General features: G+C 33.7%; 1 pseudogene; it reads left to right on the plus strand.

Moving 5' to 3' along the window:
* Positions 1-3,425: 3,425 nt before the first annotated feature.
* On the plus strand, positions 3,426-54,090 carry LOC149537673 (putative inactive receptor kinase At3g02880; annotated as a pseudogene).
* The last annotated feature ends 17,999 nt before the right edge of the window (positions 54,091-72,089 follow it).

A 72,089-nucleotide genomic window follows, 5' to 3' on the forward strand; every position in this document is an offset into this window, starting at 1 on the left:
TCTCTAGATCCATCAGTCTATAAGCCTTCACATTATCTTCATAACCAATAAAGGTACAAGGTCTTGGTGACGGTGCCTTGCAACTGCTAGAAGATAGGTTTTCCCATGCTAGATAACCAAAGACTCTAAGGTGACTCACAACCAATTTTCTACCACACCATGCCTCAAAAGGAGTTTTTCCATCTAAGGCTAGATGAGGAGACCTATTAAGTATGTGAGTAGCACTACTAATGGCATCAAATTCAAGTGGAGGATCAAGAGACTTGGCCTTAATCATGCAACTTGCCATAGTTTTAAGAGTCCTAATCCTCATAGTTGCAACATCTATCTTGTGCGGACTAAATATTGGTGAGTTCTGAAGATCAATCCCCTCAATTCTACAAAAGTTCTTAAGTCTTCTATCTACATATCCATTCTCATTGTCCACCCTTAGTACTTTGATGGCTTTCCTTGACTTGTGTTCAACATGAGTCTTGAAGTCTTGAAGCTTTTGAACCAATTCATTCTTATGATGAAGGAAGAAGACCCAAGTGAATCTTGAAAATTCATCAACAAATGTGAGTATGTAGTGGCCTTGGCTAACTAAAGTCATTGCAAAGGGTACTGCTAATACCATGCGAACTAGCTAAAGAATAACTGGAGCTTGAGAAGACTTCCCTTTATCATACTTCTCCTTGAGATTCATATCCACTAAACAAGATGAACACTCTCCCTTAGAAAAATTGATATTAGGTAGACCTTTGACCATGTATTTTGAGCAAAGTTGCTGAAGAGAGAAGAAGTCAAGGTGACCAAATCACTCATGCCATAAGTTGATTTGTGAAGTAGAGTGAGTTAACAAGGCTTGGGAAGGACTCTTAGGTAGAAAGTGGGAGAAGGAATATAACCTCTTGTCATCATTGACTTTCCCCACTGCTAACAATGAATTATCTTTGAGACTTTGCACCATCACTGAATCTGGAAGGAACTGACCCTTATGACCATCTCCAAGGTGAGTGATTTGGTAAATTGATAGGAGATTGGAGCTTAGATTTGGAATGTAGAGAACATCTTTGAATCCCCATCTTCCATTTCAACATGTCCTTTCCCTTCAACTTCCATCTTAGTATCATCTCCTACGAAGATGTGTGGTACCTTTGACTGCTTCAATGAAGAAAAGTCTTCCTTTGAAGAACCCATATGATAAGAGGCACCTGAGTCAAGTATCCATTTCGAAGAAGAATTTGTGTTTGCCATAAGTGCTTGACCTTTACCTTTTGAAGAGGTAGGAGTAGAATCCTTGGAAGTACCTGGCACTTAAATTCTATTCTTCTTAAGTAGGTTTTCTAACTCATCGATTCTTTTTGTCTTGCAATGATGCTCGTCACAATTTTTCTTTTTATAGTATGCACAAAAGAGTTTGTCCTTCTTTTCATTACTTCCCTTCTTGTTTGAAGAAGAACCACCTTGTTGAGAGGAATCATGTTGTGTCTCATATTGTATTTTCTGCTTCCACTATTTCTTGTTGTTATTTCTTTTTCCCCCTTGACTTGATTTGTGATCATCACTAGCCACCAAGGCTTTGGTCTTAGATGACTTGAGAAGTCCAAAATCCACCAAGTGAGATTGTTCAACAATCAACATGTTTGCAAATCCATCAAAGGAAGGCTTTTGGTAAGTAGATCCCATGGTTAACTTGTGAGTATTAAAACTCAAAAAAAAAGTTGGCGTACTCAGAAGGTAGCTTCTTCAAGATCTGATGAATCAACCCATCATCCTTTATGGGATTTCCACAATCTTTTAGAAGTGCCCTATACTCATTGACTTTAATGATATAATCTTGAATTTTGTCATAATTTTTAGGATCGAGGAGAAGTAGATCATCCCCAATCTGAAATCCCTTTTCTTCATCCACTTTACCATACAACTGTTCAAGTTTGTCCCAAGCTTCTTTAGATTCTGAACAATTTTTAATGTGAAAGAGAAGATCCCCATGTACACAACTCCTGATAACACCTAAAGCCTATTGGTCTTGATTTTTCCAATCAATGAGTTCTTTAGCATTAGTATTTTTGGTAATTGTACCATCAACATAAAGACTATATCCTTTTTCCATTAATCTACTCCATGCAATATCTTTCCATGTAGAATAGTTGCATGAAGTTAGAGGAGGACATATAAGACCCACGATGTAGAAATGAAAAGAGCAAAAAATAGAGACACAAAAACATAGTACACACCCTCCCTTTTCACTCAATCAAAAGATCCCCCCCAAAAGAGATGCTTTGGCACTTTATAAGTAGTGCATTTACAATGGGCCACTTGTCAAAATGAACAAAGTGGACTTTCTAATTTTTCTTTTACAACTACCTTATAAGGCTGAAATCTATCACTTAAGCACTATAGCTTATTTTTACAAAAATTCTAAAAAAGAATCAAAGCTTTACAATGCCAAAGAAGGCCTCATTCTGAAAGTGAGAAATTGGTCCACACAATCCTACTATTTGACTTTAGATCTATAAAGTAAATGAAAATACATGCACTTTCAAAAAAAAAAGAATCTAAAAAAGTGACCAGATGTGCCCGTATGGGGCTTCTGAAGTTGCAAAACATAGGATTATGCAGGTACAGTCACCAAAAAATGCAATTTACACAAAATATATGCACCAAAACCAAAAAAAAACACCACCACTAGAAAATTCAAGAAATTCTACCTGATTTCAAAAAAAATTACACCTAAATTGTAGTCTGAATGTCCAAGTTATGAGCTCTTAAAGTTAGGCTACGAAACTGAAAAGCAATCTAGAGAGGGGTTTGAAAAGGAAATTGTGAGTCTAAATTTTATGGTCAAATGGCCATCACTATAGTTCTAAATAATGTGGAAATAACATTTAGATGGGCGTCAAATTTAACATAGAAAAATGATGATGTCAGCAAAAAAAGCATGCCCCGGTTGATGTGGCAAGCTGACTTGGCATTTCGTACTGTACGGACATGCACATAGTGATTCATACTAATGATGTGTCATTAATTCCAGATGTCCACAGGATTACATGGCAATGCTAGTTGTGTGTCATAGTGGGTGACGTGGCATAGACCTATGTCAAATCATGTGTAGAGGTGGCAGATCTGGATTCATGCCATGTGGTGGCTATTCACTAGTGGGAAACAACATTGCCAAAAACTTGCACAAGCTACTAGAATCTGAAAAGCACAGGTGGGAAAGATGCTATATTTCTTCAAACAAGGGGTGTGATGTCACTGCCAAAAAAGGTCATCGTCGCTGGATATACAAAGATCACTGCTACCACTAGGAAAGATAGAGTCGGGAAGTCTGTAGTGCTGCCAAGAAATTGAGAGTAGTGGCAGATGCAATGGCCTAAAAATCTAATGCTACGCATGTCGAAAATGCTTCAGAATGCTGGAGAAGGAACAATGTTGTAGAGATGCCAAAGCGGGGTCTGTGGTCGTGGATCTTCAATCGCAATGCCTGTTCATGGCCAGAGTTTGAAATGGGTGGGAGGAGGTATGATTACTATCACTGGGTGTTTCCTTAGTGCTGCTGGAGAATATAGTGCAAATCACACTGGAAAGCATGGAAACAATGTTGTCAAAGTTTAAATTGCTTGGGCGAAAGTCTCCAAACGCTGTGAATGTCGATGACAAAATATGCGCAGGGAATATGCACTGTAGGTGACCCTGCCTGCCAATAAAGTATTGTTCATGGTTGGGAATGGTGGGTTTTAATCCCACATTCTCTATGTTTTGAGAGTCTACAATCTATAAAACAAAGAGGCCGCGTGTATAATGTAAAGAAACTACACCTGTTGGATCCGTCGGGGTACTGGTTGGTTTGGGCTAGTGATGGATTTAGCCGAACCTCACTAGAAATGTTGTTCTAATTTGATGTTGTACAAAGGAATATTCCACACATAGGGCCGAGAGCTAACAGCCTGATACCTACTAAAAGTTTCTTTGCAACCAGCCTGTAGGGATAGATTTTTTTTCCAAAAAATATGTAGTCAAAAGAATGCAGAGAACAGAGAATTTAAAAATATAGATCCAAAAATTAAATTGAAGATCTAAAAATAATGACCATATCCATACCACAAATCAGGCCTCTAAGTTTTGATTTGCAAATTTTTTTGCCTCATAGTTGACTTTGGGCCAAAGTACGTGTGCTTATAGTCAATTTTCACCGGTTCATCATTCTGGTCGCAGTGGCGAGGTTAGATCTGACGTTGGACACTCCCAATTCTAGTAGCACTCCAGATTCAGGTTGAGGTGATGAAGCAAGAAAGAGGTCTCAAATGGCTTGTGATGAGAAAATCTCCAAGTTGCTCTGATACCATGTAAGAATTTGCCTAAGGGAAAAATTCACCTAGGAACTAAGAACTCAAACACAAGCACATAGTAGACCAAAGTAGATAGAGTATGATTAGAATATCAATGTATTCAATAACTTGTTTTTCATAGTACACTAGGAGTGCTTGTATATAAAGGCCTCAGGAGAGCTTCTAGAATGCATGAAAGTTAGCATCATGATGTGTCATACAACCAAGCACATGTCCACTAGATATGGATTATCCTCCATTAAGCATGGAAGTAAGTGCGATGATGAGAGGATAAGCCTACAAGGGTGGGACATGCAAAATAGTGTTGTAGACACCATGTGCTTAAATAGAGTCGCGTACTCCTATGTTGTCTCCATGACAACTCAAAAGGTTTGCAAACTCCTAAGTGTCTCACAAATAAAAATAATAAAATAATGCAAAATAATTAAATAATGCATTAACCTAAGTAAACTTAAGTAAATGTAATAAGTAAATACTTATTTACACCTACAAAAAGGTTGGAAGCTACATAATAGGACTCTAGGTAGACTAATAGGTCTACCCATCTAGGTACCTATGAATAGGTAGTCATGGGTATCTTATGACTTATCTATATGAGAAGTTCAAGTTTGAATGCATCAACTGAGAAATATGTTTGAATGTGATTTTGACACCCAAAATATGTGTAAAATATTTTTGTACACAAGAATTATGTATTTTGTTGATGTTGTGAAGAGAGAGTAAGAGAATAAAGAAGAGTTGTAGAGCTAAGGAGACAAATTGTAGATAGGTTTCTACATATAGGAAGGAACAAGAAAGATAGAAATGTGAAACTATATTATTCATAGGGAAAGCCAATGAAAATGACAAATATCAAAGGATCTCCAAAGATTGAACAACTAATCTACAAGGAAAGTTGTGCCATTCTTTAGATCGTCCATTTAGTTTTCTTTCTTATCATTGCATCTATTTGTATCCCTTAACTGAGTATGCATTTATTGTAAACATTTTTAAATCCTCTCACAAGGTTCCTCTTCGAAGGATTATTTTAAATCCTCTAACAAGGTAATCTTCACATGCTTATTGTAGTCCTAAAAGATTACCAACGTTCTTAACATGATGAGTTCTTTGAAAGAACATTGTAGCTCTTAACAAGGAAACCTTTTATCTACAATAAAAGGCTAGTGGTTATTATTAATCCCACTATGATTTGCATCCTCTCTCTAAGGGTTTCCAAGTACAAAAACCCACTTGTCATTGATGTATTCTTTCTTGTGTGAGCTTTCATGGTTCTATTTTATCATTTTTATCACTATGTAACTATTAAAAAAATTATATTTAAATTATTTAAGCCTCGCTCCTCTCACTACCAGTTTGGGACAATACGATAAACTAAGTCAAGGGTCAAAACCATATATTGAGAAAATAAAAATACTTTACATATTTATTTCCATGAAAAGAACAAGACAAAACCAAATTTTTGAATAAAATAACAAAATACAAGAGTCCATGAACAAGAAAGGTTGTCAACCAAAATTAGTCAAGCACACCATAGCTATCTCAACATAAAGTATTACATAAAAATCAAAGATAACCTATAAAACAATAGCTAGAAAACTATTAGAGAATTTTGAAAACCTTATCAAAATAATTGATATTGTGTAAAAATTGAATTATAGACATCATGTATCATGTAAGAAATTACAAAACACAAAAAAGTTAGTCAGCTGAGTCAAGGCTCAATCATATACCAACAAGACAAAAAAAAATTTCACATTTATTTTCATGAAAAGAACAAGATTCAATCATCTTGTTTAGTAAAATCAGAAAATACATGATCTAGAAATTTGGTTAGTAAGTAAATTATTTATGAAATTTTATTAAACCATAATTATTGTAACCACATTACGAGAACTTCCAATAAATGAATTTGCTAATTTTTTAATTTTATTTTATAGAAATTTATAAGTCCTAAATAATAGGGAAAAAAATTTTAAAATTGTTTATTTTCATTGATTGATATTTTGACATTTAATCATTTTCATAAACTCATAAATATATAATATTTATAAGATCTGAAACAATCAAGTTATGGTAATTATTTGACTTATCTTTAACTTATAGGAAAATTTAGTGAAAAAAAGTTTAGACATCTTGGCTCTTCACCATCCACAAATAATCAAATAACATGACATTCATGCTCAATATTTCTTTGAACTTGTGATTGAAATCCAAAATACTATGTCGATCCTTACATTTTCATGACTAGAAATAAAAATTCCATTTCATAATTCTAAAGAGGCTCGCATAATTATGTAGAGTGTGTAGGTAGATTTTTGTTTTGTGTTGTCTATAGATTTTACTTTTTATTTTCATTTTGCAATACCTTAATGGAAAGAGATTCCTGATAATGGTCAAACCCTGTAATGCCTATGAATTACATGGATTAAGGGAATATGCCATTAATACATACAAAACTAACATTCGGTTCTGGAAACATCATATTAGCAACTGCACAAAACATCTGACAAGAAGGATAATCATGCAAATGTCAAGAATGTGAAACTACCTCAATGTTGATCTTGTTAGAATAAATAGAATCCAACCAAAATGTAGTGAAATGTTGGGTTTTTTAATTTTTTGTTTAATATATAGACATATAAAGAAGAAAATCAGAAAAAAGATAGGAAGATACAAAGCAAGGGTGGATAGAAAGAAGATATATAAAACCAATGTGAGAGAAAAGAGAAAGGAATAAAGGAGAAATGAGAGAGGGAGAGATAAAGGAGAGGTGGATGGAGCAACATGAGAGAAAGGAGAAAGGAATGGGAGAAAAGTGTGTGGGGAAGAACAAATGAGAGAGCTCGAGAGAGTATACATTTCCACCTTCTTTAAATCAACTCAATATATATCACTTTCTATCCCTCTTTCCATATTGTAAACATGCCATGAGTCTATTTATAGTGGAATTTGATTATAATTTGTATAATATAATATGTTGAAACCACTAAATTTTACCATTTGTGAGTGGAAGGTTTTATCTAAATCCCATTAAGAAGAGATAGAATTTAGGGATAAAATAAGAGCTACAATAAGGAGTCTTGAACTTTATTTTTTAATATTTTCCGTAGGCTATAGATAATAAAGCCAATGTTTGGAAGAGTTGTCATTCATTCATAGAAAAAATGACACTAAAATTATTCCCATTTAAACCTGTGTTGAAAGAGTGACAGTGTATGGTATGTAAAGTGAGTCTAGGTTGTTGCATTGGAAGCTTTCCTAGATGATGTTTCATAAGAGAGTGCTTTATTGTGCAAAATTTAGTTTTGGAAACACTTAATAAACCCACATTTGCATATAATTAATGAAAAACTTTAACTTTTTTGACTTGCTACTTAAATGATGGAGCATATAGAATTATCTAAAATTTCTATTCAAAAAGATAAAAATTCATTTTGGAAGCTTGAAAGGGTGCTTAAGGACTTCATTCTTTTCCTACTAATACAATAAGTAATTTGACACTTTACCTATTTTAACTCACTATTTAAATGATGGATCATATAGTATTATCTAAAGAATTTGTTCAAAATGATAAATGGAGTTAGATTTTGAAGACTGAAAGTGCATTGTTTAAGCACTTCATTCTTTTCCTAATAATGCAATAGGTAATTTGTTAGCGATGCTAGCTATCAAAAAGTGTTGTTTGTAGTTTGTATAGTTGATTTATTTCTCCATTTAAAGTGAACCACAACATCTTATATTTGAATTAGACAAAATATAAATTAAATTATTGATTGAAACCTTACCCAATAAAACTTGGCAAATATTTTTTGGCTCTAAATAACTATGCATTTAAAAAATAGTCTGAGATATACTTGGCATTGTCAAATTTTGAGAATGAAAAAATATTCTTTCAATGTATCTATGTATAAATTTTCAAATAATATTTTTATTATTTGGATGAACCATGAAACTCTTTTTTTATCATGGTTGGAGGGAAGTTATATCGATCCAGTGAAATATAGTAAATAAACCACTAATCTATAAATTATTGGGCTACTAGATACCGAGCCCTAAAAGATGGGATTTAAAATTAATGAATAAATATGAATAATACTTGAGGAGATGCTTTATTTAATGGGTAAAGTTTGTCAATTAACTAAAAGAGAGTGTTGTTGGTGGATCCTAATCTACATGATGAGATACAATATTTTAGTGTTAACAAAAGGACAATTGAAATTATATTTTTCTTCAATCCACACGTAACATATAGATCAAAACTATCTACATTATATCAAATCTCTATCCTTCTCCTTCATATGAAAAACACTTCTCCTTCACATAACAACTAGGTATTCTTTTGAGGAATCATCTAACAAAAGTGAAGAAAATAACTACTAATTTATGTGTGTGAAAAGGAAATCACAATTGAGGACATTCTAATTGTAAAAAATATAAATTTTTAATAATTCTAATAACAATAATAACTAATTTATTTATACATGTTTTCAATCTCTTCCTCTCCCTCTCTGCCTTTTCATATTTCTCTTCAAAAATTCTTTGATCTCTTTTGATCTTTACCTCTTGATCTCTTTGCATCTTTGCTTATCAATCTGACTTTATCTCTCTACCTATTATTCTCACATCTTCTAACTTTATCTCTCTATCTAGTATGCTCCCTTTTCTTCAAAGGCATTGATGTTTTCTACCACCATTTTTTTCACATTCTTTATTTTTTCTTTAGGTGCTTCACCATTGTTCATCTTGGACTTAAAAATAAAAAAATTGTAGGAAATTTTCATCCCAAGGATAAGATTGAAAGAAAGGTAGCCAAAAAGAATGTAGAAAGTTGTATCATGATGGATATGGAGATTGAAAAGAAGAGGGATATGGAAAGTGAAGGAAGATAAAAAAAGAGATGAAAATAGTGAGAGGATGGGAGATAAATAGACATAGTTAGATAGAGAGATGACATATAAAGAACATGAGAGGAGAAGACATAGACATGGATAAATACTTTAATGACCTTCCATATTACTTTTATGATGTACCTATTGCACACTAAGGTGTGATTGCTAGTGAATATCATGATAAATTGATTTTTTCATTATACAATCTCAAAAATTGTGAGATATCAACAATTCAACATTATTGTACAGATGTATGTAGGTTTAGTGAAAATTTTTACAATTTGTTGTAAGGGAAAGGATATGTTACCTATACCACATAAAATAGGGAAAGGAAAATCATCTAATTCAATTACACTCTCATCCCACAACTAGAACTTGAAACAAAGAAAGCTGTCATTAGATTTTTGGGTTCTACTTCATAAGAAACACTTTTTTTTAAATCTAATTGAAAATATATAGTTTACTAAAGCTAGCAAGAGGACAAAACTTTGAGCTAGAAGCAAAGGTGAACACTTATAATTCAACAAATTATTTAGGAGGCCCAATATATATTGACCACAACATTACTGGAGATTATGTAGTGGAGCTCCATAGAGGTCAACAATATAATAGATTTTTCCTAAACTCCTTTGATTAATGAAGAGGATATTCCAAATATGGAGAGAAAACCTAAATTATGTTATCAAAAAATAGATCAAAACCTATGTCAAATCAAAGGACATCAATCAATAATTCAGAACTTGTGATTGCAACCCAAAATACTACATTGATTCTTTAAACTGGTGCGACTAGGAGTACTCGTAATTCTTGGTTCTTGAATATATATAGCCATATTAACACTAAATTCTATCCATTTTACTTAAACTATCTAGATTTCATAATGGAAAGAGATTCCTAATTTGTTTTGTGTTGTCCTCACAACCTTTCCAAACTCTTCAAAAATGTCGACTATTTTCAATGTGGAAAGTGCACGTGGACTGGAGTAGGCGGTGTTGGCGGTGTTGGGCATTAAGATGGCCCATTCCTCTAAAATTTCCTTGCAGTCATTATGTGATTGAATTTTTTACATGTGTGAGATGCTCTCCCCACATGCAAAGGTTAATAGATGCATTTTATTAAGGTTTCTTTCCACATGCCATAGCTAGTAGAAGATGATGCCACCTTTTGCATGGATGGTGTTGACAACCTCTTTCCACATCATCACTTGTTCCTCACTAAAAATTCCTAGAGAATGTGGAAACTTTCATGAAAAGAAAAGAAATAATCAATATTATAGCCTTACTTCAATTACAATGCAATTGCTGAAATCTTTATGTCACATTTTAGATACCAAAAAGCTTGGGGCGAGACAATGTTGGCTTCTATGATGAGGAGGCTAAGGAATAAAACTAATTAGAAGTCATTTAGGAATGTTTTTGGGTCAAGCTATTGTATAAATTTTTATCTATTATTTAATAAAATTAAGGTGGAAATTCCTTATTTCTTTGTTTTAAATCTACTATTCTATTTTTCCAATATGGTATCAAAGCTACCTTCCTACTAAGTTCTATCTATTAGCGAAAAAGTTTTCAAGATGATGAGGTCAAGAGAAGAGCCAACAAATGATTATGTTTTCATTGAAGAATTTGTTTTATTTTGAAGAGATTAATGCTTTAAAAAATAGGGAAAGATGTGGTAGAGTCTAGATGGATGCTTGAATATTTTGAGATGTTGTAGGATGGGAGAAACTATACCTTTACGAGGGTTATGAGGCATTCCACATGGAGATGGTATGTTCAATAGTCTAGGGAGATCTGGATGTCTAGAAGATTGGCATTGTACCTTTACGAGGGGTATGAGACATTTCATGTGGAGATGGTGTGTCCAATGGTGTTTTGAAGCTAGATGATAGCTGCATAACCATGAGAAAGTCTTACTTTATGACATTTTCTTATCACATTAAGTGGGGTGTTGGAGTTAATGTTCCAACAATAGTCAATAATAATTTTTACACATGTGGCAAACCTTGTTGAGTTGTTGGCAACAAAAGTTTAGTTTAGGTGTGAGTCAAAGAGTTTGAGTTTGAATCAAGTTCTTATTGTAGATGTGTTTGAGTTAGGTGTCCATAAGTTTTAGTTAACTGTCAAGTTTGTGTGTGTTGTTGATCATGAAGTAGTTTATTGTCAATCTAATTAGGATTCATTTAGGAATATTTTTGGGTCAAGCTATTGTATAAATTTTCACCTATTATTCAATAAAATTAAGCTGGAAGTTCCTTCTTCCTATATTTTAAATTTGTTGTTCTATTTTGAATCAAGTTCTAGCTTGAATGAAAGAAGTTCTAGTTTGAATCAAATTCTCATATTCTAGATGTAAATGTTAATGGTTACCATGACATATAGATGTTGGAAGGAAATCAAGGAATCCTCTAAAGTATTTCATAAGTCAATGAGCTACTCGTCCTTGTCTTGCAAATACTCTCTCATATAGAGAGGGAATTTATGTTTTAATTTATCTATGTCTTATTAATTTATATATGTATATATTATTTAAAATTTAGGAATAATTTTTTTTCTATTTATTTATTTTTAAATGATGTTATTATTAATTTTTTATTTTATTAGAGTTCTTATTAAAAAATAGTAATAAATAGTTAATTGTATTTTTTTACTTGAAGAAGTGTTTATGAAATAGAAGTATATGACACTTGCATTTTAGGTTATATAATAATTGTCCTTCTTAAAAAGATTTGTTTCTTTTTTGTTTACATGTAAGTGTGAATAGTTATCTAGACAAAAATATGTTGGAAAAAAATATGAAATTCCCTAAGTATTTCATAAGAGCGGGAGTTACTAAATTTAAAAGTTAAAGTAGGTTGGAAGAAATTTTACAAAAGAAGCTATTTTGGGAGAATTTTTTGGCATTAGCATTCTGGATCACAGTTGGCAATTCACTATAATATGCAACAAGAGAGTTGAAGATGAAAATGTTTGAGACAATTGAATGCATAAGGAACACTAGTTAAGAAAATGTATTTTTGATTAGAAGATTACATAAAGGAAATGGTAAAGTCAATATATTCATGTTATTGTTATTTAATTTTGCATTTATTTTGGTAGAATATTTTTACTGTAATTACATATGATAAATTATATATTTTTGTGTTAAGATTGATTCATTCTTCAATTTAATCTTTTTGTATTTTCTCCCACTTAAAATTTATTTTAATTCAAGTCACCTTTCATCTATTACACCTCATTGACTCTCACTTCAAAACATTTCTTTTGCATCAATGCTATTGTTTATCTTCCCATATTGTTAACTTTTGTATCAATTTAATTTCAAATTCTAGCAACTAGTACAAAAACAACAATATATTACTAAATAAACTACTACATTTTTTAGATATGTGACTAATTTTGATCACGTGACCAATGGAAGTTTATTGCCAAACATTTATCTACCAACCAAATTTATGACTAAACTATTTGAATCATTGATTAGGTCATTGATTTAGTTATTTATTGTTTTTAATTGGTATTTTATGTGGTAGTATATTTGGCAATTTTGGCAGTTTAATTGGTTGTATATTTGGTAGTTTTTTGAGTAGTATATATGGTAGTATATATGGTAGTATATTTGGTAGTAAATTTGGTAGTAAATTTGGTAGTATATTTGGTAGTTTATTTAATGATTAATTTAGTCATATTAGGGCATGATGGAATTCAACCATCACCCCCCACTTATAAAGTAGGTGCTCTTCCATTGAGCTAGTACCCTTTAAAGAATAATGTAAAAAATGATAGTTGTCTTCCCAACATTAGATCCACCATGAACATGGTCACTATAACATGATATGCTCTTCTCAAAGAACACAAATTTAGTTATTATGAAAAAACAATAATCTAAATATTTATTAATAACAATTCAAAAACTTTAAATTCTTTCATTCAATCATTTTAAAATTATATTTCATGTCAATTACACTTCTCTAAATTATTGTACCCATAGACTCTTATAAAATATAATTTGGAGCACTTTGGCCACACATAAGTATTGTTTCTTGTACTAACTTCCCAGAAAAAGATACAAATGATTATGCAATTTATGTCAAGAAAATAGACCTTTGCATTAAATAAAAACATCAAACCCCATTAAAAAATCACATCAAACCAACTATTTTTTCTTTTCATAGTCTCTAAAATAATTGAGATTAGCTTGCGTACATTACAAAAATACACTTAGTTGCTGTAATGACGAAATATAATTACCATAATAATACCAATGTCAAGAGGATGCAAAAGCCACATATGGTGGATGTATAGAGGACACATTGAACTATGAAAATTATTGCCATGACTTAAGAGACTATTTTCTGGGAGGAAATTTTTGTGAAGAAAAAAAAAATACTACTAAAAAAATCAACCCAACATGCTTGAACTCCAAGAATGAAAATGCACCCAAATTTCTTGTCCTTGGAATTCTATTATTAGACAAGTCCAAACTCATTACAATAGTCGAGAAATTAATGTGTTTAATAACATCTATTGAACTTTTGGCTCAATGAATTTTGTCAAAGACAATGGAACTATATGTGGAAAGATAGCAAATATAATCAAGAAGTTCAACAACCAACAAGTTCAACCCCACTGAGCAGTCATAAAAGGGATACTCAAGCTGAAGAAAAAGATGAGACAAAGAAGAAGGGGGAGACAACAATACAAACATTGGTTGTATTACCAAAATTTGGTACTCCAACACAGACTCTTCAGTAGCTAAGCATAGATGGGTTATAACTACAAATTAGGACACCAGGCTAGAGCTCATCAAAGGCAGTCAGGAAACTTCACTATGGAGTTCTTGAGCTTGATGAAGAAATAAAGATCCCATATTATGAATCTAGCACTCTTACTGAAGAAAAGATTAATGAAATTCAAAGTGCATTGGACAGAAGAAGGAGACAAGAAGTACTAAGAAAAGAACATAAGCATAAGCTTATGCTAAATAAAATCAAAGATATATTCATAGAAGCTTTTTGCTTACCATATCCAGATGAGTCAAGACCAATTATAGAGCAACTATCTGATATAGTTGACCAGGTGACTAATGAAGACTAGGAAACAAATGCCAGATTGCTTGAATGGTCAGAACGAAAGTTCCAAGGCAAGGTAAATAGTAAAATATCCGGTGATATAGCACTGTCACAAGAAGAACTGGCAAAGAAAGTTATAATAGTTAAAATTGTACTAGGGAACATCTTTTCCATGTACAACAAGTTGTGTGATTTTTCCACATTCACACAGGACACTAGCCAGAAAATACTGAGCTTGGAAAACAATCTGAAGATTTTCAGCATGCAACTCCCCACAAATCCAGCTCAGAGTGAGAAGCATTTTGTCCAATCGCTTCACACACAAAGAGAGTTAATTGTCTTAGTAGTAGAGGAGGCAACCAAAAAAGCTAAATTGATGCAAATTCAATCATCAATAACTCCTCATTTGGAACTACTTCACAAGGAGTAGATAAATGTAGAGACAGTCCTCAAGAAAGGCCCCAATCTTTCTTCATCTAATGGACTTGTACACCTAGCTGTAGAGATTGCCATCCAACATAAGACATTGGATGTCGCATTAGCAAATTGGGATGTAGCTCTAAAGGTACTCCTTGAAGTAAATAGTACATTTTTTTGCCAAGTATGGCATTTCCTTGTAAGACCCTTGATATAAGTGTCAAAAAGGGGGAGAATAATGGGGGAGTTAAGTACAGAATATATGAAATGATAAGTATGATAAAAGGGGGAGATATCAAAGCAGATAGCAAATTTTGAGATAGCAAATTTTGAACAGAACAGAACTCAATGAGTGTACATACATGATCAATTTATAAGGAGTCACAAGGATCTTAGTTAAGTGTATTTGCCACTCATGTCAAAGGGGGAGATTTTTAGCTTAAAGAATAAATTTGACAACTAAGTGTCAATACACTTAACCAAGATCAAGAGTAAGTGTCGAGTAAAGATGAAGTGCTGAGCTATATCAAGTGTTGAGTAACAGTAGGTGCCGAGTGTCAACAAGTGTCTAGTGTCAACAAGTGCCGAGTGTAACAAGTGCCCAGTGTTAACAAGTATTGAGTGTCAACAAGTGCCAAGTGTTAACAAGTGCTGAGAGTAACAAGTTCCAAGTGTTAACAGGTGCTGAGTGATACAGTTTTATTTAGGTGCTGAGTTATCTAGAAAACAAAATGTACCGAGCATCAACAATGCTTCAAGAGCTGAGTAACACAGAATATCAACATAAAAGTTTGAAATTGCACAAACTATGATGCAAACAATTTTTGCAGCCGACATAAGGTAAACTTTGAGGGATTTAATGATGAGATGAAATATTTTATTTTTCCTATGCAATCTACATGAAACTAATAAGAGAAATGATAAAGGCATGCAACCAATTAGTAAAAGACAAGTATTGAGTGAGAAATTGAGATTCAATATGGATCGTAGATCCAAATCAAACCCTAAGTCTTTGAAGTCTTTATAAGGAAGACAAAATTTCATTGTAAATATACATGAGTGGACATACAAGGGTGCACAAGGGAAAACTATTTTTAGAAGTGAGGGTTATCAGATCACAAAAGGATCAAGATCAGAGAAAGTGAAAAAGGTGCCTGCATTTAGCAATCAAAGATTGTAATCTATCAGGTTCATTATACCTAATACTTTCTAGCAATTGTATTAGAATGAAAATCCTATGGTGATAGGTTAGCTTAACAGCTATTTTGTAGATCCTTTGATTAGGTGATTAAAATCCTTTAACAGGGTGACACTTCATGTTAAGTGTTTGAAATCCTCTAACCAGGTCACTATTGACACAGTGTAAAGCCTTTAACAAGCCAGGCCTTTAATAGGGTAGACCATCAGAAGTGGTTGAATAATATTGCTACAGTAATTTTTGTGGGTATCATCCCCACCCTAGTTTTACCTTCTTACCTGGAGGGTTTCTGGGTTACCAAAATTCCAATGTTATGAGTAGTTGATGCATGTGTTAAATTTCATGTTTACTTGATATATTTATATGCATGCAGTTTGCTTTCAGTTAAAAGTTTTATTGGCTAAAGTGTGATACTTATGATTCACCCCCCCTCTCATAAGTACTCTTTCCATATTTGAATTTTACAATAATTGGTATCAGAGTTGAATCCAAGTTCTCATAAGGAAAAGCCTAACAGCTTGGAGGAAAAGATCTAAAGATGGAAGCCTTCAAACTTGGAAAGATCATTGAAAATCAGGTGATAGATGTGCAAATTACTTTGCATAGCTTGGAGGAATTTAGAAACAAGTTGAAAAACTCATTAAAAAAAAAGAAGGATCTAGCCATAGCTGAAAATGACATACACTAAAAAGAGATTGATACCATTAACATATTTTCCAACAGAGATACAAAAGAGTTTGATGCAGCAATAGTAGAATTAATGGAGGAAAACAAAGTTCAAGCAGATGAGATAAGATCTCTCAAGATGGAACATGAATCATAGGCTATAATGATATATGAAATTATTGAACAAAAGAAAAGAGTAGTTGATGATAAGGTCATGATGGAAAATGACAAAAGAAATCTTGCAAATAGACTTGAAGAAAAATGTACTAAATTGACAAGGATCTCAAACATGCAGATGGATACACTTTCTCAAATGATGAACCTTCATCATGAAATCAATGTGAAAGATATTGAGATCTCTACTTTGAAGATGCAGAATGAACAAATGTAGAATGAATTGAACAGAGAAAGAGAGGTGGCAAAAAATCTCAACAAATCAAGTGAAGCCATCAAATATTTTGAGCAAATACTAAAATCTCCAAGATCAACCCATGATACAATAGGACTTGGATACAACAGCACTGAAGTTGGAGAATCATCAAAGAGTGTAGAAAAAAGAAGTGATAAAGGTAAAGATGTTAAACCTATATGTCATTTCTATGGAAAGAAAGGACATACATCTAATTTATGTAGAAGCAAGAATGCCCATAAGCATGATAAACCAAAAAAAATAAACCATTGTCATAGATACAAGAAGCAAGGTCATCAAGCATATGAGTGCAAAACCAAAACTACTAAGACATCAAGATTTGATGGAGATTGTTATAATTGCAAAAAGTATGGACATAGAGCTTTTGAATGTCGATCAAAGTCTATGTGGATATTAAATCAACCGACAAAGACATCAAACCATGAATTTTGGGATTAAAACACCAAGTACAACTGTCACTATTGTTAAGAATATGGACATATACCACAAAATTGCATAAGAACACATTTTAGAGGGAACTACGAAAGATGGTTGAGTCAAACTACATGTTTCAGTTGCTTAAAAACTAGTCATGTCAGCAAGAATTGCCCAACAAGGTCAAAGGCATCAAGTTCGGAGTTTAGCAATGGAAAGGAAAAGATAGATATTGGACATATTAGAAGTGAAATGAATAAGACATGGAAGAAGAAAGATGAGTATAACACATCAAGTGCAGAGATCACTTGACCTAATAGGTCAAGTGATCATACTTCATCAAATTAAGAAAGAATAAGTGTGTGGGATTGATAAACCAAGTCATATTATACATCAATCCCAAGACATAGAAGAACTGCAAAGAAGAAATCAACATAAGAAAAGATGCCAAGTAAAAACTGAGAACTTTACAAGATCTATCAAAGTTGTCTTCAGGAGCCGAGTTGCTAACAACGATCGAGTTGATAATTGATGCTGAGCTGTGAAATATCAATAGGATCCGAGTAAAGTAAAACACAATGGGAGTTGAGTCATGTCAAAACCTTTCAAGTGTCGAGTAGACAGTTGGCAGCACACTAAGCATTAATTACTCTATTTTGAAGGGTACATAAATTTGATTTTTTATCATTTTCCCACCATTCAAACGAGAAGCAAAGCCAAGAAGAGTGGAGAAGATCAAGATCAGCTCAGAAGCCATTTGTGAAGATTTCAACGACGATTTAGGACAAGTTTCATCAATTTGAGGTATTTTACTTAAGTGTCGAGCTACGTAGAACTTATAAACTTGTTCAAATCATAAACCCTAGTTTGGAAAACAATGCCATTTGGGTTAGGAACCACTAAGGGTAGAGAGAGTCATGAAGTACAATTGGTCAGCAATGAAGTTAAACAACCTAAATTTAAGCCCATTCCAGAAGTAGCATACAAAAATGATCCTGCATGTGCATTATCAGTTATTCCAGATAAAGTTGTTATGGTCCAAGATGTTTGTAGATGTTATAACTGCAAAATTGGTGCCATAGGAGATTTAGAAATCTATAATGCATATGATAAACTATGTGAAAAAAAAATACTGAAAAATGAGTTCTCAATAATAGAAAGAAAAGGATTAACCAAAACCCTATCAGTTCTGATTGTTTTCAAAACTGAATGGGTATAGATAGTTTTGAGCTGAATACATGATGGAGCTTTTTGGTTAGAATCAGGGCCAGTAAAATTCACCAAGAAAACTATTCATAGGGTTACTGGTATTCCAACCCTAGATTGGTCGAAGACCCTGTGAAGTGACAAAAGGGAAGTAATAGAGAAAAATATAGGTGCTAAATGGAACAATAGAGGAATGACTATTGACACAGTTACAGATCCCCTATTAGATTTTGCTGTGAGAATCATTTCACACAAATTCTATCAATCAAGCAGGTTAAATAGTGTACCTTGTATAGCAGTTGATGTTGCATACAAAATAATAAAAAAGGATCACACTTATGATTTAGCGGAGCTCATGTTTCAATAGATCAATGAAAATTTGGGAGCTATAAGGAAGAGCAAGGGAGCTCAATGCAAATTTGGATTAGTTTTAATGTGCATTTTTTTCTATCTGATGAAAGAATTCCCTTCTATGGGTAAGGTAAGATGGAATCTAGATAAAACAATTGTTGAACAAATCAATGGATACATTGAACAGATGGGTGAAAATTTTGATGCCCAAATGACTAGTTATTTTGAGGACTACAAAAAGTCCATGAAACAAAGAATGAGAATTCCAGCCTCATTGACTGAGAAATATGAAAAGGACATTTATTTTCTTGTAGATATAGATTATACCTACATACAAGTAGTTATACCTAGAGCAAGATGGCTTAGGCCACTAGGTTATGAACTTGACATTGATCAAGCTTCTACAGCAATAACAACCCTACTTGTAGAAGAAGCTGATAAAAATGCAAAATTTTTTGGAACCTATGATGTTGTCAAATCAAGGGTGATAACAAATTTGAAGACTGCTTCTATAGTAAAGAAGAAAGAGAAAATTTGGCATTGAAGAAGAAGAAACAACAGAAGAGGAAGGAGAAGACATTGAAGAAGAAGGAGATAAACTTCAAGGTCTGACTCAAGGGTTAGGAGAAGATAAAGAGGAAAGTGCTGAGGTAGAAGAAGCCAAAGAAGCAACAGTTAAAAGAAAGACCACAACTCCTCCTGCTCCTCAATCCAAGGGGAAGAAAGTAGCTGCTCCTGCAACAAAGAGACCTACCACAAGGGCTGCAACACAAAAAGCCCAAGAAGAGGCAAAAGGAAAGAAGAAAGACTCAAGGAAGACTGTTGCTGAGTCAAAGAAAAGAAAATTTATTCCCCAGCCTGAAACATATGAGGAGAAGATAGAATCAGAGGACAACAGTCAATTTCAAGTGGTAAGACACAAACCCCAAACTACTGTTGATAAATTATGTTCAAAAATTAGGAATGATGATTTGAAGGGTTTAAAGAACCTAAAATTTTTTAAGCTCACCAAAGAAGAGAAAAATAAATTAGAGGAATCTATGTATGCTATGATGGCTGAATATAAGCACACACCTCTAGAATTAGATGAATCTATGCCAAAAGAACTGTATAAAATTATAGAGGATAAATGGAATTTTTGTTTACAAATGGAAAAAGAGATAAGGGAGTCAACATTAGCCAGATTGTTGCCTGATTTGACTAAAGATCAAGTAACAAATGTAGTAAAAAGGCATAATAACAGATTCACTCCCAAGTATAGAGCATTCAACATATTGCAGAAAAAAATTAAAGAGGTAGTTATTAAATCCACAAGATTGTGGAAAATAGTTTACAAGAAAATAGAAGATGTATATAATGAAGAATATAAGGTAGAGGCAAGTGCCAAGACAAAGGAAAAGAAGGTGTTAGGAACCAAAGAAAAAGTGAAGGAACAAGTGGAGAAGAAGAGTGAAGAAGAAAAGGAAGAAGAGGCACATACAGAGGAGAAAAAGGAAGAGAAAGATATAGTTGAGCCACAAGATCAAAGTATGCAAGACATACAGGTATCTCCTCCTAGTCCTCCTCATGCCACCATCACACCTGCAGATATTATAAAAATAAAAGATATTACAGACACTTCAAATCCAAACATCAATCCGTTAACTGCAGAGGATTTAGAAATCCTTGACCAATCATAACTAGTAGAAAAATTAAGTTCAAATCCTGTATTGGTCAGTGTTGATGAATTACAGAATCTAGAAGTTAAAATAGAGATAGTCAAGGTAAAAACATGAGTGCCACCTTTGACCATGCAAACTACTGGTATTCTATTTCTTCCACCACCACCTCCACCAAGTGTAGTCACATATACACTTCAAATGCTGAGTACAGCAGCAAGGGAAATAAAAGAAACATTTGAACAACCAACAAGTTCAACCCCACTGAGCAGTCATAAAAGGGATACTCAAGTTGAAGAAAAAGATGAGACAAAGAAGAAGGAGGAGATAGCAATATAAACACTGGTTGCATTACCAAAATTTGGTACTCCAACACAGACTCTATAGCAACTAAGCACAGATGGGTTACAACTACAAATTAGGACACCAGGCTCAAGCTCATCAAAGGCAGTCAGGAAACTTCACTATGGAGTTCCTAAGCTTGATGAAGAAATAAAGATCCCATATTATGAATCTAGCACTCTTATTGAAGAAAAGATTAATGAAATTCAGAGTGCATTGGACAAAAGAAGGAGACAAGAAGTACTAAGAAAAGAACATAAGCATAAGCTTACACTGAATAAAATAAAAGATATATTCACAGAAGCTTTTTGCTTACCATCTCTAGATGAGTCAAGACCAATTATAGATAAACTATCTGATATAGTTGACCAAGTGACTAATGAAGACCAGGAAAAAAATACTAGATTTCTTGAATGGTCAGAACGGAAGTTCCAAGGCAAGGTAAATAGTAAAATATTTGGTGATATAGCACTGCCACAAGAAGAACTGGCAAAGAAAGTTATAATAGTTAAAACTGTACTAGGGAACATCTTTTCCCTGTACAAAAAGTTGTGTGATTTTTCCACATTCACATAGGACACTAGCCAAAAAATACTGAGCTTGGAAAATAATTTGAAGATTTCCAGCATGCAACTCCATACAAATCTAGCTCAGAGTGAGAAGCATTTTGTCCAATCGCTTCACACACAAAGAGAGTTAGCTATCTTAACAGTAGAGGAGGTAACCACAAAAGTTAAATTGATGCAAATTCAATCATCAATAACTCCTCATTTGGAACTACTTCACAAGGAGTAGATAAATGTAGAGACAGTCCTCAAGAAAGACCCCAATCTTTCTTCATCTGATGGACTTGTACACCTAGCAGTAGAGATTGCCATCCAACATAAGACATTGGATGTCACATTAGCAAATTGGGATGCAGCTCCAAAGGCACTCCTTGAAGTAAATAGTACATTTTTGGCCAAGTATGGCATTTCCTTGTAAGACCCTTGACATAAGTGTCAAAAAGTAGGAGAATAAGTATGGGGGAGTTAAGTATAGAATATATGAAATGATAAGTATGATAAAAGGGGGAGATAGCAAAGTAGATAGCAAGTTTTGAGATAGCAAATTTTGAATAGGACAGAACTCACTGAGTGTACATATAGGATCAATTAATAAGGAGTCACAAGGATCTTAGTTAAGTGTATTTTCCACTCATGTCAAAGGGGGAGATTGTTAGCTTAAAGAATAAATTTGACAACTAAGTGTCAATACACTTAACCAAGATCAAGAGTAAGTGTCGAGTAAAGATGACGTGCTAAGCTATATCAAGTGCCGAGTAATAGTAGGTGCCGAGTGTCAACAAGTGTCGAGTGTCAACAAGTACTTAGTGTCAACAAGTGCTGAGTGTCAACAAGTGCCGATTATAACAAGTGCCAAGTGTTAACAAGTGCTAAGTGTCAACAAGTGCCGAGTGTAACAAGTGCCAAGTGTTAACAAGTGTTGAGTGTTAACAAGTGCCGAGAGTAACAAGTGCCAAGTGTTAATAGGTGCTGAGTGATATAGTTTTATTTAGGTGCTGAGTTATCGAGGAAACAACATGTGCTGAGCATCAGTAATGCTTCAGGAGCCGAGTAACACAGAATATCAACATAAAAATTTGAAATTGCACAAACTATGATGCAAACAATTTTTTCAGCCAACATTAGGTAAACTTTGAGGGATTTAATGATGAGATGAAATCTTTTATTTTTCCTATGCAATCTAAAATAGGGCTACTAGAAAAGAGCCCCAATTAACACTTTTGTTCCTATAAATCAAGGAATCACTCAAATTTCTTCTACTAGCCAATGCAAACTTATTTCAAAGATTCCCATTCAATTCACTAACACTTAGATTTTGAAGGTTACCAGCTCGATTATATCAATTTTCGCTAGTCGGGCATGCATTGGCTCACCTAGGGAAAGAGCTCAAAAATGCTTCCATGGCTTTTGATGTCCCTTCCTTCTGTAAGATTAACACTCTCTATCCCTACAAGACTATAATATTTCTATAGTGGGATAGTGAGTTACATGTTTCTCAATGCCAATTGCCTAGTTCAGGACAACAAACTGGTAGAAATGAAAGAATTTACAAACTTGAAAGGAAATAAAAACACACACCTACTTTACTAAATCAAAACTATGCTAAACAACCTAAGTTATAATGCCAATATGTTAGAACAATTAAATCAACACCCAAAAACTTTCATTTCTTACTATTTTGTCATTTTACATTCAAAAACCACAATTCAACATATAGTTTGTACATTGACACCCACGTATTGGAAACTTTAGGGTTTTTCAAGCTTATATACCACTTCTTTGGTCTTTTCCCCTCAAAACTAGGGTTTCCATTGGTCTCCACCATGTTTGGAAGGGGTTTTGCAAAGTCATTCAACAATGTTTGTAAAATTACACCTTTTTGCCTTGAAAATTTTTGCAACATTTTGTTTACATCTTCTTGCCATCTTTTTCTTGCCAAATTGGCTAACCCTTAGCTTTTTTAGGCTACAGACCCTTTCCTAAGCTAGAGACCTATCCAAGGACTGTATGACAAGGAGCACCTTATGAATTTCAAGGCCTCTCCTAATATAATTATGACTTCCCATCCCCTAACCAACATTGCCAAAACACACAACTATGTCCTCAAACCTTTATTCTAATTAAAAAACCCTCTTAGGGCATAGGACAAATTTTTTTTTATTTGTGAGAGACTTATGTCTCAAGGTGCCCCTACACAATACTCACAACCAATGAAACTAAGTCCCCTTTGGAGACAAAAGGTGGAGATCTATGCCTTGAAGTTTGAAATAATTCTCAAGGATCCATGTAGCTTTTGAGTCTAGCTTACATTGCCACTTGACAAGGTGTTCTTTCTATGTTCCATGCTTGGTCTTTGTATGAACCTAAGAGTCCAATATCTTCTCTACTTGGAGTTTGGGCTTAGGGGGAAGAGCTAATGCCTGACCATCCTTCTAAGATTCTTTCACATTATGATCTACCTTAGTAAGGGGTCCTCTATACTTAACCAAATCTACCACATTGAAGATGGGGCAGATGGCTAGATCATCTGATAGTGCAACTTTATAAGCATTCTGCCCATACTTGGCTAGTATAATACATGGTCCAAGCCTTCACATCTAAAGCTTTGTGGAAGTCTCTTTTTCCATCCTTGCCTTGTTTAGGTGGACCATAACCAAGTCTCCTACACCAAACTATACCTCTCTTCTCTTGATATCATCTTTGTCTTTAATCTTCTTGATATTGTTAATGAGGCACTATTTTACTTGATCATGCACTTCTTTCATAGATTGACTAAAATCTTCAACATAACCACTATTAGGTACTTGAATTTCTAGATTTCTTTATTTACACACACCCCTAGGGTGTATCCCATAAACAATTTCAAAGGGACTCTTGCTAATAGTCCTATTAATTCTATCATTATAAGAAAACTCTACTTGGTGAAGAACTAAATCCCATGTCAAACCATATTCCTTGGTTAAGCATCTCAATAGATTTCCAAGTGTCATATTGACCACCTTAGTCTAACCATCAGTTTGAGGATAGTAGGTTGAACTAAATGCTAGATTGGTACTTAGTCTTTTCCAAAAGGACCTCTAAAAGTGTCCCATAAATTTGATATCCCTATCAGATACAATGCTACTTGGCAAGCCATGAGTCCTCACAACTTCCTTGAAAAAGAAATAAGCAGTCTGACTTACATCATGGGTGACCTTACATGGAATGAGATGACTCATTTTGCCAAATTTCTCCACTACCATATAGATTCTATCAAAGCCACTCTTTTTCTAGGTAAGCCAACCACAAAATCCATACTTATATATTCCCATGGTCTATATGGTATTGGGAGAGACTAATAAAGTCTTGCATTTGTAGAAGCGTACTTTTCTCTTTAACATATGATGCATTGATCAACATAATTTTTGACATCTCTTCGTATTTTAGGCAATTAGTAGTATATTTGGAACTAATTCCAAGGTCTTGTTTAAGCCAAAATGGTCACTCAAACTCCCATTATGTTTTTCTTGAATGAGGTTCTCTATTATGGATCCTTTTGGTACACACAATTGCCCTCCTTTAAAGAGTAGCCCATTCTATAATGTATATTCTACAAACTCATCATGAAAGTGATTTAGATGCTCTTAACACACCTTGTATGCTACTGCAACTTCTCCATCAGTTTGGTATAGTTCCTTGAAGTTATCCAATCCTATGCTCCTTACTTGGATTTCATGAACAATGAGAAGCCTTCTACTTAGGACATCTACTACTTTATTGAGCTAGCCCTTCTTGTGCTTTATGGTGAAGGGATAAGACTAAAAATGATCTACCCACTTGACATGCCTATGGTTCAATTTGTCTTGGGAGTTGAGAAAACTCAAAGCTTGATTATCAATAAATACTACAAACTCCTTAGGCAAAAGATAATGTCTCCATTTTCTAAGGGATTGAACAAGTGCATAAAGTTCTAAGTCATATGAAGAGTATTTTTCCTTTTTTGCATTTAACTTTTCACTAAAGAAAGCCACTAGCTTATTGCTTTGACTTAAAAATCCTCCTATTGCTATGTTACTAGTATCAAATTCTACAACAAAAGGTTCATTAAAAGTAGTTAACCTTAGGATAGGCTTAGTAGCTACCTCTTTCTTCAATGTCTCAAATCCCTTATCTACTGTAGGTGACCACACAAATTTTGTCTTCATTCCATCTTTAATAGCATTGATCATGGGAGCACATATCCCACTAAACTTCTTGATGAAATTTTTGTAGTATTGAGCTAGGCCATGAAAACTCCTCACTTCATTGGCATTCTTGGGAGTTGGCCAACTCAATATCGCACTTCATGAAATAACACTTGTCTAGATTTATGGTTAGGTGTTCCTCTTTCAACTTAGAAAACACAATCTTAACATGCTCTAAATGTTCCTCTTTTCTCATACTAAAACTGAATATATCATCTAAATAGACTACTAAAAAATTACCTGTGAAGTCTTTCAACACCTCATTCATGAGCCTCATGAATGTACTTGGAGCATTTGAGAGGCCAAACAACATGACTATCCATTAATAGTGTCCTTTAGTGGCTTTAAACATTGTTTTCCACTCATCTCCCTATTTTATCCTTATTTGATGATAGCCACTTTTAAGGTCTATCTTGGTGTAATACTTAGCCCCTCCTAGGAAATCCATTAGGTCCTCAATCCTTGGTATGGGATACCTATTCTAGATTATGATCTTGTTAATGGCTCTGGAGTCTATGCAAAATCTCCATGTTCCTCATTTTTTAGGTTCCAAAATAGTAGGAAAAACACATGAGATGATGCTCTTTCTTATATATCCTTGATCCATCAATTCGTGTAATTACTTTGCAACTTCCCTATTCTATTCAAGAATCATCTTGCAAGGTACCTTTCTTTCGTAATGATGCCCTTGGGACCAAATATATTTAATGGCTAACTTCTCTCTAAGGTGGAAAGGTTGTAGGTGCTCCATCTGATATGGTGCTCTTGAATCCCTTCAAAATCTACTGCACTTCATGAGGTATGTCCTCCTTCTTATTCTCTCTCTCCTCCTTGGGTTTCACCACAATATCATAATCCACTCCTTCTTCTTTGTCAAGATTTTTCATGAACTCTTTCCCCTTCAACATCAACACATGAGGTCCACTTCCTTAGCTATATGATTCAAGTAGTGACACAATTTTATAACTCACTACATCCTTTTCAAAGGTGTATGAGATGAGCTTACCATTGTGTATGGCCTTCCTGTCAAACTACCATGGCCTACCTAGCAATAGGTGATAGGAATCCATGCTAAAACATCACATAAAATCTTCTCTTTATATCTTCCTATGGTGAACTCAATCGATGCTTGGTCATTCACTAAAATATGTCACTCTTTATTTAACCAAGTGACTTTGTAAGGAGTGCTATGAGGTATTTTATGAATCTTGAACTTAGCAATAACCTCCTCCAAAATTATGTTATATGTAGATCCTAAGTCTATGATAACTTTGCAAACCTTCCCCATAATCTTACACCTCACCCTAAAGAGAGACATCCTTTTCTTGGGCTTTCCTTTAATTGGTTCCTTAATCAAAATATTCTTTACCATCAAATTCTCTCCACTCTTTTAATCCAATTGGATACTAGGTGACTAACACTTGAAGCATCTTCATGTATATATTCCACTTTTTGGTGTAGGACCATCATGGTTTGCCTTCTAATCTTGCACTTTTGTTCATTTTTCCAGTTGGTTCCAAGCATTTAGTAGTTGCCAAGTTCTTAGTTGTTGTCAAGTGGTTCCTTTGGTTTCCAAGTGATTCCTTTGGTTGTTGAGTGATTCCTTTGGTTTCCAAGTGATCCTTTGGTTGTCGAGTCCTCTATGGTTACTGAGTATTGAAGGATACCAAGTGACTCTTTGAATGTTGAGCTTATGTGGTTGACGAGTGCCAATATTTTTTAAAGTCTTCATTTGACATATTATCTGTGTCTTGTTCCACTTTGGGTAGACTTTACTTGCATTTAATTTTGGTATAGGTATTTAATATTTGATGTGGGATGACTTGTGGCTTCTCCATGTTCTTGAATCTTCTATAAGCCATTTTGACAAGTATTTAAGGGGATCATGGGTAGAGTCTTAAGTAGAAAAATTTGATAAAGTAATTAAAATATTTTGAAAGGAAAAGCATACGTGTCTAGCAATAAAAATTTAAAGCTAGATCATGGATCTAGAAGTTGCATTTTGTATTTGGCCATAACACAAAAGGCCTTACAATTGGGCATGTATGTTGATCATTTGAAGAATCAATAAAAAAATTTGTTCTCTCCCTCCTTGGTACTATTCCTTGTTGTTATTTTTGTTGTATTAACTCTTGCAAGGTGGATTGGATGGTTGGGTGCACCTTTGGCCCTTGTTTTCCCAAATCTCTCCTTGCATCGGGTGATATGAGAGCTTGATTGTTCCTCAGTGTGGAAGTAGATCATCAAAGTGTGAGAGTTTGTACCAAGACTTGGGATTGTGTAGAACCCTAATTCAAATTTGGTTGTAGGGTTACAGATTTGTGGATTTGAAATATAACTTGCAGAGGGTTATGATCTTTCAAGAACTTGATCTGTAAAGATTGTTTGTGGTAGAGGAAATGCTGATAATACTACATTAGATCAATTGAGACAAATTGAAGCTAGATTAGATGTTGTGGATACATCCTATAGGAAAAGAGCACATCTTGATGATGTAAATGATGATGAGGCAAGATGAGGAAAGATTATTGATAGTTTTGTCTAGGGAAAATTTGAATCCTATTGTAGAAGTTGTTCCTTATGATGCAAAATTGGATACCAATGCTATGCTAGATTGGATCTTAGATATGGAGAAGTTATTTGAGCATGAAAAAACTCCTCATATTAGGAAGGTGAATACTACAATTACTAGGTTGAAAGGTCATGCCTCACTATGGTGGGAGAATTCACAAACTAATAGACAAAGGAGAAGAAATGAGAAGATCAAGAATTGGCTGAAGATGGTGAAATAGGTGAAGAAAAAATTCCTTCCTACTAATTACTAAGTTATCTTATTGAGAAAGATGAAAAATTTGAGGAAAAAGGACATGATTGTGAAGGAGTATATCGAGGAATTATATAGATTGGACATCAGATCTAGACATGTGGATAATGATGTTGAGAAAATTGCAAGGTACATAAATGGATTGAGATATGAAATTCAAGATGAAATAAATTTTTTGAAGTTGGAAAGTTTGGAAGAAGAATATCAATGTGCCTTGAAAGTTGAGGAGATCTTGACAAAGAAGCATGAACAAAGACAAAGAAGTAGAGGTGGTAGATTCTAGAGAGGTAGATGTAGATCTTATGGTGAAGCTAGAAAATATGATAGTTATGTGCATGATAAAGGAAAATCTAAATGGAAGAATGATAAGTTATTGCATAAGTCATTATATGGATCGAATTCCTAGAGCTAGCTTTCTAAGAAAAGCACCATATAGATTGACACCTACAGAGAATGAGGAACTTAATAGACAAGTGCATGAATTGCTATAGAAGGGATTAATTAGAGAAAGTTTGAGTCCATGTGCTGTACCTACTATATTATCACCTAAAAAGAATGGAGAATGGAGAATGTGTACTGATTCCAGAGCTATTGAAAATATCATAGTGAAATATAGGTTTCCTATGCTAAGGATGGATGACATAATGGATTGTTTGAGTGGAGAAAAGTATTTTACCAAGATTTATTTGAAGAGTGGCTATCATCATATTAAAATTAGAGAAGGTGATGAATGGAAGATTGATTTCAAGACAAAAGATGGTTTGTATGAATGGATGGTTATGTCTTTTGGTTTGACTAACACACCTAGTACCTCCATGAGGTTGATGAATGAAGTTCTAAAAAGATTTTGGGCAAGTTTTTGATTGTTTATTTGGATGACATTTTGATATTCAATAATACCAAGGAAGAACATCTTGAGCATATTAGACAAGTATTGTAGAGGTTGAAAGAGGAAAAGTTTCTATTTTATCTGAAAAAGTGTTCTTTTATGCAAGAGGAGATTGTGTATTTAGGATTTGTGATTTTAGATAATTGTTTTGAATATGGATCTTGATAACGTTAAAGAAATTTTGGAATGGCCTACACCTGAGAATGTGGGTGAGGTAAGATCATTTCATGGTTTGGCTAGTTTCTATAGAAAGTTCATAAGAAATTTTAGTTCTATTTGTAATTATATGATTGAGACAATGAGGGGAGATAAAAAGGTAATTCAAGTGGACACATGGAACTAATAAGATTTTTGAGATTTTGAAAAAAAAATTTTGATGGGTTACCTATATTGGCTTTACCTAATATCAACAAAGTATTTCAAGTTGAATGTGATGCAAGTGGTAATGTAAATGGATCTGTATTAAGTCAAGAAGGTAAACCTGTTGCTTTCTTTAGTGAAAAGTTGAATGATGCTAAAAGGTAGTATTTTGTGTATGATCAAGAATTATATGCTATTTTCCAAGCATTGAAGAAGTGGAGACATTATTTGATTCATAAGGAGTTTTTGTTGTATACTGATCATAAAGATTTATAATACTTGGGAAGTCAACATAAATTGAATCAGAGACATATGAAGTGGGTTGAATACTTGCAGAGTTTTATATTTTTGATTAAACATAAGAGTGGATTTACTAACAGAGTTGCTAATGCATTGAGTAAAAGACATTCTTTGTTGACTGAAAAAAAAGAGTTGTGTAATGATGATCCTAATTTTTCTAAGGCATGGAGAGAGTGTAGAGCACCAAACCTAATAGATCGCATAAGTAAGTATGATGAGTATTTCATTTAAGAAGGTATGTTGTCCAAAGGTATTTAGTTTTGTATTCCTAGAAGTTCTATGAGGTTGATCTTGATTAAGGAAAAGCATAGTGGTGGATTAGATGGACATTTTGGAATTGATAAGACATTGATTTTGTTGAAGGAGAAGTATTAATGGCTACAAATGTATAAGGATTTTAGTAAATTTGTAAAGAGTTGTGGAGTTTGTCAAGTTGCAAAAGGAGTAAGTCAAAATACTAGTTTGTATACACCTATTACAATTCTTGAGAAACCATGGTGTGACATTAGTATGGATTTTTTTCTTGGATTACCTAAGATAGTAAAGGGGCATGATTCTATATTTGTTTTAGTGGATAGATTTTTTAAGATGGCTCATTTCATACCATGTAAGAAGACATCAGATGTTAAGTATGTTGTTGAAATTTTCCTTAAAGAGATGGTGAGATTGCATGGATTACCAAGAAGTATTATTTTTAACAGAGAAAATAAGTTTCTTGGTTATTTTTGGAAGACTTTGTGGAAGAAGATGGGTACTGAGTTGAAGTTTAGTTCTACATTCTATTCACATACAGATGGACAAATGAAGGTTGTGAATAGAAGCTTGGGTAATTTACTAAGATGTTTAGTTGGGAATAAGCTAAGTAATTGGGAGATGGTGTTGGCACAAGCTAAATTTGCATATAATAATTCTATGAACAGGAGTACACAGAAGACACCTTATGAGGTAGTTACTAGAAAGAGAAATGGTGTAGTGGAAGAATTTTCTAATTTTATAAAGTCTTTGCATAAGGAAGTGAAGTTGAGGTTGGTACAAAGTAATCAAAAGTATAATAAGAATGCTAATTAGTCTAGAAGACATCATGTTTTTCAAGTTGGTGATGAGGTAATGGGTCTTTTGAAGAAAGGAAGATTTCCTATTGGAACATACAATATGTTGGAGATGAAAAAGTTTGGACCTTGTCAAATCTTGAAGAAGTTTGATAGTGGTAATGCTTATAAAGTTGAGTTACTTGATGACATGGATATATCTCCTATATTCAATGTTGCTAATTTGTATAAATATCATGAGTCAGATGATGAAATTGCTATGTCAGAGGATTATCCTAAGAAATAGATTGAAGAAGTTGAACATATATTAGATCAGAAAGTTGGTAAGAGTACAAGGGGAAAATATTATTATGAATATCTAGTGAAGTGGAAGAATAGACCTATAGATGATGCTTCATGGATTTCTCAATCTGAGTTAGATTCAACTAAGGTTGTGACATCTCAATGATTTATGAGAATCATTTATTCTAACCCTAGTTGTTTGATGTAGGAGCATCCTAGGTTTCCTTGTAATCCTACACTTTTATTCATTTTGCCAATTGGTGCCAAGCATTTAGTGCTTGTTGAGTTCTTAGTTGATGCTGAGTGATTCCTTTGGTTTCCAAGTGATTCCTTTGGTTTCTGAGTGATTCCTTTGGTTGTCAAGTAATCCTTTGGTTTTTAAGTCCTTAGTGTTGAAGTATTCCAAGTTCTTAGTTGATGTCAAGTTCATAGTTGATGCTAAGTGACTCTTTGGATGCCAAGCTTGTGTGGTTGCTGAGTGCCAAAATTTTATGAAGTCTTTGTTTGTCAAGTTATTTGTGTCTAGTTCCATGTTGGGATGACCTTTCTTGCATTTAATTTTGGTATAAGTATTTAATATCTAATGTAGGATGACTTATGCCTTCTCTATGTTCTAGAATCTTTTGTAAGCCATTTTTGCAAGTATTTAAGTGGATCTTTGGTAGAGTTTCAAGTAGAAGAATTTTATATAGAACTTAGAAAGTTTTGAAAGGAAATGCATATATGTCTAGGAATGAAAATTAAAAGCTAGATTATGGATCTTGAAGTTGTATTTTGTATCTGGCCATAACTTAGAAGGCCTTACAACTGGGCATGTATGTTCATCATTTGAAGAATCAATAAAAAAATTTGGTCTCTTCCTCCTTGGTGTCTTTCCTTGTTGTTTATTTCAACGGTGTTAACTCTTATAGGGTTGATTGGATATCTGGGTGTGTCTTTGGCCCTAGTTTTCCAAAATCTCTCCTTGCATCACTTTCTTTCCACCTTGTGATGTTGATGCCTCTTTAGGAAACCTATAGGAAGCGTGCCCCATTTTTTGATAGTGGTAACACTTCATTGTAGCAAAATAAAATGGTTCCCTTTCTCTTGGTGATCTGCCTCTTCCTCCAAATCCTCTACCCTTGCTTGAACCACCCTTTTGACTGGTCTCATCACTTTGTTTAGTTAGCTTGGATTCACCTTGGGATCTACTATCCTTGTGTCTACCTCCATAGCTTCCCCTATGTCCTCTTCTCTCTCCACCTCTTCCTCTATTGTTTGATGTATGGTCTTGCTTCTTCTTTCCCTTCTCTTCCACCTTTCCAACAATTTGGTAGCATTGATGGACTATTTTAGTGGTGAGAAGACTCATGTCTTCTTGGATGGACCACTTTAGCCCATTCAAATAACTTTCCAATCTAATGCTTTCATCTTCCACCACCTTGGACCTTAAGAATAGTTTCTAAAATTCTTTAGTGTAGGACTGTACATCCATCTCCTTTTGTCTAAGATTCTACCTTATCCTATGTAGTTGTATCTCATATTCTTTAGGGACATAAGCCTACCTAATTTTAGCCACCATTCCTTTCCAAGTGACAATGGGGCTTTTTCTATGTTTTTCCCTTTCTGTTTGAACAAACTTCCACTAGGTTAGAGCAGTACCTGTTAACCTTAACTTGGCCACCTTGACCTTTTGAGAATCAGAGGCACCATCACACTCAAACTAGTTCTCCATTCCTTCAATTTATTCTATGATAAGATTTAGATACATTTTTCCATCAAACAAAGGAATTCCTTCCAAGGCTTTGCTATTTATTGCTTTTAATGCCTTCAAGAAAGTCTCCTCTAGAATAAGAGGGTTAGGTGTTGGGATATCTTGTCCCAACTCAATCTCCTTCTCTTTGGATTCTTGCTCTTCTTTCTATACCATCTTGTCCTTGAATTTGTCTACTATGTCTTGGACATCACTTAACAGTTGTTCAAGTTGTGCTAGGCTTTCCCTCAATGACTTGTTGTCTACCTCTTGTTCTTCTACCTTCTTGGCCAATTCAACATTGGTCATCATCTTTCTAGAACCACTAAATTTAGTAGGTGAATATATTCACCTTGCTTTTCAATTTTTTTTCCCACACCTTTATAAGGCTCTGATACCACTTGATAGGGAGAGGGGATGAACTAATCACTAGTTCATACTTCTAGTTTTCTGCTGAGACCTTAGGTTATTTCCAAGTTCAAAAAATGGATCTATAGGATCTCTCTTATGTAGAGATCCCCTAATCCTAAGCCCCACTCTTCTATCTTGAAAAAAATCCTCTTCTTGCCACTTGCTAGGTTCTCATACTAAATGGAGAACACTCAAGGTTCCTAACTGATCTAGGTCTTTCTTGGCTAATCCTTACACACATCTTTCAGGGTTATGGAGATGATGAAAGACCTCTTAACAAAATTCTTCCATTTCATAGGGCAACTCAAAGCACTTACCTTTCTTACCGATTCCACACTTTTCCCCTAAAATAGGGATACTAGAAAAGACCCACAATTAGCTCTCTTATTCCTAGAAATAAGGCAATTACTCAAATTTATTCTACTAGACAATGTAGATTTATTTTAGAGGCTCCCATTAAATTCACTAAAACTCTTAGATTTACAAGTGTTTGGGTTTCCAAAATACAATACAACACCTCTATACAAACTGAGGGTTTTAAGGGTTGCTTGACCTTTCCTAGGCCTGTCTGCTATGTGGACAAGTTTAGTGCTTGCAAGTTTTTGACCAATCTCTCCTTCTTCCCAAGGAGTTTTACCGCACTCCCCTTCATTCTCCATATTTTCTTTGCTGATGATCTTCACAACCCTATTGGTTATAAGCTATGTTATATCATTTTTCCCTTGCCAGGCATGCATTGGCTCACTTAGGGCAGGAGCTCAAAAATTATTCCATGGCTTTTGATGGCCCTTCCTTTTGTAGGTAGGGAGTACATAGAGTACACTCACTATCCCCAAGAGATCATACTATTTCTATAGTGGGATAGTGAGTTACATGTTTCTCAATGCCAACTACCTAGTTTAGGATAGTGAACTAGCAGAATTGAATGAATTTACTAACTTGAAAGGAAATACAAACACACACCTACTTTACTGAATCAAAAAATCCTAAACAACTTAAGTTACAATACCAAGATGTTATAGTAATTAAATCAGCACTCAAAAAATTTCATTACTCATTATTTTGTCTTTTTACATTAAAAAAAACACTTTAGCATATAGTCTATACATTGACACCCATATACTAGAAACTTTAGGGTTTTCAACATTATATATTGACTCTTAGGTATTTTCCCCTCATAACTAGGGTTTCCATCAGTCTCCACCATGTTTGTAAGGGGTTTTGTAAGAACCCCTAATAGGCTCTACGCTGATCACTGTTTGTTTCCCTGGGTGTAATAATTGTTTTGGTTTGTTTTTGAGTGTTTTAAGCTATTTTTGGGTTTTTGAGTTGATGAAAAGAAAATACAAATATTGAAAACTAATCTACCTCAAATTATAACTCAAATCTGATTATAATGCTAATCAAATTCATTTATTTAGATGGTTCCTAATGTTTGTACAATACTTATTGCTGGAAGCATACATTAAAAACATCATCATTAATAGTTAAAAAAAACTTGATTTTTATCTCCGATACGCAACCACGCTGCTGGTTGCTTCTTCCTTGGGCAGTGCCTATCAAAAATTGCAATATTAAATCTCTGATTTTTAATTCACTGTAGCACTGTACTATTCACAGCACTGTAGCTGCTGTTATAACCCCTTCCAACCTGTAACAGATTCATCCAATTCTTTCCCACTAAACACAATATTGACTCCAGAATGAAGTCAACTCACAGGCAAAATTCAAGTGATATTTCACACCCTCAAATTGCATCAACTTTGAAGATACTACGTCCTCCACAGTCTGAATTCTTCTCAAACTTGTAGAAACCCTTGTTGCCACAACTTCAAGAAATTTCACAAGGCAAAGTTTTTAAGCAATTCTCATAACCTGCTCTTGAAGGAAGACAAGGTTTGTTTATAAGGACTCCTCAACTCCAGAATGAGTCTCCATGCTCAATGTGGGGTAAAAGATATAATAATAACATAAAAAATGTTATTACATTAAGACTTAGAAAACCCCTTTTAATTTTTCCATAAGCTTGGACCCACAATTAATTGAAACGTTGGCCCCTTTTATGATATCATGGCCCTCACTTAAGTTATATATTATAACTTAACAATATAGGCTCAAAACCAATAATGTTTATTTTAACTAAATAAACATTAATATCTCCATTATTACTCAACATTTTTGAATGTCGTTTGGACTGGGAGCTAACATGATAGAACTGCATATGACCATACCCCTTTTCTAAAAATAGCAGGGGTCTATCTTTATAACTCCAAAATTGCTAAAAATAGCCTGACCAAGCCAACTCAAATGAAAACTCATCATAAACAAACTCTGGCAACCCAGAAGAGTACTCTGCTCTGGTCCTTGGAGGATCTCCACACCAAGTTGACCCTCTATCCAATCTTATTAGCCTACGAGGGTCTCTGATAGGCTAATCACTAGCTAAAGTGATGTCTCTAGCTAGAAGGGGACATCATAGTCCACCCTCCTTGAAATTGCTTGTCCTCAAGCAATCTCAACTTTGGATGCTGTAAAATCTCCTTGCTCTCCAAAGTAGCATCCTCTATCGGCAAATCCTTCCACTTCACCAAATATTCTTGGATGGTACGTTTACTCAAGTTCCTCTCTCTAAAATCAATGATAGCCTCTAGTATCAAAACAAGTTTTCCCTCATCATCCAGGGGTGGTAGTACTATAGAAGGCACAATATGATGCCCTAGGGCCTTTTTGAGGCGTGACACATGAAAAACATTGTGCACCTTGCTCTCCGCCAGCAAGTCTAACTCATAAGCCACCTCTCCTAATATCTTGATAATCCTAAATGGACCATAGTATCGTGGCTTGAGTTTCTCGGCACCACTCTTCTTGAGAGTGGATTGACGGTAAGGCTGCAACATAATATACACAATGTCTCCAACCTCAAAAGTCCGCTTAGTCCTCTTCTGATCTACATACTGCTTTTGCTGATTTTGTGCCTTAGTTAGATTATCCTTGAGAGTCTTAACAAGGTCTTGAATCTCTTGTAACAAATCACCTGCACTGGGCACTCTACTGTCACTCAAAAGCAGATCCATAAAATTGGGTGCCTCATACCCATACAGGGCCATAAAGGGTGACATCTGAATAGACATGTGATAAGTGGTATTGTAGCAATACTCACAAAGATAAATCCACTTTACCCATGCCCTCTGTTGCCCTGCTATATAAGTTCTAAGATATCCCTCCACCCATTTGTTTACTATCTCTGTTTGACCATCTGTCTGAGGGTGGTAGCTAGTACTCGGAGTGAGCTCTTTCGCACACAACCTGAATAGCTCCTGCCAAAAGTGACTCATAAACCTACTATCTCTATCACTTACAATGCTCTAAGGTAAGCCATGTAATTTGAATATCTCTTTGAAGAACAACTGTGCCACCTATGTAGCAGTGTATGTAGCAGTGATCGGAAAGAAGTGTGCAAACTTCATAAAGCGATCCACAACCACATATATGCAGTCTCTACCTTGGGCTCTAGGCAGTCCTGTGATGAAGTCCATAGACAAACACTCCGACTTCCTATCAGGAATCAGAAGTGGCTGAAGTAAACTGGCTGGATAGGAGTGTTCTTGCTTATTCTGTTGGCAAGTGGGACACTCCCTAACATATTGAAGTACCTCTGCTTTGAGCCCTTTCCATGTGAATCGCTCTCTAATCTATCGGTATGTCTTGTAGAAACCAGGATGTCCTGCCATAGGTGAATCATGACAAGATTTCAAAAACACCCTCCTCACTACTGATCCTGGGACCAAAAATATTCGTCCTTTGTAAATGATGAGCTCATTCACAAAGGTGTATCTGCTGTCCTAAATAGTCCCATCTATGAATCTAGCTGCCCAAGTGTCCTTTGCATACTCTGCAAGGATCAAGTGTCTCCAATCCTCCGATATGTCTATCAGCAAGCTCAAATGGGGCCTATGTGATAAGGCATCAACAACTACATTCTGTGTCCCCTTAAAATATGTAATGTCAAAGTCATAGGACTATAACTTGCTCCCCCACTTTTGCTGCCTATCATTGAGATCTCGCTGCCCCAAAAAGTGTCTTAGGCTATTATGATCGATTTTGATACAAAATTTGCTACTTACCAAATATTGTCTGAATTTGACCAAAGCATGCATAATGGCTAACATCTCCTTATCATATATGTTGAAGCTCCGCTCTAGCTCTCTCAATTTCCTACTCTCATAAGCAATAGGGTGCTTCTCTTGCATAACCACCACTCCAATGCCCTCTCCGGAAGCATCACAATGTAGGTCAAAAGGTTTTCTGAAATTTGGTAATGCTAACACTAGACAAGAAGTCATCAACCCCTTAAATTTCTCAAAACACTCCTATGCTTCAAGAGTCCACAAGAAAGCTCCCTTTCTCATCAAATCTGTCAAGGGTGCCGCATGCCTGGAATATCCATCCACAAACCTTCTGTAGAAACCACATAGTCCTAGAAAGCCCCTCAACTATGTAAGGTTCACTGGTGAAGGCCACTCCATAATGGTACAAATCTTTTTAGGATCCATGCACACGCCCTCTGCACTGATGATGTGACCCAAGTACAACAACTTTGTCATGCCCAAATCACACTTTGACTCCTTTGCATACAAGAATTCTCTGTCCAATATACCCAGCACCGTGTCCAGGTGAACCAAGTGCTCCTCCCAAGATCTACTATATACCAAGATATCATCGAAGAAGACAAGTACAAATCTCCTCAACTGAGGATGGAAAACCCTATTCATTGTTGCCTAAAAAGTAGCAGGTGCATTAGTTAGCCCAAATGGCATAACTACAAACTCAAAATGGCCACAATGACATCTAAAGGTTGTCTTCTTGATATCCTGCTCTCTAACTCTGATCTGGTGATAACCTGATCTCAAATCTATCTTTGAGAAGAAGCAAGCTCCATGAAGCTCATCTATCAACTCGTAAATCTTGGGAATGGGGTATCTATTTTTAATCATCTTCCTATTAAGCACTCTGTAATCAATGCACATCCTCAATGTCCCATCCTTCTTCTTTACTAACACCACTGAAGAAGCAAAAGGAGACTTACTTGGTCTAATGTGTCCCATAGCAAGTAACTCCTGTATGGTTTTCTCAATTTCATCCTTCAACCTCTTCGGATGCCTGTAAGGTGTAATCATGATGGGCTTAGCCCCCTCCTCTAACTCAATGATGTGCTCAATACCTCTGTCTAGTGGTCTACCTGGTGGAATGTCACTGAACACCTTAGAGTGTTTAACTCTAAGCTCCTGAATATCAAGAGGATATTCAATCTTATGCTGTCCCTCCTGTGATGGCATCAACATGCACTCTGCTGCCCACTCTACCTGATCATGTTGAATCAATCTAGCCATTCTACGAAAAGAGACCATCCTGAGATCACTGTCCCTGATTGCCTTAAGAATATGTGACTTCCCATTCACTTTAAACCTCATCTCCATCTCCTTGAGGTTAAGAGTGAACTCACCAATATTGTGCAACCAACTCATCCCAAGAACTATATTTGTATCTCCCATAGGTACAACATAAAAATCTGCCTTAAAGTCATAATTATTAACTTTCAATGGGAGTCCAATGATCCTACGATCACATTTGAGGACATAGCCATCCGCTACCCTCACTCTAATTCCCCCAAACTCCTCTGTTTGTATGCCACGTTTCTCCACCATCCTAGCATCAATGAAATTATGAGTGGCACCTGTATCAACCAAGGTTATGACTCGTTGTCCAGCAAGTACTCCTCTCATCCGAAATGACCCTTCTTGCTTAATAATAGTGAGACGAGCTTCCCTAAGTTGCCCATCTCCTTCGCCATCCTTGGACTCCATTTTAGACAAGTTTTCAGCCTTTTCTTCCTCTTTTTCACCATCTATTTCCTCTATATTAGACTGTTGATCTGAATTATCTGATTCTGATTCCTCATAGTATGCCCACATAACTCTGTTAGCTTTTCCCTTTGGCCTAAGAGGACAATCATGGTTTGCATCATAGGGTCCCTTACAGTAGAAACATAATTTTTTCTTCCTCAAATCATTTAATGTTTCCTTGTCAAAAGGTGCTGGAGTTTTATCTTTAGAATCAATTTTAAAATCAGTCCTCTCTGGTTTTTTATAAAATGGTTTGTTATCCTTACTAGAAGATGCTCCTTTGGACTGAAATTTGTTTGTTGGGACTGCATGTTCCATACTTCTTTCCTTTCTCATCACTTCCTATAAAGAAATAGGATCAAATGCCTTTATCCAACCTCTTAGTGGTTCGGATAGGCCCTCAATGAAAAGAACTATCAATCTATGCTCTGAAATGTTTGGCACCATGACTGCCAACCGCTGAAATTCACCAATGAAATACTCCAAGTTGCCTGTTTGTTTTAGCTATGCTAAGTCCCGAAAGTAAATCTCTGGATCTTTCTTGTCAAATCTTTCAAGCAACCTATCCACGAAGTCCTGGTATTCTGTCACTTGGTTATGCTAAAGTGTTACCATACCATGGTACCACCAATCATGTGCTATTCCCTCCAAATGCAAGGTGGCATATTTGATAGCTTCAATCTCTGTCATTGGCCTCAGTGCCAAAAATGTGTCAAGCTTATGAATCCAAGCTTGAGCTGTCATCTTACCACTCCCATCAAATGTAGGCATAGTAAGCTTGCCTGTAGCCCTCTTCAGCTCACTATTTTGACCTCTAGGCCTCCTATCTTGTCTGAGTGACCTATAATGCTCTCTCCTCTGATTTACAAAGCATTCAAAGGTCATCCTCTCCCGAACCTGTGGAGCTAATAATTCCCATTCATCATTTGCAGCCATGAGTGCATCTGCAAATATGGGGTCTCCTGTCGCCTCCTCTATTGGAGCTTCTTCTGGCTCCTCTAGAACAAATGTAGGGCATGTAGGCCTATCAGCTATTCTGGAATGGGTCTGTTGTGGTCTCTGATTACCTGTAGCACTCCTGTTATCTCCCTGTTCTCCCGGCTCCCCATTTTGTCTAACAGGTGGGTTCATCCTTTCTACCATAGTAGTGAGTGCCTGTAATGCCTATGCCATCTGCTGCTGCCTTGTAACCATAGCACGGTAGAATTCTCTGGTATCCTGATCATCATCATTCCTCCTATTTCTAGGTGGACTACCATCATGCCTCTCTTCCTTATTTCCTATTTCCTGTAACTGTTCTCTTTCAATCAGAGCTCTCCTATGAGTATGGTACCTGTGTGGTCCAATTTCCAGTGGTTGCATATGACTCCCTAAACCCTTAGGATGGCAGGAACTAGGCTCTGATACCAATGTAAGAACCCCTAATAGGCTCTACGCTGATCACTGTTTGTTTCCTTGGGTGTAATAATTGTTTTGGTTTGTTTTTGAGTGTTTTAAGCTATTTTTGGGTTTTTGAGTTGATCAAAAGAAAATACAAATATTGAAAACTAATCTACCTCAAATTATAACTCAAATCTGATTATAATGCTAATCAAATTCATTTATTTAGATGGCTCCTAATGTTTGTACAATACTTATTGCTGGAAGCATACATTAAAAACATCATCATTAATAGTTAAAAAAAACCTAATTTTTGTCTCCGATACGCAACCACGCTGCTGGTTGCTTCCTCCTTGGGTAGTGCCTATCAAAAATTGCAATATTAAATCTCTGATTTTTAATTCACTATAGCGCTGTACTATTCATAGCACTGTAGTTGCTATTATAACCCCTTCCAACCTGTAACAGATTCATCCAATTCTTTCCCACTAAACACAATATTGACTCCAGAATGAAGTCAACTCATAGGAAAAATTCAAGTGATATTTCACACCCTCAAATTGCATCAACTCTGAAGATACTATGTCCTCCATAGTCTGAATTCTTCTCAAACTTGTAGAAACCCTTGTTGCCACAACTTCAAGACATTTCACAAGGCAAAGTTTTTAAGCAATTCTCATAACCTGCTCTTGAAGGAAGACAAGGTTTGTTTATAAGGACTCCTCAACTTCAGAATGAGTCTCCACGCTCAATGTGGGATAAAAGATATAATAATAACATAAAAAATGTTATTACATTAAAACTTGGAAAACCCCTTTTAAGTTTTTCATAAGCTTGGACCCACAATTAATTGAAACGTTGGCCCCTTTTATGATATCATGACCCTCACTTAAGTTATATATTATAACTTAACAATATAGGCTCAAAACCAATAATGTTTATTTTAACTAAATAAACATTAATATCTCCATTATTACTCAACATTTTTGAATGTCGTTTGGACTGGGAGCTAACATGATAGAACTGCATATGACCATACCCCTTTTCTAAAAGTAGCAGGGGTCTATCTTTATAACTCCAAAACTGCTAAAAATAGCCTGACCAAGCCAACTCAAAGGAAAAATCATCATAAACAAACTCTGGCAACCCAGAAGAGTACTCTGCTCTGGTCCTTGGAGGATCTCCACACCAAGGTGACCCTCTGTCCAATCTTATTAGCCTACGAGGGTCTCTGATAGGATAATCACCAGCTAAAGTGATGTCTCTAGCTAGAAGGGGACATTACAAGTTTTCAAAATTTGTTCAACAATTTTTGCAAAATTGCAACTTTTGTGCATTGCAACCTTTTGCAACTTTTTGTTTAAATCTTCTTGACATCTTTTTCTTGCCAAATTGGCTAACCCTTAGCTTTTCTAGGCTAGAGACCTATCTTAGTACTTCATGAAAAGGAGTACCTTACAATTTCTAAGGCCTCTCCTAGGATACTTATGACTTCTTATCCCCTAACCAATGTTGCCAAAGCACACAACTAGGTCCTCAAAGCTTTATTCTAATTACAAAGCTCTCTTAGAGAATAGCACAAAAAAATTGCTATTGGTGAGGGTCCTATGTCTCAATGTTCCCTTGCATCAAATATCTAAGAATAATGTTGGAGGGAGATAAGGATAGAAGAAAAAGAAGGTGAATAATCCACTGATATTACTAGTTAGCAATCAAATATCTAGATTGAAGTAATCAACATAAGCACTCATTGAAAGAGAAGAAATCAACATTCAAGAGGAAAATGAGATCAAATCAGATCCATTTAACTTACAATATCAGATTGAAAACATTTCCATAGAACCACCTCAATAAGAAACTCTTATCATGAACAAAAAGGATTGCAATTCATGTAGCAATGAATAAGAATAAATAAGTCTAAGGAAGCAAGTTAGTTGTTAGAAATGAATTGTGGTGAACTCTAAAATTATAAATGTTAAATTGGATATATGTTATGTAATTTATCAACAATCTTTTACAATTTACTAAATGTGAGTCAGATCAAAGGTCACAACCTTATGACTACAACTACTCCTTTGTATTGAAATGTGGTTCCCATTGGATCCTAGAAATCCTAATTGTAATATGGGGTAATGGTTAGTTGCTAAGCACTTCAAGAAAAAATCTTATATTATTATGATTTATTGATAGTCATAATAGAAGATGTGATGTAGATATTCTTGATCCTCTACTAGTTTGAGTCATTTTAAATGAGTTTTTTAGTTGTTTGAATATCCATTCAAATATCATTTGCTAATTTGAGGTTCTCACTGCCATTAATACTTGTCCTTAAAATCATTTTCTATGTTAATGATGTCATTATTTTTTAAATTGATATGGCTAATTAGAACATACACATCACCATTCTAGATCGGATAAAATTTCCATCTAGTGTCACATAAAGTCATGCTAAGAGTCAAGTTAATAGTTGTTCGAGTTCATCTCAAATGAAACTAAGAACATATCTTGTGAAAGACCAATAAAGAACTATTCTGGGTTTGAAGGGGCACAAATTTATAGTTGTAAAAGTTATTTATTTTCATCCTTTTCTATGTCACTATGCAAAAGAGTTGATATCATGGAAATTTGAAAGGTCATGCTGGATACAATGATGCAAAGAACTTAGAATAAGCCAAACAATAAACTCTAAAATGCCAACTAGTTGGAATTATGAGATTAAATCTTTTGGAATGAAATCTGATTTTAGATCTGAAAATTAAGTTTTATCCAAATAAAAAATGATTAAAACTTAATTTTGTAGAGTATCAAATGTAGAAAATGACCCAAGCAGGAAAAATGTACATGTTAGGAGACATTTAAAAGAAAAAAAATGATGAAATTGAGAGGAAAATAACCCAAGCAAGAGAAATGTAAATGACGATGACAGAGGATATTAAAGGGGAAGAAAATAGAGGAAATAGATAGGAAAATTAGCAATAGAAGATTGAAGCACTATTAATTTAATACTAAGTAGGAAAAAAATTAATTAAAAAAAAAATGGTACTTTTAAAATAATTAATGGCAAAAGATAAAGCGCACAAAATTCCTAACAACTCATAAGAAAAATTGGAGGAGAGAATATTTTCATTTCACCACCATTTTATTTTTCAACTTGCTCATGAAAGAAAGGAAAAAAATTGTTTTAAAAAATTCCAACATTTCTGATTTAAAAAAACAACGTAATTTTATACAAGATGCAAACAAAGAGCTCTACAAAGATTGAAAATTTATTTGCCAAAGGTACCAAAGGTTCAATTAGTTGTAGTAAAAAATAAATGAAATATTCACTTGTGCATTTATGGATTACCATTTATTGCTTATTTATGATAACTACTTGTATGTATGTAGATCTATAAAGTTCTTGTAATTTTTTCCAATTAAAATTTTAGAAAAATAACTGACTTCCTTACTTAAATTAGTATGAGCCAATTACATTTAGGAAAAATGATATTATTTAAAACTATAACATTATGGATAATTTAAGAACTTTATAAATAACAAATGAGTTTCATAAATTATTAAATTTAATTGGTAAATTTAAATAAAATAATATATTTAATCAATGCTTGATGATTGAACTAGTTTCTTGCATGGCAGGAACTAATTATCATTCTATGTTCCATATTGTATATATTATATTATACCATAGTTATCTTAATCATGTTTACTTTCAAAGTGATTTTCCCAAAAGAGATGTTGTCATTCATAACAATCTCATAGCTAAAAAAGAACCAAAAGGATAAGCTTCAAGAAAATAGAGAATAAGATTTGGCATTAAAAATTTAAGTAATGCCTCACTAGAAGTAAATATGCATACCTTATAAACTCCCTAATACAATTCCCACACACCTTGCAATTGCATACAAAAAATCAACAAAAATAGAGAAGAAGAGGATCTTCACTAGGTTGTACAAAACCATAAAGAGTAACTCAAAAATACAAACTAGAAATTATGAAATTCAAATAAAATGTGATTACTAAAGGTAAGAAAAATGAGTTAACATGAAAAATATTACATAGAATCTAGAGTTATTAACTGAAATAGTGTCTAAGTGTTGATAAATCCAATAGTGTTTGGGCGTTCATAACTCCAAAAGCATCTATAAAGATTTTATCTTTAAATAATCAAATTATGAACATCTCGAGTGTCTGAATTTCATAGTAATATAGTGCTACTAATACCTACTTATATATTAGAGTAAATAGAGATACTGAAAAAGAAAGAATTTGGACACAAAAATAATATAAAAACATAAGAGGAGGCATGGCCATGCAAGAGAAGTTAAAGCAAAAGTGAATAGAACTAGGAACTATCCTACTACTTTGTTGAATATTAATGCTAAAAATATGACTCTCCATATAACTAAGTTTAATTTGTTACAATATGATTAATACCAATTTAATGGAGTGGATTTAATTATGGTTTCTATTTTTCTAAATATTTTAAGAAATCACAAAATCAACAAGTATATCTCGTTGATTATATCATAATTAGTAATGATAGGTTATTAAGATTTGGGTAACTAATTTTCATCCTTCTATTTTTATGGGAGATCATATCTTCTTATAAAGATGGGATGCTGATCATATATAGTCTTTAATTGTGGTGTTTCATAATGACAAGTTGGGTCTTGTGATCAATTTAGATTTTATATATAGTTATCCAAAGTTTAATAACTTATGACCATATATGGATTTTCTTAAAATTTAATTCTCTTTTAATTTAGTAATTATATCCTAATTTGATGTTGTTCATGGTGCAACTTGAAGAATATTTACTATCATTATCTAGTATAATAATGAATTCTCTAAACAATGAAGGGTAGAGTGCGCTTGAAACAATGGCTAGTGTTGAATCTAATTAAAAAATGACCCTTCAAGATTAGGGTGTAACTCATAATTATGTACTGCAATCCAAAGGTTTGAATAAACTAGAATAGACTAAAAAGAAAAAATTAGTGCAATGATGATAAAGCAATGGCAGTGGACGCTGATGGCATCTTTAGTTGCAACAATTACATTTGTAGTTGTTCTACAAGTTTCAAGAGAAACTAATAAAGATATATTTTGTCCCAACATGACATTAAGTAACCTTCTCCAAGTATTTTTATTTTCATATTCTCTGGCCTTCTTTGCCTCTATTACAATGGTGATGACATGAATATTAGGGAAGGTTATAGGAAAAGCTTACCATAGATCCCTTACTTATTTAAAACTCTCAAAACTTCTCTCCACCCTTGATCAATATATGTTTTTTTGAAAGGGTGTATTTTTTGCATTCAATAGATTGATGTGGTTTCTCTCCAATTCTCTCAAGCATGATAGAAGTCTATAGTAGAAGACATTCTTTCTTCTATTTCCTTGTGTTCATTTCCACAAAGGATCAATTAGGTTTTTTGAGTTCTTTTTTTTCCCTAGATATTTGGGTTTCCATTTTAGGTTTTTGAGGTTGAATAATAGAGCTCCAAAGTAAAACTATGTGATTATATTTACTTGGAAATCCAAAATAAAAGAAATAAGCTCAGTACCATTTCTAACTTGATACACAACATGGCGGAGAGTATCATTGAAGCTTAACACATGCAATAGGCTTGGCCTCTTCATATTGTTTGTAAGAAAAAACATATAAATGTCCAACTACTGCTCTACATAGTGTGAATGTTCAAACAAAGAAGCCTCTTCTACAGTTCTCATAATTCTTGACTTACTAGCAAGTAAAACTAACACTCCCTCAACGACAATAATAATTAAGCTATATCACATATTAGCTGATTGCTAATTTCATACAAAGACAACTTATGCAAATCCTATATCATGTACTATTGAAAGAAAAAAATTGAAACCCTGGGAACATGAGAAAAGAAAAGCTAACGATTTCTTAGGACACTGATGTAGGAGGATCCAGTGGTGTAAGGGCAATCCTAAATCACCCAAAAATATGCTTAGTGTTAGTTTTAGTGTAATATGTTTTTATTTTTGGATATCCATTTGGGTCAAATAAAGATTCCAACTCTCATAGTTGTAGTATTGGTTTTCTAGGTTAGTATTTTTGAGCACCTTGGGATATGTGCCAATACAAAAAATAGGTTAATTTGTAATTGAGCCATAACTATGATGAGCTAGAGGGTGTAAGTTGGATTTGAGTTAATAAATGGCCTCATATGGGCCTAAAAAATGGGAGACAAGAAAATATTGTCCATAAGGCTAAAGAGCTCTTGGAGAGCAATTCTATAAATGTATATGGTTTGTCAATCAGAGTCCTGGATCAAAAGTTATGCCTCTTGGAAGTTGGACTACCATTTTTGGATTCTTCTAATTTTGCATCAACTTCTGACGTGTTTTCTAGAACCTTTTGTTTTGGTAAAGGATGACAAATGGCATATTCTAAAATGTATTCCTAACTCTAAACCTAATTCAGGTTACTTAAGGTCATTTTGGGATTGTAAACATAGTTTTGGTGGAGTTTGGGAGAAGGTACTATGAGGAGTGTTTTTCTCTAGAATTAGACAACTTTGCAAGCCCCTAGGGTATGTCATTGAGTTTATTTTCATTGTACTGAATGTAATAGCATATCACTTCTAATAATAATATTCTCCTTTTCCTTTTGTGTTCATTTTGTCTTGGGTTGTGCCCTCATCAGACACAAAGAACAAAAATGAACAAACTAGAATAAAACAAAATGGTTGAAAAAGAGGATAAGAAGCATGTAGCACACATAGATTTATACAAATCCTACCTGATACCAATGCACCCACAATTGGTGAAGACGTGGAGGGGTAGGTCATTGGAACTAAATGCTAGATTAGAAGCCCTGTTGATCCTTCCTGAGTGCTTATATGGTAAATTTTCATATAATTTTGAAAATAGAAAATGGTTCATATTCTACATTTAGGTCTATCGATCATTGATGGGAAAATTACTCATTGTTCTCTCTGGTAAATTTGTTTCACCAATGAGGGTTTTGGATTTCTTATTGATATTTTTTTGTTTAAAAAATTAAACAAATCTATAATCAACTATTTTATCTCACATGTTATGCCCGTTCGATGTAAGTCCAACATTTTTTCCAATTGCTTGGCATTGAAGGAAAAAAACAGTAAAAGTAGGAATGTACATTTTGATAAATAAAAAATATATATATTTAATTTAAAAATATTAAGATGTATAATACATATATGATCAGCTTCAATTCATTGAGGTTGAAAAGTGTTCTCTAAGCAAGGTTCATAAATGCATTGAATGGTTGCCTTACAATTTCAACTTGAGATACATCTTTTCCAAAGAGTTATGAAAATGGAAACTACCTGTACTTTCATGACATGAACAATTAGGAACCTCAAGGACAATGATGTTTGAGATATTTATGAGGATTTTTGTTTGTTTGGAGTTGTAACTAATGTCAATAGTTGGAGACAACATTGATTATCTCTAGTTTTATATACAACAGTGATGGAGTGGGAAAATGTGCTTGTTTCTATGTTCTACTTTGACCACTAAACTTTAGAGGATCTATTTACATGTGTTCTTAGGTGTATCATAAAAGTCAAAATTTCAAATCGTATAAGGTGGTTGTATTCTATGTTGGAATGTAATTTCCCCCTCAAATAGAATCTGCAAAAAAAAAAACATACTAGAGGATTCTAGAAACTCCAGCTATAATACCAAATAGATTTAGGTCAAATTAATATTTAGGCTTGTAAAGTTCTAGAAAATTATATTTTTTCTACGTCGATTAATTTAAATGTTTTCAGAAACAATCAAAGACCTCTATAAAAGAGGCACAATGTATTTTTTTATTATCAAACAATGAAATCATTTTTATAATTTCTAAAAGTTCCTGTATTGTGTACTCTATGTTTAATTATCATTGTGGATCCAATACATCCACCCCAATCAATTTGATATTAGAGCTATCATGGGTTTCTAGAATTGGTATTAGAGCTAGAAGAACAAAATTGTTAATTAAAGAGGAAGCAATGTTTTGGTGCTACTAAATTGTGGAGGATTGATTTGTGTTATAGAAAAGACAATTATTTTGAAGAAGAGAACACAAGAAGTTTTGAGTAGCTATGGGAAAAAGGAAACAAGGAAAGTTGGCAAGAAAGTACATTTTTGAGAACAATAGAATCAGTGGAAAGAAGACTTTTCATGAAGATTATGAAGGAACCAAAGTGATTGTAAAGCACAAAAGAAAGGATGGAGGAAAGGAAAAAAGGCATGGTCATTTGAGAAATTATCCTATTGTCGTTAAAAGAAAAAAAAAGGATACGGCATGGATTCAAGTTTGATAATTATGTAGGGTTTGTTTCAAGTTGTTTGAAGATTTAATTAAAAATTTGGAAGTAAAAAGGCATTTAGAATTATCAAAAAGAAAGAGTAAGGTGTGTTAAATTGCTGATTTCAATGGGAAAAGATGGTAGAGTTCAAAAAGAGAAGAGAAATAAGTTAGAAGAAGAATTAGTGATGGTGAAGAAAGAAAATGTAATATTATTATATGAAAAGATATTTTGCAAAAGAAATTGGCAAAAGTAAGAAATGAAATGGGATAAGAAAATTCTAAATTGTTAAATGAAATTAGTGTCTACATAGAGGAAATTGAAGAGCTGGAAAATAGGTTAAAATTTGTGGAAGAAGTACATAATTGGTAGGTGAAGAAACATGCAAACTTAGAGAGCAAAATAAAGAAGAAAAAAAGTTAAATTTGTTTGATGATGCTGAGAAAAAGAACAAAGTTTTAGAAGATAATGTGAAGCAATTGGAAGAAAAAAAAATATGTTAAAGAAGGAATTGTCTACTCTAAAACAAGAGAAAGAATGTTTGAATGTGAAACCATTTCTATGTGATGTATCATGTGATAGAAATTATTTGAGTGATTATGGGATTGAGAAATGTGATTTTGCTAAAGTTATTTGTAAAAAGGAGTGTAATGATGAACATGAAAATTGTATCGATAGAACTTGAACTAGCTATTAGAATGACAATATTGGTTTGAAGATTATGGAAAAAATGGGTTTCAAAGATAAAGGTCTAGGAAAGGATGAACAAGGATTAAGGAATCTAATTGAGACTATAGTCAGGCTAAAATATGTAGGTCTTGGATATGATGCAAGTAGTGAAAAGATGAATAAATTTTCAAGAGAATCAATTGAAAGCATAAAGATTGTGAAATATTCACACTATAATAGGAAAGGGCATACAAAGGACAGATGTTGGGATATACATCCTTGTCATATTTTTGGCTTGAAAAATCATTTTTATAAGACATGTTGGAGTAGAGAGTGCAATAAAGATTTTATGGTAGGTTGCATCAAAATGGATTGTGGATGGAGCTAAGGATCAAATTGGTAGAAAATTACAAGAATGATCAGAGGTTTATTTAGATACACATGTTCAAGTGTAAGAAGGAATGTAGTAGCATTGGGAAACAAATTAGAGAAAGGAATCAAAGAGGTAAAAGGTTATTAGTAAACCCTATCATTGACATTTGTGACAAATGAGGAAAGACTATTAGTGGATCTTGTGAAAAGAGGAAATTATTGGTAAAGGATTGAACCAATTGCTTACAAAATGTTTATAGAAATTAAAGGCTAGAACCTTGGGAGACACTACTCATGAAGAAAGTAATGAATATGAAGAATATTGGAAAATAACATTTTGGCATCAAGAAAAAGAAAGGACTTGGATTTGTATGCAATATCACTTGAGGTTGAAATTAGGGGGAGTGTTGGAATGTAATTTCCCCCTCAAATAAAATCTAAAAACCATACCAAAGGATACTAGAAACTCTAGTTGGATTACCGAATAGAGTTAGATAAAATTAATATTTAGGTTTGTAAAGTTCTATAAATCATTTTTATTTAGATATTTCTAGAAAAGTCTATATGTTCTATGTCATTTGATTTAGATGTTTCTAGAAACAATCAAAGATCTCTATAAAAGAGGTACAATGTAATGTTTTTTGATCAAGTAATGAAATCATTTTATAATTTCTATAAGTGCTTGTATTATGTATTATTTGTTTAATTATCATTGTGGATCCAATCCATCCACCCCCATCATTCTAAGGGACTAGTCTTAGAATGTACAATGTACAATGGTTGTTTATGGCATGGAGAAAAAAAATCAAATGTCTATTAGTTGAAAGCATATTTAAGAAAAATCTAAAATTAGATGAATTTTTACAAGGTGAGAAGAGGAAAATACAGAGGGAAGATATCCGAGGACTCTATTTTTTGCACTTCCACTCACAGGCTCTGCTATATGTCATGGTTATGGTTGTAAACTAGGTAAAACACTAAGAATGTGGATGTATTTTATATCACTTCATACTGATAATATACAAATATACCATCATTCCTAATGGAAATTATAATTAATCTAAGTTTTCATTGAAATGATCTAATAGCCACAAGGTTGAACAATGAAATCCATCATTTTACATATTAAACAAAATCCATTATTGGCTATTGGAGAAGTATATAATAATTTGTGTCTCATGTAAGATGATTAACCAAATGGAAAATAATTGTAGAGAGGGAATAGATAAATATCAACAAAAATAACACAAAAAGAATATTTTTTTTAATATAATGGTTTTGAAATAGGCAAAGAAAAGAAGATAAGAAGCTGGATGCTGGAACCATTGTTAGTATTGTTCTAGAACTTTTAGCATTTTTGTTACTTCTCTTTCTCATTCTCAATATGTTCAAGAGGAAGAGAAGATGTAAGAGAACTACAATTGTTGATGTCAAAATTGTTAGCAAGCTTCCTAAAATGTAGCTAGATAAGGCCCATGATGTAGCTGCGTATTTATAATTGTCCAATTCCAAAGAGTATTCTATTATTAAATAGGAACCTACTAGGAAAAATAAGAGTTTCATTTTTTACCAAGGCAATCCAAGGACTTTTGATCTTGAAGATCTTCTAAGAGCATCTGAAGAAGTTCTATGAGAGGGAAGTGTAAGAACTATATACAAGGCAATTCTAGAGTTTGGAATAGTTTTTGTAGTTGAACAATGTTGTCATTAGGTAGAAAGAATTTATTCAGAAGATTTAGTGGTTGGAAAAATGAATCAAATCATCATAATCTTGTTCTTCTTAGAGATTATTATTTCTCCAAGACAAATAAGCTTGTTGTGTATGATTATATCCTAATGGGTAGCCTTTCTAGTCCAAGAGCACAACAACTATAAGAAGTTCAAAAACTATAGGAAGACAATGAGCTGAAATATTACTCATTATGTGATATGATTACTTAACTAATATGTATGTCTATTTAAATATGAAACTTATAATTTTTTAAGTTGTGTCTAATGTAAAAGGGAATCTAGTTTTGACAAACTAAAGGGATTATGAAGAGTCATATGTAACTATCCAAAATGCAATTCTAGAAAGGGCTAGAGTGGTTCAAACAAAGATAGAATTTAGAGGGAAGGAGAAAAATATAAAAGTATAAAGACCTTCTGGTCATTGATAGCCAAAAAGATTTGAGGTTTTGAAAAAAAGAATAATTTATAAAGGCTTAGTTTATTTATTCTGTTCATGTTGGTGTCAGTTCTATGATACTCTAATTTTGGTTTATTGTCCAAATTGATTTTCTATTTTTTTGCAATCAAATTTTAATTTGGATAGGTTGATAAAATTGACTAACTCCAAGTTTTATATCATCATTTTTTTGGATTTCATTTATCTTATGAAATTTTATTGGTTATGCATTTCAACATTTTAAATTGGGTGAAAAGAAAATGAATTAATCCAAATCTGATCAACTGAAATAATTCTTATTGTGTAGAAAATCGATTCATGGTTTACAACTCCTTGTTGCAGATTTTGTTATTCAAAATATAAAATTTAAAGGGCATTTAATAGCTTCAAAGAATCAGTGATTATTTCTCAATGAATGCAGATTTTTTCTTGGCCATATCTTAATAAACTCTTGGGTTTAGTAACAGTAGTTTGTGCAGATTTGGAGCAGTAAATTCATATTTTAAAAATGAGATTGGTGACCAATTTTAATAGGAATAAATTTTCTGATTTAAGATTTTAATTTGAGAATAAGTTAATGGGTTTGTTTTCAGAGCATGGAAATTGAGTTTCATTAAATATTTTCATAATAAAAGGTGGGGATGAAAATTGTTTGAATTAGAAGTGAAAGTGTATCTTTTGAAGGCTCTACAATAAAGATTTGAGGTTTGGAAAATTTATGATTTTTTTTAATCTAATTTTGTACAAGTGTTAGATTCTTGGTGAGTTGAGAAGATCAAAGAATGAAATATTTAAATTGAGATGAAGTGTTTATATTGTTCATTAATATATGATAGTTTGGTTTTAAAAGATATAAGTGGAAGAATAAGTTGAGTGTGCCTCTAAATCCCAAAATGATGTTGCAATATAAATATTTGGATAAGGAGTTTTTTATACAATTTTGTTTATGATGCTTTGAGCCCTTTGTTGAAGCTTCTTGTGTTGATTTATTCCTTCAAAAGGGTTCTAGATGAGAGCTTTATGCAGCACTTTCAACTGTTCTAGATGGTAACATAGAAGCAGGTAAAACACCACTTGATTGGGATACAAGATCTCACATTGCCTTTGTTGTAGACAAATGCATTAAATATCTACATGGAAATGGAAGCCAAATATTTTACATAAACATCAAGTCTTTAAAAAATCTTATTACCAAAAAATACAATACTTGTGTTTTAGATTTTAGACTTGCTTAGTTAGTGAGTAAAATTATACCTGTTAGCCACATTGTGTAATTGAGAGCTCCATAAATTCAGCTTAGAGAATTTTATAGAAGGCTGATGTTAATAGTTTTGGTGTCTTACTTTTGGAGCTTCTAATATGTAAAGAACCTCCTCATGGATATGTTAATGATGATGGCGCTAATCTTCCTCAATGGATACATCAATTTTTCATGAAGAGTGGACTACATATCGTGAGAAGCCATAACTTTGGGGAGGACACATGGGTTAAGTTTTTATTAGTGGCAATGGATTGTGTTGTACAATATCCAAATCAAAGACTTTCTATGATAGAAGTGGTAAAAAGGATTCAAGAAGTGAGGAAAAGTCTTGAAGATGTAGATGGGGATGAGCACATACCCAAGCCTACATTTGAATTAAAGATGTGTCATGCCCTAAATTTAACAAGGTAAAACACAACCAACAATTTTTTTTTGAAAGGGAAACTAAAGATAATGTGTAAAGAGCTATACTAGTTATGGATGTTCTATCAAACTTTGAGGTATCTAAATAATAAATTCATGTTCCTCAAGGATATTAGAGAGTACTAGCTCAATCATTGAGTTTTGGAGGTGATATAGTTAGTTGGTGCAAAGGTGTTTGTTCGATTCAAAAATCTAGACTTCAAGTTTCCATGAGAGGTCACCTAGTTTTCTATGATTGGTTGAAATTACAAATCATAACAACAAAGTTAGATGATGTTATTTCATTGAAATTTCACCTTTTATACTCCAAAGTGAGACATTTTGTATATACAAGCGAAGTACAAGTTTTGTATCAATGTAGTTGCAATGATTCTATGGGTGCAAATGAGGAGATGTTTTAGTGGTCCTAAATGTTCCAAATATAAGTCACAAGTGCTTAGACCATTTATCTTCCATTTCCATTTATTGTACATATATACATCCCCTTTAATGAACTTCTTATATATTATCACTCTTCAACTTTGATCATATCGATACATTATGAATTAGGTATTATTAATTATTTATTTGATTTTATTTTAAGATTAATTATTACTTATTTATTTAATTTAATTTTAAATACTTATTTATTTATTTATTATAATTATTATTAATTATTATTTTGACTTACTAAATTTACATATAATTATTTCAAGATAAAAAAATAATTATCATATTCTTCCATAACTATCACCCCAAAAGCTACACATGTTTCTTATTAGCACATGGTTTTTCTCTTTTAAAATTAATATTTTAACTACCAACACCTATACATTCATGCTATATCCTGTCCTAATTACTATTCCACCCCACTTATTAAATTCTACCTTACTTCAAAAAAAACTTAAACTTAATCCATACATTACTAATTTGATTATAACTTAATCATAACTTGGATTGCCTTATACTAGATGTTTAACTATTTCCATGTCCTAACATTAACCCATCATCTAACCTAAAGGCTAACCTACTAACTACCCCTTTCATCCTTTACTAACTATCCTATCTAATCACCAATCTAACTCCCTTAAACCACTTTCTAACTACCACTAACATATGCCTCATGCAATAATCTACTTCTAACATTAACACTTAAACATAATCTCCCACCTTATCTAAATGTCTAACTTCCCTTGAAAAGACAACCTCCCTTCCTTTTTGTCCCCTAATGCCTACCCCTAGGAGACCCCACTATGATAGGTGCTAGGATCAAGGTGAGACCTTTTCCCCCTTTTCCCAAGAGTGGAATGACTAAGGAGGGTGTCTTCTAGCTTATGTTAGTATGTACCCCATGTTATGATGTGTTTGAAAGTAAATCTCAAGGCCTTAGGCACCTACATGGGGTCATTAATTTTTACAGTTTTGTTTTGAAAAAAACTTTCCATCAACCTTAGGTAAAGGCACATGGCTTGATGTGAGGTCTCACCCTGACCCATCATAGCATAGATATTTTACTTGCATTTTCATACTTGGGACTTTGATATTTTGTTCTGACATATTAGTCAAGTTTGTTATTAGTGTGTTGGTAAATAGATTTGTCACTATAGAATTTTCCCAATAGAGTGTATGTGGCAATCTATTCACAACAGTTGGATATGCCCTTGGTATGCGACCTTCCTCTATGTTTAGAGGGGTAGCTCCCTCATATGATATGATTTTTAAAGGGTTTTTCAAATAAATAAACTAAAATTTCAATGATTGAGAGAAAGCTGTTTAGGAAGAATGCACCACACGACCTCACAACTTTCTTGGGTAAACAAGAATGACAACAAAGGTGATCAAGAAATATGCTTGAAAGTGACCAGTATTACCACATACATTCATCATTCATAAACACTTGCACAATACTATAAGAATGCCTACTACAACTGCAACAATTTTGATTTTAGAACAAGAGATCAAAAGCACATCTCATTTCATTTCCTTGTACCAAGAAGATAATAGAGATTTTTCAATTTTAGAGATAAAAACAATACATACTTTCCAAAATTTATCTCTTGATTGAAATTTCAGCATAATGTTCCCTTATTTAAAACCAAAAAGTCCCTTTGCAAAGCCAAAAGGAGTCCTTATATAGACATAGAGGTTAATAACTACCTCTTTATGGTTAATAACCACATCCAAAATATGTGATTTTGGGGAGGTTAATTAACTTCAAGAAAATTAACCCATACAAGGAAGACTTTCAAAAGCAAAACTTTTAGCTAGAATTCCTAAGAATGTATACATATCCAATCACTGATCTTCTAGCTACTAACTCTATCTATCTGAACACAATTGACTTATCCCAGAAAACCCTGTAAGCATCAAGGATGATCATCATTGGTTCATAATTTGGAATGAGTACATTCTATTGGCTCCTAATTTAACATAATTTGAACAACTAGGTATGCAAGGAAAAATTTCATCTATGGGTAGCTATCACCCATAATGGACACAAATCACCAAGAACCTGGGCCAACTATAAGGCTACATTCCTTTTACACTTTAGGCTCTACAAAACCTAGGCAGGTGAACCTCTTAGGATCCAATTACGTAACTAGTGCAATGAGCATAATCAGAATCTAGAATAACAGATGAAACCCCTAACTCTTCTATACTTAACAAAGAAATCACAAGCATGAAAAAGCTAAGGACATAACTCATGAAAATGGAAAGCTAAGTGCGGGTTAAACTTTGAATAGCTTTCAACATAAAAGGAAAAATTGATTTAATATGTTGATAACAACAAGATCCAAGTATGAGCAACAAAACCCAATGATCCTATCTCTGATCAGTGCCTTATCTATTGGGCAATTAAATGAATTACAACAATACACCTTTTGGAAATCTTTGACATAATTCCTACATCAAGATCCCTGATCTATCTTTCACCTTGTGAACATACATCTGCTACAGAATGAATCTCATACTTAGACAATCCTTTCATGAAATCTACAAACCCTGTGACAAACATCAAGAAATTACATGGCTCTTTGATCCACAAGAAAGACATTTCAACCACATGCTTTTCTAAACAAAATGCAACCTAGTTTATGCTCTTTGTTCACAAACTAGAAGAAATTACAGATCCACAAATAAGAGACATGATTCAAACTGAATTTAAATCCCTTCGCTACACTTTATTTGTTTTCCTTGAAACCAAATACATGATAGATGTACAGAAATGACTCAAAAATCACCTAAAAAATTTGAACTATTTGCATAAAACTTAAATGTTGTTCAATACAAGAGAAATGTTGGGTGTGTAGTTTTTACAACTTGAGCAGAGCTCCTAGACCTTAAAATTGAAAACTAAGAAACAACCTATTTTAGAGGAAAAGAAAGAATATATATGAAGAGGGCAGTTCCCGGATTCAATTTACAACTAACAAGTGTCCCTTGAAAATTCTCCCTCCAAAAGCTTAAAAGAATCTCTCTACCTTCTCTCCTCAATTGCCAGAATCAAATCCTTGATCAATTTGTTTTTAGAGGCATCAAATATCTCAGAAACTTCATGATAAAAGAACATAACTAATTTTGATATTAAAAATCACTCAAGGTAAAAAGTGAAAATCAGCTAAAATGGCCTCAAGAATACAAGAAAATAGATTAGAATCAATTTTTCTTCACTTTTACATTTCACCAAGCCTTTATATCTACTTCATGAAAAATTTTGATGACCGGTGTTGAATTTTGGTCATTCTATTAAGAATGTCCCAAGAACCACAAATTGGCTTACATACTGAACCGGTGAGCACGTGTGCAAAAATTGAGTTTAGATTCAAAAAGTTCATCTCTTCCCAGTTCAGGTTGTATATTGGAGTGCCCATTTTGGTTAAAAATTACTCTTGTTATGGCCTTCTAAAGATCAGAACTCTGTCATGGCTTTGCACACATAAAAGAATGAAAATGAAAATTTTAAAATATCCTATAGTTTGAAATATAGAAATTTGACATTTCAAATCAAAATTTTCACAATGGGCATAAATGTGTAGGAATAGGGATATTTTTATTTTTTTAAAATCTACTCATATCCCTTAATCAACTGGGCAATGCCACTTGTTATCATAGGACTAGCCACTAGACACAAGTGGGACCCACCTCTGAACTCCGCCAAATTTCTTCAAATATTTAGCAACTTTTTTGATGACTGGAAACCTTTTCTAGTGACCTCACCTATCCACATCAACACTGCATTACATACACCACATCAACATCGCTACCTCGCTATTGTTATCTTGTGAGCATCTTTTATTGGCGAGATAGTGATGATCATTGGATCATCCACGTGGCGCCATCTTGATGCACTGCCACCATAGCAGCATATGCATTTTTTTTTTCAAAATTATTCTTTTATTTCCTCCCCACTGACATTATCTGGCCCCACATTGCATGCTTGAGCAGCTTACAAAAGCCTTGGTCATTTAGGCATTGTTCATTTTGTGAAGAGTAGTATTTAATCAATTGAAAAATCTTCACATCTCCAATGTGGGATAAAAAAAAAAAAAAAGCTCCCCTATTCATGCTTCCATGTGGGGCTTATACTATGCCTAGATTATATGGTTTTCAAACAAAGGTCATCTCCCTTAATGAATTTCTCTTGCTCCAAACTAGCTATCAGTTTTTTACCTGATTGGCATGGGCAGTTTGAAGATGCTACATGTTATTCCTTTGAAGATGCCTATTTTTGTTTGCCTTTATGTGAGCCCTCTATTCTAGTATACTTTGCGCATGGATCCCCCTTTAATCAACATATTGGACTCATGTGTGTTTAAATTCTCCACTGACTGCCATTTCTTTTTGTGGACATACCCAGCTACTCACATATTTCTCTGCCTACAAGTTCTGCTCCTTTGAATGGCAGTATCTCTTTATATGCATGAGGCTCTACTTTGTCTCGTAGGTTTCTTCTTATATGTCTTGACTAGCATTTTCTTCCTCTATTAGCATGAATCTTCCTTTTCTTTGTGTTTGGCATGGTCTTCTATGTTCACTGCTAGCATGAGCTACTCTGTTATCTTAGCATGGAAGCTTCTTTTAATTACTTATATCATCTGCCACTACCTGACCTCTTGCTCCAAATGACTCCCTTTGACCATATGGATTTGTTGCTTTGCTACTAGCCAACTTTCATATTTTGATCAATGGCTTCTCAAACTTTAGTTGCTCTTGACTATCTTTATTAATGTGTTGCTCCCTGCTCCTTTTCAAGATGTTTGCTCTTTGAGACTCTACCCTTGCAGACTCTCATGTGATCATCTCCCTTCCTATCCATGTGGGTTGTTTCTTCTTTGTTTGCAACAGTGGCTGAAAAATAAAACCTCCTCTCATACATGGATACCCTGCTTTTAATATGTTGCTTGAAACCTTCTGTCCAATGCCTAATCTAGGCAATTCCACAAAGCTTTCTCATGCTGTGGGTACTTTACATATACCTATGTCTCTTACATTTCTCGTGCTCAAATTGAAGTCTTGTTTTCCTTTGAAGAACTTGGAGTAGATGGTAAATTTACTATTGTTAGATTTAGATTGGAATCATCCAAACTATTAAAAGTTATTTGAACTTCTCCTTTTTTGCATTTGTCTTTTGGCTTTACTATGAACCCCAATATCCATAGCTACACCTCTTTTAGAAACCAATATATATGGCGTACCCTTTTTATTAGAGTTTTACCTGGTAACCAATACAATAGATGAACAATATATGTTCAGGCATTGGCCCATCCATCACCTATACCATCAAAGTAGTATGTTCACTAAAGTCCTCGATGAACCAAATCCTATTATGAATAAGCATCTTAACAATTCAAGAATATCACTTGGGTTCAATTAAACATTGGAATTAAATAAATCAATTCAAATACTAATCCAAATAATTTGAGAGTGCTTCCTCAATCTTAAGCGTTCATCTAACTACAACACATTTTCTCTTTCTTTTGATTTCCACATATTCTTTGAACACATCCATTCATCCTCTATAGCTTGCAACATTCAGCAATTAGAATTGTTACTATTCTCCCTTTTAAAGACTTCAATGTGCACATAATCTTCATCAATCTAATGCAATTAGTTGGGCCCTAGAGTGGGTTCGGCTAAAAGAAAATTCATTTCCAAACAACTGATATGTAAATTGAACCATTATCCTTTTCATATTCATTGGAATTGATTTCAAGAATTAATTTGATCATTAAAAACTCATTTACCCACTTATTGCAAACTACAAATTTGGTGTTAGAAGGTCCATTGACTGGCCTTAAAAATGGACCCAAACCTTTGACCGAGCTCTAAAACTTGCAATAATAAATCTCTATTCTACATAATTGCACCATGTTTAATGTCATATCATGACTACTTCAAGGTCAAAAGATGTTGACCATCAAAGTGACCCTTTCAGAACTGCCTGCAAGCAAACACATTATAAAACAATAAACTAGGTTCGGATTGGCTTTGAAAACTGGGCAAATGAACACTTCGGAAAATGAAAACTGGGATGTTGGTTCACTTTAATGAGGAGAATATGGATCTATGATTTGGGCTCATAAAAAATAATGGGATGCAAATGGCGAGCAATCAAAGTAGGCTACTCAGAATTTGCAAATTGAAACAATGGTAAGAAATTGATTTTTTGTAAACGGAATGGACCTAGAAAAGTGTGCAGATGGATTTGTCATGACTTGAAAATTGATGCATTTAAAATAGTTTGAAAGGAAAACATAGCAGTACAATCCATTCAATCTTACCAACCACATATTTTAAGTTACGACATCACAAACAGGGGTTTCAAAAAATCTACAAATGCTAACACCAGTAAAAAGATAGAAATTCCATTTGGAATCACGTTTGAAAACCAATCAAATGGATTTTTCATAAGCTGAAACTTGAAACATAACAAGTATCTGACATCTAAAATTTAGCGCAAAAATAAATTTAAAATTTTGGTCAACTAGATCAAAATTATAGCTCGTCAAAAAAGGCTTCCCAGAATTATGAATTAATTGCAAAAGCATGAAAACAATAACTGATCAACTTTGAGGGATTCAAAACCTAGTCAAATGGGTTCAAAATAACTTGAAATATGAAACATAGGTTCTTGGGTATGGACACTAGATAATCCCAAAGTGGTAGGTCATGAAACATTTCTGGGTGCGAGATATTCAATTGCAAACATGGCCTCCTATCGCTATTTGACACTTGGGTAAAAATGCAGATTTGACACTAGCTCAAACCGAGACTTCATGAAATGGCTCAGAGTCTCAATTTACCATTATGGAACAAGTGGATAGGCTGAATTGAAGGTGTTAGAAACATTAAACACCTTAGGGGCTCAAAGGTATAGCCAGGTACATGTGCACTTAAAAGCATTTATAAGGCTTGAAATTCTCAATCGTACTCAAAATTGACCATGCAATTTTTAGTCCCAACACATTATCCATCTTGAGCTTGGTTATGAAGTATCTATCTTGAATTTCTTTTGACTCTTGCCAATAGGCTGAAATGTTACAATCTCCCAGAGTGACTACAACTAGGCTGAGCTTCATCATAGTTTCAGCATTTGATACATGGTTCTCTATTTCTGAATGAATCTGGACACTGAAGGAATCAATGAGAAATTGGCAATCAATATGTTGAAGGTCACTTACTACAGCTCCACCTATGATAGTAGAGACTAGTTCATCTGTAACTTTTATTTTCAGCTACTTCTAAGAAGCTATTAGCTTTTCAAATTCAATGATCCCTTTGTTGATGTTTATCATTTTCCAACTAACACTTTTACTCCAGATACGTGTTTGGTTCTCACTTGGATCAGCAATAATCTTCTCAAGAACTAGGATTCTTGTATCTAACTTGGCCATTTCTTTTAATTCATCAGCTACTTTTTGCCAGGTGGATTTTTGTTCCTTTCTATTTTCTAGCTCTTTAGAAATTTCTTGTATCTGTTCAATGGCTTTTCCATATATCTCCTTCACTCTAGTTATGAGTTTTAAAGCATCTTCTATCATCTTGTTTATCCAAGATTCGATCATCATACTATGTGACTTGTGTTTGTCTATTCTTTCAACAATAGTATGATCTAAGATACCATCAAGGACTGCTAAACCTGGTGAAGTAATCACTATTTTGGCATTAGAAGAATCACTGATTGAATTGATATATGATATCAGCATCTGAACTTGTTCCTTGAGTTGCTCCTTGGTTCTCTTCTCTTTTTTTGACCTTTGTAACATCTGGGCAGTAGTCACTTCAAAATTTTGAAAATCTCTTTCTACAGTAGATGGACCAAGATCCACCTTATCTAGAATGAAGTCCGATTTGGATGCTTCATCAACACTCTTTTCAATTATGGGCTTGGCTATTTCTACACATAGGTTTCCTAAAGTTTTATCAACATCTAACCTGGACATCACTTTGGTCTTTTTCACCTTAAGAGGCTTCTAAAGGAAATTAGAGATCACATCAAATGGAGGTGGGATCATTTGAACAACTTTCTTCTTCTTCTAAAGATTGTTTAGGAACTATGAATGCCTAGTATTTGAAACTTGTACATCACTTGTTATATTTTCAGCAATCATCATTAAATCTTCTAAATTAGATAATTGATTATCCAACTGTGTGATGTCTATTAATGATATCTCAGGAGGAGAGAGACTTGAATGAGGGAGTGCTACATCATGAGAAGATGTAATGGGAATGTGTGGTTTAACAACTTGGGGAGTTCCTCAATCCTTCATATTAGGCTCATTTCCTTCCTGATTTGATCTAGTAGATTTAATTTTCATCTTTGTCCTCCTCTTTTTGACTATAAACTTAGCTAGATGATTTAGATCTTCATCTTGATCTAGAACACTTGCATCTAATTGCTGCATTTTCTCACCAGAAGTTTCCTTTAATGCCATTTGGGATGATTCTCCTTGATCGCATCCTCTCTCCCTTCATTGGAATTCAGTAGCTGCTCTTTCTACTTTGACTTTACTAACCCAGTCTCTTATCCTTTTAAGAACAAAGGTTGTTCTTTCTTTTAAGCTTTTTAACTCCTGAAGCAACCAATCAATAGGAGGGAGATCTAGTAATTCAATTTTCTCATAGTAGAATGGATCAACCAAGGAACCTTCATCATCATCTACACCTATCACATCAATATCCACCTTGAAGTCTATTACCTGCCTTACTGTAAGTCGCATCCAATCTCTCTTCCTAACTTCAAAATCATTTTCACAATCCTCCCAAAAGTCCTCTAGAGTTGGGAAGTGACCAAGATTGGGATTTAACTTTAACTCATTCACTGCATAGCCCTTGCTATCATAAGGAAAATGCATTGTATAAGGATGCAAATTTATTGTGGCAATAGATCTTTCTATGTTCTTGGCATTTGATGCAGTATCACAACTATAATATTCGATGCTGATAGGAAAAGGTATTTCATCTATCCTCTTGTTCTTGCAAAGTTTATTGATTTGACTAATCTGCTTGCACATTTCAATCAAGACCAATTTATCAGCAACAAATCTAGGTAACATCAGTGGACACCCATCATAGGCAACTAACTTGATATAAGTTAACTTTAGGAACTATATGAAAAAAATTCCATATTTTTGTACTTTCATCACCACTTCTGGTCAAATTTTGAGTCCAATATTCCCTTTAATTTCCCTTATAGTCAGCATTGTTAACACATCATTCACTCTTCTAAATTGGTGGAGGCTATTTTCATATTGAATCTAAGGAAGATGATTTTAAATGAGAGTTGCATAATCATAAATACCCTATTGGTTAAGTCCTGGCCAACTTTTGGTACTTGCAATTGCATAGAAAAGGTATGAAGTCATGTAGAAGTAGTCATTTTCTTGAAGTCCCATGAGCTGTCAATGTAATGAGTTACTAATAATTTCAGCCCAATAAATATGTTGTTTTCCTTCATAGACCATGTTGATGAACATGAACATCCAACCTTCAAACTCCTGCGGATCTCAAAGTCCAACTATCCTACTTAATAGAGTTACCATGTTTTCTATGTCTTCTTTTAACAATGATCTATAGATGGATTTGGCCAGTTGAGATTTCCCTTTCCTTGGTTGCAAGAGCCATGACCTGGAAATAGTGTTCAAACACTGAGTATGATTTGAGATAAAGTACTCCTTGGTGGTTCTTAGATTGATATTGGCATATTGCACTCTGGTAGGCAATCAAAAGGTAATGACAATAGAAACAGGATCCAAACAAACAATCACTTTATTAGTTGATGAAATAACTTCTCTAGTATTTGGATGGTAGGCTTTCATGGATTCCAATACTAGATCAAGACACTGTACTAAAATTGGGTGCCCTTCTGCTCGAGCCAAACCGCTTCCAAAATTTTTCTAGCTAATGGAGCCCTATCTTTGCTCTCAGGGATGACCAAAAATCATGAAGGAAAACACTTCCTAAAATGGTATCACCGACATCAAGAAGTGTACTTTTCAAAATGGGAGCATAATCTTGCCTCTACTACTCATACTTCATTGTTTGATTATCAATTCTTTTGTCAAGTACTCTCAATGTCTTCACCTTGCATTACACTCTTTATTTTTAGATTTGGATAACATTTATGATGCCCTGATTAATATGTAGGTTTCCAATTACCAAAGAAAATAAGGATGATAATCTGCATTTGGGTATCTTAATTTTTGGAAATAAACTCAATAAAGGTCTTTGAGTTATGTGTCAAAAAAAAGCATTTCATTTTGTCAAGCATTTCACATGCTTTGCCATTCTTTTCATATTCTCACCAAATCATTTTGTGCATCATTTGACTTCTTTATAATGATCATACATTTTCCAATCATTCCATCAAACAATTTACAAGCTTCATCTATGCTCTCCACCTTTCCATTGAGGCATTATGTTAAATGATTATGACTATATTTGCAATTTCTACCAATCTAGATGTTGTAGATTGAGAGTTATTATTTTAGTGCTGCAAGTACCCGTATATTGAAACTTATCATAGGTTAAGTAAAATAAGATTCAAATCAAATAAGTTCTGTGACTTTTGCATAGGAATGCTGTAGGGCACAACAACACCCACATTTTGCATTGGGAGACTTAACTTATGGTTGGATTTCAAATTTCTACATGAGTGGTATAGGTGGGAACTTCACCCTCTCATAGCTTGTAGAAACATATTCAAAGACAAAGTAAGTGTGCTATTACTTGGGAGCTTGGGTGTCCAAGGTGGCATAGGCTATATAATAAAGCATGGGTTGATTCTTCATTAAATCTTCTAAATTCCATTTATTTTGCTGATGTGGATTGAAATTTATTTTCAAGTTGGCATTCATGTATGCTATAGTCCCACCTACTTAGCACCTATTCCCCACTCACTGTGCATAGATCTGGGAAAGATCGTGGGTTTGGAAGCTATTTTACGAAACATTTACTCCTTCACTCCTCTTGTCCATTCAAACTCAATGTGTAGGTGTTAGGAGAGTTTAAAATTTGAACCTAAACACACACGACTTGCTGGCTATAATCATGGCTTACATCCCAAATAAGCTTAATTCTTAACCTTCTAAAAGGTTAATTTTTTTTTAACTTATGTTAACCATCTTTATTTTCATTTGGGGATAGATTAACAGTTAAGATTGTGAGCTTTTCTTAACCTTTTTGTTTTTGGAAAATGGGTTAATGGTTTAGATTATAAGCTTATCTTAACCTCTTTTGATAGGTTAATTTGGGATGCTTATATTAACCTTTTTAAAAGGTTAACTTTTGAAGCTTATATTAACCACATTTTATAAAGTTAATGGTTAATATTGTGTTGAGAATATTGTTGTGGGTCTCTTCATTAACCTATGGCAACTCTTGACTCATCACTCCATTTTCAAAAATTTGAAGTGCTGAGTGGAGATGAAAATGAGCCAGGAATGATAAATGAAAAGATCTTTCAAAAACTTCATAAATGAAAAGACCAATTAAAAGCTTAAAAAGAGGCAATTTTCAAAAATAACCAAATTGAAACAAATTGATAACTAGGCAACATAGTGACACACACTTATTTAGACTATAAATATCTACCGAGCCCATTATATAGTTAATAATGTTTACTAAGCATTTTAGTTACATTGAGTTCTACAGTTGCTATCGAGTTCCTTGGAAAATTTCTAGTGGTAATCAAGAAGATTCAATTAGTGTGAAGATCAATAGAGTAAACTATGTATCCCAATGTATTCCAAGTTTACAAGTGTAAGCCGAGATGTGCAATGTTCACCAAGTTCACAGTTCATGTGATGCGAGTCCAGCGTTAATTGAGCTACTATATGTTAACCAAATGATTTAGTTTATATTGAGCTTGTAAGAAATATTGGACCAAGTCACTCAGTGTGAAGCAAGTGATTTAGTTTATATGTTGAGTTGCACAATATCTACTAAGTCACTAGTATAGACCGAGTTCAAGACTACTTGGAAGGGATCATTATGGACTGAGCTTCTACATCTATCAAGTGCATGAGGATGGAAAGAATTAATAGTGGATGTTGAGTATCAGAACCTTACTAATTCAGTCTTCAGATTCTGAGTGTCTTCATTTGGGCCAACTTTGTTATATTTGTGTAAACTTGTATTGTGGCTGACTTTGTAATTGTATAATTGGATTGGTATAGATATGTAATGTATTTTATCATAGCCATCTATGTAAGTTGCGCAATGTAATAAAATTCAATCAAAGAAGAGAAAAAAAGAGAAAATTATAAAGGTCATAGTAGTATAAGGAGTTGTAAAGTTATATCTAGCACAACAAGCTGATCAATACTTAAAGGAATCTCATTCAGCAAACCAAGTTGCAAATCAGAGATCAGCTATTGTTTCATCCTAATGGATCGATTAGTCAAATTCTTTAACTAAGTAGACCAAATAGTCTTATATAAATCTCTTTATCAAGTACATACTTCGTTCACTAGTAAATTTGGACTCAATTTTTGATGAATTTTGGTCAAAATTTCAACCCAGGTTGGTCAAAATTTTGACCAAGTAGTTCATGGTAAATTTTCTTGTTGAAAATTTGACCAATACATTCATCAAAATTTTTCAATTTTTGGTAGCTCTAATTTTTCATTGTTGGTCAAAATTTCCACGAATAATTGGTCAAATTTTTTTTAGAATTGGTGGAAATTTTGACGAATTCTTGGTAGAAAACTATAAAAAATTGGTTAAAATTTCCACCAATGTTTAGTCAATTTTTTTAATAATTAGTGGAAATTTTGACTAAGTCTTGGTAGAAAACTATCAAGAATTGGTCAAAATTTCCACCAATGTTTGGTCAACATCTTTTTATAATTGGAAGAAATTTCAACCAATTCTTGGTAGAAAAATATCAAGAATTGGTTGAAATTTCCACCAACATTTGGTCAATTTTTTTTTAATGTTGTATCAAGCAATTGTTTCTTATCCAAGCCATTTAATTTGCAACCTTTTAAATCTCTGCAAATATAGAGTTGGATTAGGAGAGTTTTTCTTCTCAAAGGTGTCCTCTGATTATAAAGCATCCATTCTATTATCTATTGAACAAATGGACACTTTACAATTAGAAGACACCTTTGAGAAGAAAAATTCTCCTACTCCAACATTATTTTTGTAGATATTTAAAAGGTTGTAAATTCAATGGCTTGGATAAGAAAAAATTGCTTGATATAGCATGGAACAATTGGACATTTATGCGTAAGACACAAATTAAGTGGATAAAAACATGAAATACTCCCATAAGTAAATAGTTATGGTAGCAAGTAGCTGTAATCTAATAAAGCATTTGCAAGTCCTCTAATATTTATTATCTAGTACAAAGCATTTATAATCTCAAGAATGTTATAACTATTAGTGCACATGCACTAGGTAATGGTTGAGATCTAGAGTATGGTAGAATACACCTAGTAGAAAACAATGGGGTGACTAAGAGTCAATAGGTCAAGAAATTCTGAATACCCCATTTTATGATATCAAGTGACTGAGTGTATGTTCCCCATCATGCATGTAGCATTAAGACCACCATGGTGAAGATGACAATAGACAAGAATTTTAATTTACACTATCATCTAGGATTTCTCTTGTGTGAATGTACTTCCTTACAGTGCTTCATGATTCTCTATCTTAGGAAACCCTATTATTTGGATTGCAAACTTTTAATAGGAGAGAGTAAGCCAAAAACACATATAGTTATTGGGGGTTCTTCTATGATCCTAGGTACTTATAGGAAACCAACCCTTTATTCTAAATATTGAAATAATGTCTATGTAAAGGCCAAAAATCTACTATTAGGTTGTGCTTAGTTGATAGTGGTTAAAGCCAACCACAATAGGAAGAAAGATATACTCCTATTTGTAATTATAGAGAAAGAAACCAGCTTCATCAATATAGGTAAACTCTAAAGCTAAAGTTGAGAACCCTAATGATGGAAACCAACAACCTATTGAGCCAAACCACAAAGAGATTGTGAAGGTGTAGTCATGATTCAAGATGTTATGGACTCTCTTCAATAATTTGTTGCATTTGTAGATAAAAGAGCACAAGGTGTTCCAGACAAATAGAGGAAAGTAGAAGCCTTGCAAAGAAATGAAAAAAAAGAAAACTCTAGATATATCATGTCTATTTTGACTGCCAATGTTTCAATCAGATTACTCTCCTAAATTAATAGAAAAAAAATTCAAGGATTAAATAGTCAAGGACATACAAACCATGTGTATCTAATATGTCAAGGCCAATGTAGGGTCAATTTCCTTAATTCCATCTTTCAACTGAGCATTTGAAGTTTCTCTAAAAACTCCTAATCCCTTCAACTTGATGATCTGAACTTTGAAGAGAAGTCATTTTAGGAGAAACATACTTCCATTTTTTAAAAAATGACTAAATTTTATGGTAACTCCCAAAAAGGTACTTTAGTCAAAATTCATTACAAAAGAAAGAAACATATATACAACAGACTCAAAAAATGCTCATCTAAAGGAAGAAGCTTCAAGTCCATTACTTTCTTTCTATATGCTTGATTGCCACAAGAATAGTCCTAAACATATTATTTTCTCTTGACAACTCAAATTCATTGCTACAGAAGTAGATTAGAACTGTTGACTAAAATACTAGCCACTGTAGAAGTTTTTGTCTTTTCATTTCACTCTTACAATTTGAATAGAAAAAATGAATTTCCAATTCTTTTCATTATAGAAAATTTGTCAGCTTGTCTTCTTCTCTTTTGCAAATGGTACTAGCAGAGCCAAAGAGGCTAAAAATAGCAACACCAAAATAAAAACCATGAGTATTACTATTATGTTTCCAAATTAGTAAAGCACACATAAATTTTTCAATGCATCTTTCTTTATCTAGAGAGATTTGAGTATTTTTGGGTGCTAAAAATCTCTCCTTCTCTTAATGTTATCCCAACTAAATTCTATAATCCTATTTCACTAAGAATACTCAACCATTTATAATCGATATATTAAGCTTATTCTAGAAAAATAAATCAACTTACTTTCTTGAACTGCTAATAGAAACACAGGACTATGAATCATAAGTTACTTGGCTAGCATGATGTTTCATTTTACTGATCTATAGAGCTTTTGAAGAATTTTTTGCCAACCTTCCATTATCAGATATAGAATTTGTGTTTTCCAATGATGGGTTGGCAAGATTCAATAGTTGAAAATTTAATAGCTTCAACTCCCTTTCAACAAAAAATACTACAAAATGTTCCCTACTTCCAAAGGGTGTTGCAAGAGGAGCTAATACTGGTAGAGACCTTACATCAAATTCACTAAGAAAAACACCAAGACTTGTACCAGTTGCAATGAAGTGGGGCTGAAGAGAATGTACAACCATACAATAAACCTACGAAGAATTTATAATAGATTAACTTCACCAAATATGATTCTAATATCTTAGAAATTCAACTTAGTAAATAATGAATGGTAATAATTAGCACATTATTGATAATATGTAACAATCAAAACAACCTAAAAAATTAGGATATAAGAACAATTGTAAAATAATAAGCATATGCAAAACTAGGACTAGGTGAAATCCTAATTGCAAACCAAGTAAAAAATATAAACCCATACATGATGCAAAGAGAAGAAAAAAGATCCAAATAGTTATTTCTTTATGCAAAACTAGGATGAGATGAAATCATAATTGCAAACCAAGTGAAAAATATAAATCCATACTTGATGCAAAGGGAAGAAAAAAGATCCAAACAATCATTTCTTTATGTAAAATTATGATGAGATGAAATCCTAATTGCAAACCAAGTGAAAAATATAAATCCATACCTAATAGAAAGGGAAGAACAAATATCCAAACTGTTACTTAGCTCAAAAGGAAAGAATCTAAAGAATAAAGAAAATGAAGGAAAACTTTTTAGGAATAAAGCATCTTATTGGTATCCAAGAAAGATGTGTAGCTTGAAATTTTCAAAAAGTATTTGGTTTCAACCATAGAAAACAACAAAATTTAAAGGCTTTATCACTATTTGTGTGCATTCATATTTTATTTATGTACAAAAGTGTGATCAAATGACCCAATTTTAAGGAGAAAGATATTTTAAGCAAATAGATATGAAAATAAGGTGATCAAAATTAAATCAGGGAATATATTGATAGTTCCTTACATGTTCTCTCTACAGAGTCCAACTTTTCTATTAAGAATGGTTCCTATTATAGATTCAAAATAACATTTAAACAATAATAAAATTTACCAATCTAAGATGAAGCAAACAAAAATTGATCTTTAAAAGATGACATTCATAAATCAAGTGAAATAAAAGCATCTTATTCAAGAGCTACTCTTGAATTCAAATAGTCAGATAGAAGGAGTAGCCCTTTTGGTAAGAATGTAGAAGTTGAGAAACCCAACCTCACAGATCCCCAAGAACACTTGCATGCAAATATCTTGCAATGAAGAGAAGCTAGAAAATGGAAAAAGATGAGCTTAGAAGTTTTAAAAAATGTGAGAGAAAAAATGTATTCTCAGTTATTGAAAACAAAATACAAAAGTTCAACCTTTTAAGGTGAATGAAACCCTAAAGGAAAGAAAACTAGGTTTGTGCATTATAATTAATATAAAATATTAATTATGTGCACCTAAGAGAGCTAAAGAAACTAGAGTAATAAATGACTTACTCTAACACCCCCCCTTAAGAAAAGCTTAGGAGGAAGCTAAACTAGCAAAGCTATGAAAGCAGGAAAATGGGTCTTGGCAACAAGGCTTGATTAGGTACCCGATACAAGGAAATCTCTATAAACTAGAGACAAAGGAGAAAACCCAATGGGAAAAACCCCTCTCCAAAAAGAGATGAAAAAAAAACAAAAATAAAATGCATCAAGAGACTCTCTCAAAACCATAAATAACCCCCCCCCCCCCCCCATGAGAGAGAGATGAGACATCAAAGCCCCCCTAGAATGATGAAGCACCTATAGAAATGAATGAACCAATGGAACTCCAATGTGGAAGAAACAAGGGCACAAAACAAGGAAACCACTAAATGATAGGAAGGCTTAAATGATGCTCAAAAGAGTAGACATGAGGATCCTAAAAAGGAATTCCCAATGCAGGTGTGCTGACACTATCATGAAAGAGGAGATGACTGTCCTCTATAGAATCCACAAAAAGTGCTCTTGAAGGCTTGATGAGTGGAGCTAGAGGGTTTGGTAGACCTAAAGAAGAAAATACTTCAACAAAATGAGGTGTGGTGAACTCAAGAACAATACAAAGGTTCATGTGTCCTGACTACACCACATGATGCTCTTGCAAAAGAGAAGAAGTATGCTCCAATAATGGAGATGGTGGACCAAAGTGCAAGAAAGTGTAGAGATGGGTGGTATGATCAACTGTCCCTATAGCAATAAGGCCTCCTATTGCACTATCTTGAATGTAGACTAAATTTACAGTGAACTCAACTGACTTCCTTGATCCACTGTGTGTAATCTGATACATTAAGAGAAGGTTTATAGAGA

Source organism: Cupressus sempervirens, chromosome 9 (genome assembly GCF_028749045.1).
Source record: "Cupressus sempervirens isolate cs-2001-9-10 chromosome 9, ASM2874904v1, whole genome shotgun sequence".
Classification (NCBI taxonomy): domain Eukaryota; kingdom Viridiplantae; phylum Streptophyta; class Pinopsida; order Cupressales; family Cupressaceae; genus Cupressus; species Cupressus sempervirens.